Raw genomic sequence first — 61,796 nt, 5'->3', positions numbered from 1 at the left:
CCCTCTGTTTAGTTGTCTGTTTGTTCGCAAAATTTTCTACCTTGCTTATATTTTTAAATTAGAGATTGGAACTAAAACTTTTATATTGCACAAATTTATTTCTTTTGATAATAACTCTCTTTGACTATTAATGTATTTAAAGGTACTTGGACACATTAAGTGAAGCCAATATTTTCTCTATAATATTACGACTTATATATTTTAATAGCATTTCACACAAAAATTAATTAAAAATCTTATTTCATTTAAGAGTTATTAAAACTTCAAATTTTTTGGTTTGATTGACACATCCTTGCACTTTTCACAAATTTTAACCTTATTCTTAATCCTTAGGAAAAGTGGCAATCTTGTTGTGTATTAATGAGAAATATTAAAACTTTTATCCAGAAAAATAATTTTATTCAGAGTAGAAATATTAGAAAGCAAAACTCCTTCACAAGTATCGTCATTCCGAACTAAGAGTTGCGTACAGAGTTTAGCAAATCGAGCACACTCGTGTTATTTAAACAGTTTTTGTAAACAGGGCAAGTGTTCTGTTATTGTTTATGTTTACAATTCACCGGGTGCGTTCAATTGTCACAGTCTGCTTACCACAACTGCACGAACACAATATATTGTGTGTCTGTTTTGCTTTCGAACATGTCTACTCTGAATTTTCTGGATTATAGTATTAATATTTTTCATTTATACAAAACGAGATTGCCACTTTTCCTAAGGATTAAGAATAAAATTAATTTGTGAAAGTGCAAGGATGTGTCAATCAAACCCGCCAAAAAATTTTAAATTTTAATATCTTTTATATGAAATAGAATTTTTAATTAATTTTTGTGTGAAATGCTATTAAAATATACAAGTCGTAATATTATAGAGAAAATAATAACTTCAAATCTGTGTCCAAGTACCTTTCAACTCTTGAAGGCTAACCCACTTTTGCAACATTTTACCAAATTTCAATTTTGTCCATAGCTTTTGAGGGTTGGTTCTAAAGGATACCTTTCATTTTATATCTAGTTCTCGTGATAAGCTTTTTCCATGAGGTACAAATATTTTTCATCCCTTGACCTTGACTTTGGAATTCGACGCACTTTTGAAAAACTTTACCGTTCAACGTTGATTTTAAAGATATGACCACTTTTTAAAAAAAGGCTTTAACCTTGAACATTTTTTTTAACTTGCTGATGCTAGAGAAGTCAGATTGAAATACATGGGTATATAGGCCTATTTATTTTGATAAAAACATTTCTATGGGTGCTAATAATTTTTTATGCGCCGGGATCGATAGATCCGAGGCGTATATTATTTTTGTCCTGTCTGTTTGTCTGTCTGTTGTCAACTTTAACCATGAGAGATAGAGACTTCATATTAGGTATGCAAACTCCACTAGAAAAGATCAAATGCCATCAAGGTCAATGTCCCTATGACCTTGACTGTGACCTATATGCTAAAATAGCTTTTTCGAACTTTTGCCATAACTATTGAACCATGAAAGATAAAGACTTCATAATTGGTATGCTTACTCCACTAATTAAGCTCTTTCAATTGACACCAAGGTCATTGACCTAGTGACCTTGACTGTGACCTATAAGCTAAAAATAGCTTTTTCGAAATTTGGCCATAACTTTTGAACCATGAGTGACAGAGACCTCATATTTAGTATGCATGCAACATTAATTAAGCTCTTTCAAATGACACCAAGGCCAATGACCTTCTGACCCTGACTGTGACCTATATGCTAAAAATATTTTTTGGAACTTTGTTGCCACCGGGCGCATAGTGTTTCAAAAACACATCTCGTTACTCTTTCACTTTGGTCTTTGAGTTTGACCTACTTTTGAAATCGACCATAATTTGGAACTCTAGGGCTCAAATGTGTATTTCCTATGACAAGACCTTTTCTTAAGTACCAACAACCTTGACCCTTTGACTTTTGACCTTGTTTGAATAAAATTTCACCTAAGTCATACCTCTACTTGCAATTTAGAAACTATGGCTGACAATCTTTGCAATGAACTGTCATACGGGGGCGTCGATGTTTCACAAATACATGTTGATGACATTTAGAATATAGAACTGAAATATTCTGGAGTGTTTGTGTATCTGCTAGAAAGCCTACATGTATTCAGGACTAATCAAAATATTTTTTGAATTCCATATAATTGTCAATTTGTCATTACAAATTTAATTCGATTTAACAATTCACGTAATTTTTTAACGAATTATTCTGATATGAAAAAAAAAATTAATTAATTATTACAATTTATCAAAATTAGTTTTAAGTCTTTGAAAAAAAAGTCTTTCTAGGCCTATATTATTTCTTAATGGCGAATTATTTCTTGATTCAGTTGTACCGAACGAACTTCATATGTCAACTAGTCATTCCAAGAGATAATCATATAACAATAATATAAGATCTTTGTCAGTTATGATGTACACAGCATGGAATCTAACTTAGAGAAAGGGCTGGGATCATAATGTTACATGTAGGATCACTTTCAAGGAAAAATACGATATAACACGACCCGGGGAGTGCTGCTTCTAAATTACTTAACTGATATTATGCTACCCTCATCTAATTCATCTCATATTTTTTTAACAATTAAAATATTTAATCTCTAAAAAAGATTCCAAGACAAGGAATAAGGTGCTTCCATATCCTTACTATTTTTTTTTTTTACATGTTTTATTTTCAAATAATAATGATATACAGGTAATGAAATAAATGGAAATTTCCGTCGCACATTTTTTAATTATACATGTATATAATAATGGTTACACGCGTAACCTGGATCTTCGAAGAAATTATAAGTATCTAGTTTGTTTATTACCTTTTTAAAAATCTTTTAATGAAATTAATTTTAATATCGAAGCAGAAAATTTATTAATTGAGAAAAATGCAATGATTAGTCATGAAAGTAACAGAAATAATTCATCAAGTAATTGGTTTTTAGAAGGACAAAGAAAGTACGAAAGTGAGATAAAGGATTGCACAAATCGGTTGATTGATTTTGCGTTCGATCACACATGCACAAATCATCAAACTTTCTGGAAAGTGTTGGCATAAAAAAGACTCGGCGAAATAAACCGAAACTACATGGATACTTGTTCGAGGTTGTAATATTATAAGGTAAGAAAATATAATTTCTTTTGAGTCAATTTATTTCACCTCATTTACTGTTCGTCATATTCAGATTACTTGTGTTTAGAAATTGCATGGAAAGTGGAATTTTTTCATGAAATCAAAAAGGAAATACAAAATTAACAAAACAAAAAATGATTCAGCAATGCATTTATTGATGTAGTTTACAATTATATACGCCATAACTGATATTTCTATCTAGCATACATGTAAGTCATTAAAGGATTTAAATCTAAATTTCAAAATATCAAATTATGAAATAAATTTGAAATAGTTTTATTGCATCTTTAAAAAAACATCAAGTTTCTTTTTACTGAAAATTAGTTCAACTTCATAAGTTTAACAAATCGGTGAAACTACACCTTACGTTGATGTAAATAGGTGGATGTTCATGAAAGTTTTTGAGAGCGAAATAACAAAGTGCTGAAGGACCACCAACTTGTCTGGCCCTTGGGGCACGTGTTCACATCCAGTCATTGAACTGCAATCGACGTTAATCAATGTAAATAATACATCAAGGGCACGTCCCAACATAAATAATGTGATAAATTAGAAAAACTTAAAATAGAGACATTAATAATTGTCAAACTTATATTATTGTTATGCAATCTATTTTAATTATGTAGAGCTAGTTTGAAAAATTCTCGACAATATACGTTTAGAGCTATATTAGATTTTCATTTCTTTACACAAGCCACTTTGCAATGTACTGTTCTTCATGTGTCGAAAAGTGATGATATACAAAATATGTGCTTTATAATTATTTTTGCCAATTACTAAATGGATAATTGATTATATAATTGAGGATTTAACCAATTCATAATGATTCAGTTTGATAGTGTGATTCCAGGTTTGTAATTTCGCTTTTTATATAACTTTTTTTTAAATTTATCAGTTAAAAATTAAAGATCAGTGCTAGTTCTTTTAAGATAAAGAATGTTAACTTATAAATAACAAAAGTTAGTGAATTATCTAAATAAGTTTAATTACTAGAATAATCATCTTAGATAAAATGATCATTTTGGTTTATGCTCTAAGAATAACAAAAAAAAAATCATAAGAACATTGTACATATGTATAATGATAATAATTTATTGCAACATTTCTCGTATTCTAAGATACTAAATTCAAATATTAGATTAAGATCCTCTGTTTCTTTTCTAGGGCTGCAGCATTTATATGCTCCCAAAATGGAAGAAGACAATGACCTAGCTACCGTAGATAGGTTCCGCTTGACCTACGATGGCCCTGACCTTGAAATCATCGAGCGAATCCGGCGGATGTATGAAAGAGTCCCGTTCGGAAAAGGCAAAAATGATGAAGAAGATGTACGAAAAAAGAAGAAAAGGAGACCAAAGTTTTTAACCAGGCTAAAAAATGACTTGGATTTTAGAAGAAAATTCATCTTAACTATCGGATTGCTTTGGTCTTTTATGATTCTGGTAAGCAGTGACCGGTTTTCCTTTCTTTTAAATTTACAAGTTACACTGAAAAACACTTTTACATTACTTTAATTAAAACAAACGTTTAAAACAAGTTTTATATATAATTTATTTAGTATACTCAAGTATAGTTAGTAAATTGAAAGACCACTGCTATGCATACAAAAAGAATTAGAACATAGGGAGAGAGCGCAAATAAGCTATATTCCTCGGTGAAAATAATCAAAGATTGCAAATCTGAAAACTTAAACCAGAAAAACTTGATTAAAACAATGAATTTGCCATGGTATCTGTATTTGACAGTCTTTATGTTACAAACATAATATTCTATTTCTTTCACTTAATTCTGCTTTTTCCAACAGGGATGGATCATTGGACAATTCGGTCCCTCCTTCCTTGACCTACAAATCATTACCTCCACCACCATAAAGAAAGGATCCGCATTTATGACTGCTAATTCTGTGGGGTACCTCACGGGGTCCCTACTCTGTGGGGTTCTATTTGACAGCTATAATAAACTCCTTCTGCTGTTCATCGCTGTCCTTGGTAACGCCATAACGGCAGCCATTATTCCATGGTGCTTTGTGTATGAAATCATGGTCATCATGCATGTCGCCAAAGGAACTTTCTGTGGAGCTCTGGACGCCAGTAAGTTTTTTATAAGAGCATCAGTGATTTCAAAATTTTTCCACTAAGGCTTGTTTCAGCTCTGTAATTGTTAATTTATCTTACATGTGAGCTTCAAGTCCTTGACTTGCCCGGAGTCGACTCATGACCTAACATAATCAATTCATGGAACTTTTGCTCCTGTAGTCCGACATTTAACCTCTATAGTTGATTAAAACCTTTATTTATAAATGCGAATAGAGACCCGTTTGTAATAAAACCTTGTTATCAAATTCAAATTACATGTATCAATTCCACATGTAACTGTAGTGATTCATTACATAGATCTTAATGTGGTTCATAACCTTAAATTTTATTTTTACAGTTTGTAATGCCGAAATAGTCTACACGTGGGGCGAAGAGGGAAGAGTCTACATGCAGGCTTTGCATTTTTGTTTTGCGTTAGGGGGAATTGTATCACCAATGGCAACCGCTCCTTTCTTGGCTCCGAAACATAAAACTTTCTTCCTCAGTAAAACTCCCGTGGATTATTACATACCGGAAGCAGATTTTGACACTGTGACAGTTGCCTTAAATGAAACAAAATCTGCTACAGGAGTGAATTTTACTGTAAATACCGTCACAAATGTCTCATTTACCAAAAATATCACGTATATTACTAAACTGGTTCCCCACCCTCCTCCAAAGTCTAGAATTTACATTGCCTATCTACTCTCGGCTTTGTTGGCCTCCACGGCAGCCATCTTCTTTTTCGTTTTATACAGAAAATCCATAAAGCAGACGAAGAAGAAAATTAAAAAACGGACAAAAACCGAAGAAAGTCAGCCCAAAGTGCTTCCTTTAAAATCCAAAATAATTGCCATAGCAAACATGATGTGTATAATGGGGTGCTATAGCGCCATAGAGGATACGTTTGCTGGTTTCCTTGCAACGTTTTGTGTCAAACAAATGGATTGGTCTAAATCTGCTGGTTCTTTTGCAACATCGTTTTACTGGGCCGCATTCGGCGGGGGTCGTTTCTGTGGAATATTTCTGGTACGGTTTCTAACTCCGGTACGAATGATATGCATGTACAGCGGCCTACTGATTGTAGCATTCACCGGATTATTCCTAACTTCCAACGAAGGTTATGACGCAGGAGTTTGGATTTGTGCAACGTTAGCGGGATTTGCGCTGTCTATCATTTTCCCCACCATGTTTATTTGGACAGAGGAGGAACTTCTTACTATAACTGGAAAGGTTGCGTCACTGTTTCTGATTGCGTCATCATCAGGCACCATGGTTAACCCCATTGTACTTGGGACTCTCATGGACAAACTCACACCTATGTGGTTCTGTTATTTACTGTTCACAGAGAGTGTTCTTTTATTGGTTTTCTACCTTATAGCTCAACACGTCGCTTCCGTCATACATACTCCAAATACCGAAAAAGCGAGCAAATTTGATGACGTGCGCCCCGTATTTTATGATGATTTTGATCCACGAAGCTTTTTAACGGACAAGTCAAAAGAGCAGAAATCCAAAGTGAATCCGGATCTGACCCTCAGTATAATTCCATTGAATGACGAGGATCCAAAAATTACAGAAATGGACGTAAAGGAGAACTCACTGCCATTCAGCGGAAGTGACGAAGAATCAGAGACGGAGTCTTTGTTGACAACCGAAGACCGAGTCCAGAGTTAATCAGGATTGGCAAAAATATATTTTTTTTATCTCTGTTTTAATTTGCCTGCTGAAGAGCTCTGTGGATAACTGTGTCATTTTAAATCAATTTATAAATGTTAAAAATTATAATTTATAAATTTGATAAAAATTGTGTTTTTTTAAGTGAGCACAGTCGACTCTGCTGAATTTAATGTGTTTAATGAATTTACTTGCATCAAATTTTTTTCTACAATAGAATTCTAGGTAACTAACAAAAACAATAGAGAACTGAAAAAGGAAATGGATCAGCTGAACGATCTTGCTACTTTTGACACAGTGAAAGCTAACTATAATGAGCAATACAGCAGAAAAAACAATATTAAAATTTACGGTGTTCAGGAAACAGAAGATGAGGATATTATGGAGGTCGTGAAATCTGTATTGAAGGAGAAAGGGGATGTAGAGGTTAACGAATGTGACATTGTGGCATGTCACAGGATACCTGGATCCAAGGGTAAAGCACCAAAACCCATTCTCATGAAAATGACAAATAACGACAAAAAGGCCCATATAATGCGAAAGCGGTCAAAAGTGAAGGCGGCCCCCGGTAACATTCGACTAGGCGATGACGTTACCAAGGAGAACGGCGAGTTGATCGCGCGCCTGTTGGACTGTGAGGGTGTTTCATCGGCATGGTACTTCAATGGATCGGTTTACGCAGAGGTGAAGAAAAAACGAGTAAAGTTTGACATTCTTGATGACATTGCACACAAGGTAAATAAGTTCCGGGACTAAAATATCCGTCCGTACCTCAACTGATTTTAATACTGTAAAATGTATTTCCGGTGTCATATGTGTTGATTTTTGACATTCCAAACAGTGACTCACTATATCACGGTAGTCAACTTGTATTTTCGTGGAACTTTTTTTTACTGTTGAAAATCATTATCTGATTTATTTTACTGTTGTTCTCTTCTTTGCTCTATCTTCTTTTCTTTTCTGTATCTCTACATATTTAAATCATGAGTTCATCTCCATCGTTCCGTTGGGTATCTAACCGTTTTTGCACAATTATTATACCAAATGGTTAAAATTATATCCGTAAATTGCCAAGGTTTAGGCGATATTGCAAAACGCAAGGATGTTTTTAATTATTTAAGATCGTTGAAATATAATATTTATTGCTTGCAAGATACACACTTTTCCTGTGATATAGAAAATGAAGTAAGAAATTTGTGGGGATACCAGTGCTTTTTTAGTTCATATACTACAAACTCCAGAGGAGTCGCAATTCTTATTAATAATAACTTTGATTTTAAACCTATTGCAGAAAAGGGTGATGTTGATGGAAACTATTTTTTACTTAAAACATGTATAGAGGGCCATGAAGTATTGTTATGCACTATTTATGGTCCTAATAATGACACATCACTCTTCTATGAAAGCATTCAAAATCACATTGATGATATGCATTGTAGTCATATTATCTGATGTGGTGATTTTAATCTAGTTTTAAACCCTGACTTAGATTATTACAATTATAAATCGATTAATAATCCAAAGGCAAGAGACAATAATTTGGAAATAATAGAAAATTTTTCTTATATTGACCCTTTTCGACAATTACACGAAAATGTTCGTAGATACTCTTGGAGAAGAAAAACTCCATTGAAACAAAGTCGTTTAGATTTCTTTTTAATATCTGAGTCACTCTTGTCAGGGTTAGAAAAATGCACTATAGAATCTAGCTACAGATCAGATCACTCCATAATATCACTGTCTATTGCTTTTAATGATTTTAAGAAAGGAAGGGGTTTATGGAAGTTTAATAATTCTTTACTTTATGATGAAAATTATTTGGAATGCATTAAAAATGTTATCTTAGATGTTAAAAAACAGTATGCAACTCCAGTATACAATATGGATAACATAAATAATATCCTAGATTCATATATTCCCTTCACTATAAATGATCAATTATTTCTTGAAACCCTGCTCTTTGAAATAAGGGGTAAAACTATATCCTATACAACTTACATAAAAAAGAAAAAGGAAAATAAGGAGAAAGAATTGATAGAAAATATCAGGATATTGGAAGAAAATGTTTGTGAAAATAATATTGATGAATTATTTAGTAATAAGCAAGAATTAGAAAATATTCGAAAACATAAGCTACAGGGTTCATATATCAGAAGTAGAGCAAAATGGGTAGAGGAAGGTGAAAAACCATCAAAGTACTTTTGTTCATTAGAATCAAGAAACTTTACAAGCAAGATAATACCAAGATTAGAAGATGATAATGGAAATGTTATTTATGACCAAACAGAAATTTTAAGAGAAGCAAAATGTTTTTATGAACAGTTATATACAAAAAGTACAGATACTATAAATACTGATATATTCAAAGAGTTAAGAAATAAAGAAATTCCTACGCTTTCATACAAAGAATCAGAATCTATAGAAGGCGAAATTACTATGGAAGAAGCCTCTTCTACACTTTACAAAATGAAATCAAATAAATCCCCTGGCTCAGATGGTTTCTCTGCAGAATTCTTCAAGATGTTTTGGAAATATATTGGGTTTTTTGTAGTTAGATCTATTAATTATGGATATAAGCATAACAGTCTATCTATTACACAAAAACATGGTATCATTACTTTGTTACCAAAAGGTGATAAACCTAGACAATTCTTAAAGAATTGGCGACCTATTACTTCATTAAATACGGTATATGATATTGCATCTGGATCTATTGCAAACAGAGAAAAACGCTATTTAGATAAAATAATTACTGAAGATCAAACAGGCTTCAGCTCCAATAGATATATTGGAGAAAGCACCAGGTTAAATTATGACAAAATGCATTACACTGAGGAAGAAAATATACCAGGTTTATTACTACTTATTGACTTTGAAAAAGCTTTTGATACACTTTCATGGAACTTTATACAAGGCGCACTTAACTTTTTTAACTTTGGACCCTCAATCAAGAAGTGGGTATCCCTTTTTAATACAGATATTACATCTGCAATAAACCAAGGTGGTAACATTTCTGATAGAATTAACATTCAGAGGGGCTGTAGGCAAGGCGATCCTTTGTCACCATATATATTCATTATATGTGCAGAAATTTTAGCAATCCAAATTAGATTAAATAAAAATATTAAAGGTATTTCTATAAACAATACTGAAAAAAAGATTTCTCAGTTAGCGGATGATACATCAATTATTCTTGATGGTAGTAAAACGTCACTCACAGAAACACTGCAAACACTTAAGACATTTTCAGAAATGTCGGGATTACATATTAATTATTCCAAAACTCACATAGTGTGGATAGGCTCAAAAAAGTTTAGTGACAAAATTTTGCTTCCAAATTACAAACTTAACTGGGGAACTACCAGATTTACTCTTCTTGGAATACATTTTGATGTAGAATTGGATAAAATACTACCATTAAATTATGAACCAAAACTGGTACATATTAAATCAATACTTAAACAATGGGAGAAAAGGTATTTAACTCCCATAGGGAAAATTACTGTTATTAAAACATTAGTTCTACCATTACTAAATCATATTTTAATGTCCATCCCAAATCCTTCTGAATCGTTCTGTAAGGAATTGGAAAAAATGTTTTTTTCATTTATATGGAATAATTCAACCCATAGGGTTAAGAAAGAAGTAATTGTAAAAAAATATGAAGAGGGGGGTTTAAAAATGTTAAATCTGACATCTTTTATAGCCTCCATGAAATTATTTTGGATAAGACATCTAATTTTTACAAATAGAGGGTTGGAAAACCTTATTCCTAAATTTAATTTGAACAAATTTATAAGTTGTGGAATTGAATATACTTCAACTTTTTTAAAAACATTAAAAAATAAATTTTGGATAGATGTTTTTAAGTCCTGGATAATGTTACAAAATCTTGAGAAAAAGTTTGATGTTGCTGGTGACTCACCACTATTTTACAATCCACATTTGCATATTGGCGGAAAACCATTTTATAATAAACAAATGTTTGAGAGCAACATTAGACAAATTAATGATATCATTAATGAAAATGGTTCACTATTTTCTCTTTAGCAGTTTTGTAACACCTATCCAAATATAAAGATTAATTTCTTAGAATTCAGTAGTATTAATCATGCTATAAAGGATTGGATGAAAAACTCCGGTCATGAAAAAACAATAAAAAAGCTCACTAATCCCATGATTATGTCTAATATCTACACAGTAACGAAATGTAGAAAATCTAAATGCTATTATGAAATCCTTATTCAAAATTCTTCTGTCACAGCAGGTAAAACTTATTGGAGTGAGCTTTTAGAAGTTGGAACTCAGGAATGGAAAAAAATTCACATGATACCCTTTAGGGTAACAAAAGATTGTAAACTACAATGGTTCCAATATAGGATTTTAAACAAAATCCTAGCAACAAATTCATATTTATTCAAAATAAAAAAAAATGACTGTAAATTATGCAGTTTTTGTCATACTGAGGATGAAACAATAGAACACCTTTTATGGGAATGTGATAATACACAATTTTTTCTTGAAGAATTTGTACATTTGTTTGAAGAAAAAACTGGTTTAATGATAAATGTTACTAAGAAATCTTTTATTTTAGGATTTATTGAGGAAAATACTGATATTCAAAATGTTATTCTACTTTGGCTTAAATACTATATTTATACTGCCAGGTGCACAAAGAAACATATTAATTTACAAAATGCAATATCACAAATGAAATTTCATTATGAAACACAGAAAATTATCTCTTATAAGAATGGTAAAAAGGAAAAGTTTGATACCCAGTGGAACAGATGGAATCTGCTATTCTCTTAACTTGAATCTTTACACACTCTCTTTCTCTTCTCTCTCTCTCTATTCTCCCCTCTATCTTTCTCTCTATTGTTTCTATCTTTCTTAAAATAAAAAACACATCATTCTGTTTCTTTTGAAATATGTATATAATGCTGTATGTTGTGTGAATAAAAAAAAAAAAAAAAAAAAAAAAAAGAATTCTAGGTACAGAATAACAATTAATTTTTGTAGTTGGTAACTATACAACTTATCAGTATATACTCAAATTTCGCCGCCAAAAACGCCGTGACATCCCTACATCTTTTCAAGAATTTCAATATGACGCTGATTTTAGAATTCAAACGCCATTCCATTACTTTGGTGTGACAGAGGCTTAACGTCTCAACACTAACTCGATTATCAAGAGCATGTTCTGAGTACGATCCATTTCTAAACCGAAGCAGGTTGATGACAGTTAAGTTGATGTTACAGGGATTTCTCTTTTTTTCTTCACCTTTTATTCATTTCTATAATGTAATGAAATATTTTTTTTCTAACCAAAAAAAATATGAAGATGTTGCATTCCTGGTTTTCTTTAAAAAAAAAATTGAATGTTTTAATTCAATGAGATGGGAGGAGAGAATGTCTGTGTGTGAAAAATGTCAGTATGAGTTTTGGAAGTAAAAAAAGAGTTCTTACATAGTGTTCACTAATCATCGATACTGTATATCGATTGAAATAGCTTCCGATTGTTAAGGATGCATTATCAAAACATAACATTCTTCATGACTTTTGCACGTTTTAATCAATTTTTAAAAGTACATGTACGAATTTCGTAGGGCTGGGACGATATATCGAGATATCGTGACATATGTGAGGACGATACACATATCGATACATTTGAAAAAATATCGAAATATTGCCCAAAAAAATCTGACTTCTGTTTTTCTTTGTTTATTTAACATTTGGGATTTAACATATAAAAAAAAATAAATACAGATACGAAATAAATAACAATTTACACCACTTGAGTAAAGTATTTTTGTTTTACAACATAAAATCAACTATTTTGAATAAATTATTCTCATTTGCAAAGAAATAATTTGTTTATTTCAATGCAAAAAAAGATTTTAAAAGCAATTAAACATATCGTGATACATATCGTATCGTGGCTTAAATATCGTGATATGTATCGATATAGAAAAAGTTGTATCGTCCCAGCCCTAGAATTTCGCTAAATTAAACCAATTTCATATACTATTTGAAGCAATTACCTTGTATATTTCCCCTCTGTCAGTATGCCATATGCATTTTGCTAGCTTGGTCTTTTTTCTAATCTAGAACAAGAAGAAAAAGAAGCAAGACTACGCAATTTCCGAAATGGTTTTAATAAATTAAATTTCAGAGCAATTGTGGAAAGTCAAGTTCTTCAATAACAGTTGTAGACAATGTCTGTAACTCAACGCTTTCCACATCTCAGGCAAACCTAAAAAATAAAATGATCTGTGTACAAATATAAACATAACTTTACATATTTTACATAGTTAACATAGTTATTGTCATTTGTGATTAGAGCTTACAATGAGGAAATTGATATGATTGACAGATTAATCGGCCGGAACGTCTTATTTTGACCGAATGGCAACTCTTCGTATTTATACATTGTTCAAACCTGTAGTCCACAACTTTAACATAATTATATGAAAACGATATTTTCCAGTTAAACTATAATATTATTATAACCACTATTTTTAAACAATGAGGATTTTTACCTCGGTCTAGAGAAACGATGGCGAAGAAAGTACTTGTAAATGTAGAGTTGACGCAGATATTTGTATACTTCTGCTGCGCTCTCAAACCTGACAATTTTCAATGGGGTTTCGTAAATGACTTGACCCTGAAGCGACATACCCATTAGGCAGAACAGCACCATGGTGAACAGGAAAAAGCGGGGAAGCCTTTAAAAAAGGAGACATCATTAAGGACCAATGAATATTTCTGGGCAATTAGAGTGATCTGCCCTTAGATCACGATGATGTGCCTGGCCAATAGGGACGCTCACTCCTCCTAGGTACCTGATCCCACATCTGGAATTTACGCGCTCCCGTGTTTATGCCGCTGCATTTCATTTCCGGAAATCTGCACAGCATTTCCGACATTTTTTTATTTCATTTCCGGAATTTATCTTTGCGGCAATTCAATGTTTTCCAAGTGATTGAAAATGAAATTTTAAAAGTATTTATTGCAAAATATTGATTACAAATGTAAAAATCCATCTATCATACATATACATGTATACAAAAATTATATTTACATGTAGCACATGATGTTCACTAAATTAAATGTCAGTGACAGCACCAAACATAGGTAATCAGAGATTACAGAGCTCACCTCAACGAATGTTGTCTTTAAGTAAGGCAAAGTCACACAATTACCCAACAAAAATTGTACATTCAAAAATGCAAAATTTATGCAATTTTGATCTGATACTTTGGAATAGACGTATATAAAAACTTCAACCTAGTTCTTCATCAAAAAATGTGATTAAAATCCAGCATCTGAAGCAAGTTTGAGAGTTCTCATCCCTTGATGCATCATTTGGGCAAGTTTGGTTTATATAAGCCTTATAGTTATTGGTAATAGACCTGCACCCATAACTTTTACCTGGTTCATTATCTGAAAAATGTATGTCGAATTCAGCATCCGGAGCAAGTCCATTTGTGTGCATCCTAAGATGTATCATCCATGCAAGTTTGAACAACATAGGGCTACTAGTTACTAAGAAATGAAACCTGCATAAAAATTTAACCTCTTCACTCATCAAGAAAAAAATGTAGATCAGATTCAGCATCCGAAGCAAGTCTGATAGTATGCATCCTAAGATGTATCATCCATGCAAGTTTGGTCATTAAAGAGCTCATAGTTACTTGGAAATGAATCCTGCATCAAAAACTTTAACCTGTCCACTCATCCAGAAAATGTAGGTCAGATTCAGCATCTGAAGCAAGTCTGACAGTATGCATCCTAAGATGTACCATCCATGCAAGTTTAGTCATTATAAGGCTCATTGTAACTTGGAAATGAAACCTGCACCAAAAATTTTTAGGATGTTTACTCATCTGGAAAATATAGGTCAGATTCAGCATCCGAAGCAAGTCTGGTAATTTGCATCCTTAGATGTATCATCCAAGCAAGTTTGGTCAACATAGGGCTTACAGTTACTTGGAAATGAGACCTGCACCAAAAACATTAACCTGTTCACTCAACCGGAAATTGTAGGTCAGATTCAGCATCCGAAGCAAGTCAGGTAGTGTACATCCTTAGATGTATCATCCATGTAAGTTTGGTCAACATAGGTCTTATAGTTACTTGGAAATGAGACCTGCACCAAAAACATTAACCTGTTCACTCAACCGGAAAACGTAGGTCACATTCAGCATCTGAAGCAAGTATGGTAGTGTACATCCTTAGATGTATCATCCATGCATGTTTGGTCAACATAGGGCTTATAATTACTTGGAAATGAGACCTGCACCCAAAACATTAACCTGTTCACTCAACCGGAAAATGCAGGTAAGATTCAGCATCCGAAGCAAGTCTGGTAGTGTACATCCTTAGATGTATCATCCATGCAAGTTTGGTCAACATAGTGCTTATAGTTACTTGGAAATGAGACCTACACCAAAAACTGCACCAAAAATGTTAACCTGCTCCAAAAACATTAACCTGGTCATTCCTTTGCTGAAATAGCAGCATCTGAAACTTTGACTGGTACAATGAAACACACTAGAATCATCTTCCATGCATGTCTAATCAATATAGGACACAGAAGTACTTAAAAAGAAAACTGCTCCAAAAAACTTAACCTGGGACGCCGACGCCGACGCCGAAGGTATTATAAGCTCCCCCAACTTCGTTGAGGTGATATATCCAAGACACTCATGTATCTTAATCGAGTTTTAAAGTTTCGGTAATGCTCTACAAAGAACTAATTTTTTCATAGGTAAGTCTTCAAATATTTTACTACATGTAAAGGTACTATCTTAAAAATGTCGGATGAAAACAAAAAAAAAAATGTCGGAAATGAACACTAAAAAATGTCGGAAATGAAAAGTTGATAATTACAAAAAGTTCCGGAAATGAAATGCAGCCGTTTATGCCCTGTTTACACATTTTTATTGTTTGTAGTTTTCTATTAAATCAACCAATGATCGTTATCTTAATTCACAAATTAATTGAAGGGTATCAGTATAACATATCATTCTATATTAATCAATGTAAACATTTCTAGATCTAACAATTTATTGCAGTATAAGCAGAATTTTTAGTGAGGATTTAATTTGGCATTATTAGCGAGGGTGCTTAAATCGTTAATATCCCCAAAAGGAAAAGTGTAAAACATTGTTTTATCTTTGATTTTTTACTCTTTCAATGAATCTAAAAATTTAAAAAATTTTACAATTCGTTTTAAATCAAAAATTGCTTTTAAAAAGTAACTTTCCTAAAATAAACGCGCCAAACACATACCCATTTACGACATAAGTTTTTAGAAATACTCACATTTTAGCTCTGACTACCATTGATCGCGTGCCTTTGTTTTTCTAGTAACAAGAGAAGACGTTTGTATAATATATATATCTATGTGATTCACTTTAAATTGACTAACAGAATCCGAGATTAATTTTACACTCTAACGTATATAAATAGAGACAAAACAGATCAGTTTTCAAGAAATTAACACATTTGATCATGATTTATCTGCGGGTAGATAGATTTGAGAGAACATCAGTGGGCAATCAAAACACAGAAAAATATTAAACAGTCAATCCCCTTCAAAACTTAAGGATGTACAACACACCTACCCAAAAAAATTCCTGTCGTTTAATTTTCGTTATTTTTGTATATTTAGTACATGACTATATCTACTGCATGTATGCATATTTTGGACAAAATCGTTCGAGTGGTTTTTGGACAGGAACTTCCGAAATTATCACCCTTTAGTTGTTTACAAGGAGAGAAAATTTTTAATCAATGAACTACTTAAACTTTGATTTTCAATAAAACCAGGTTAGATATAAATGTCAAATTTCATTGGCTTATTCCTTTAACAATTTAACACAAAAACATAGTCATCTTTTTGATATATATATCATCAAAACAATTTTTAAAGACCTCAAACTGAAAAACTATGAATGTTCTAAGCCTTGAAAATTGTGTATTTTTTAAATTCAAAATTTTTTTGTGAAAAAATCTGTCGTTTAATTTTGGTAAAAAACTTTCTTTAGGTAGCTGGTAGTAAAAAAAATCTTCATAATTTTTTGTATAATTTTTGTAGGACCAGTTTTGATTTAATAGCGGAAAATTCCCCCTCCCCCTTTCTCAATAAATCACGTTCCCGCGCGTCTTTCAGACGGGGTTCGATCACTTTGCTATGAATCTACAAATACAAATTTTAAAAAAATCAAATTGGAATATTGCCTTTGCTTCAAAAATATATTAGCTTACATATTTAAAAGTTCTCACATGTAAATCGTATTTAAATATAGATTTTTAGGCAAATTTTTAATACCCCTACCACCCCCACCCCTTCCTTTTTCGCGTCGCAGACCATTAGCGTTTGACGAAATGTCGTTTACAGTGCAAATATACTGGTATTTCATCAAGAATCCCGGAGGTATGCATTAGTTTTTAAATTCATGAATGCAGATTGACTACTCTTTTTATATGTATCAGGAAAAAATAACTGAAGGATTTTCGTGTTTAGTCCTTTATATATGTATGCGTTATGCATTCCTTATCACATGAAACCTGGAAACGAATTCAAGTTTTGTTGAACTTGAATATGTTAATTTTTAATTTTATTTCTTTAATTTTATTAATTAAAAAAATGGTGTATGTTCAACTCTCCTGTGATATAAATGGAATAATTGTAGTTTCTTTCATGTCATAATTTCAAACGGGACAGTATGTGGCCGTGGGGATACATCGAGATTTGCATTACATGTGCATACACCCCTCATGATATTGTGCGCATTTCTTTCAATGTCGTCGCTTCTAAAGTTAAAATGAAAATTCCGTATTCGTCCACATAAACTTCAAAATATCAAACATAAAACTCTTCATCTATTTCAATTTATATCAAATCCCACATTGATATTTTTTAAAATCTTATAGGCTACGTTTTGTTTTGATTCGAGGAAATGCGAACCGACATTGTTGACAGAAAGTCAAAGTTACGATTTGCTGCAATAGGATATTTATAAATGCAGATTATTTCAGTACTAGTGAACAATTCTTTTCAATTCTATACTTACATTGTGTATATGAGGTCTATAGTATTCAATTCTCGGATTTATCAGGTCTTGTCAGGTCTTGCTGTAAATGATTCTGTGGAAAACCGTGAATAAAGGGAGGAAAACAAACATCTCCTACATTTTCAGAGTTGTTCCTCTTTGATCAGTAAGGGTCTGAGAACAACATCGATTTTACATTGTAAAAAGTTTATTGTTTATTCATTGTTGTTTTTATTTAATTAAAGAAGAAAAGCAATATTTATATCGTGTATGCACAAATTGTAATGAAGACCACTAATCGGAATGTTATATAGCCAATTGTACATAATGAGAATTTCGGCAATGTAAAATAAAATTTTCAGAATAAAAAAAAACGCTGCGCTTTGATCAAAAATACAATTTATTGTACACATGAAATGAAATGAAATAAACATTAAGGGATGGTATTTTATGTCTTGCTTTTTACGGAGTTTAATCGGGTTAATTAAAAAAATACTTATTGATTGAGTATGGTACGCACAATCACAGCCCCCTATCCCAATTTTCTTTCATGATTGATATGCATTGGGATCGTTTTACTCGTCGTTTTGACGCTTTATTTTTGACGCTAAACTTGACGTCACGTCAAACGTTCAATTGAAATCGCAAGAGTTATCTCCCCCAGTGTGTTGTACGTCTTTAAGATTTTGAATCACCCATGTAATAAGGATCGGTGTTAAATGAAAAAGCGGGAATCAATGAATATCAGATACCTAATCCTGATTGTAACAAAAACCCATAAAAATAACAGTTGTAATATGTTTTACGGTGTGACCGTTGGGGCGAGCGCAGTTGTACCATCAAAAACACTTGAGATCAGCCACTTCGAACGTCAAGCCGCACGAGATATCTCGACTAGCTGTGACGTCATACGACGTCAAAAAGCTCGACGGAGCTTACGGAGACAGCCGAGCGTCTGTTTGAAACTATAGAACTAGTGCAATTTTTGTCGAAAAACATTGCAGAGTTATTTCTTGTTTCTTTGAAAGATTTCTACAAACTGAAAGTCTGATATATGCTTTAAGTTATTATTTATTTATTTATTCGGCAATATTCGCGCAAAGGACATTGGGTAGTGCAGGAATTCTGGGAATGTTGCACAGAGAAATTTGGCTGACGTATGTACAGATTTCAATCCGAATTTCCTCTGTTCTTACACGTTAGTCTACAATCTCCTATGCAGAGTTGTCGTTCGTTTCTCTCTCATGAGCCGATGGTAGAGAGTGGTTAGTCTATTGAGCTCGCTTCGCGAGCGTCGCTTCGCGACGCTCGCTGCGCTCGCTATTAATTAAGGTTTCCATTCCTTTATTAACTTGTACTCACATTTCAGCTGGAGCTATCACAGATACAGTAACTTGTGGACAGGAACTTCTACCCCCCCCCCCCCCCACACACACCCCTTTGAATGTGCATGCCCGGGTCAAAAGAAATTATTGAGTTTTTTTTTCATAAATTAGTCTTCTTGTAAATATTTACAATATATTCCATGTGAACCCCCCCCCCCCCCCCAAGACCCGAAGAATTAACGTTTTATTAACTAATCATACCCGCGGTATTTATTATCAAGACATCAAATTTTTTTCTCCCGGGGTGTAAATTCGAGAGAGAGAGAGAGGGGGGGGGGGGGTTCCTGTCCAAAAGTACCTGTGGGGGCTACTGCAAGGTCACCTAATGAGGTAGACTTTGAGACAATTGTCAGCTCTAGTACCCAGGAGCGGGTACATGTATCTTGCTGGCATTGCCTGTTACCTAATTATTTAGAGAGAAAATTTAAGTTAGGAAAAGTTCGGGATTATTCGTACTCTTTTATAAAAAATGCAGTGAGGAATATACTAGTATAGGATCGACCCAGTCTGGGTCTTATATACTAGTATTGTCCTCTACAATTTTAAATTATATAATATCCAAATTTGCATTAAAAAATTATTAATTTTATAGAAGTCTTTAAAGGTGCATGGACACAGATTTGAAGTTAATATTTTCTGTATAATATCACGAATTATATATTTTAATAGCATTTCACACAAAAATATATTAAAAAATTTATTTCATCTTAAAGTTATTGAAACTTCAAAGTTTTGGATGGGTTTGATTGACACATCCTTGCACTCTCGCAAAGAACTTTATTCGGTAATAACCAATATTTGCCCCCCAAATCAAACTTTGATGGAGATATATTTAATTAAGTTCTTATACAGGGGAGTATATGCTGACTTCGAAGCACTGAATATTTTCATAAGTAATGACGCCATGTGTACGTAATGACGTCACAAACATGACGTAAATTTCAGTTTTTTATGAATTTTACAGAAAAATGTACATATTTCGTCGATATTTTGAGTAAAAGTCACCGAGCGCATGTGTGTTCAGGATCAATATTTTGATATAATGTGTAGAATGATAATATCAATGAAATATGTCAATATTGTTCCTGAACAAACTTGCGCTCTATAATTTCTAAAGCTAAAATTGTTGAAATTTTGTCCATTTTGTCCTCTTTCTGTAAAAAGGATATAAAATTGGACCAGTTTGTGACGTCATAAAAACAAAAAAAATGTGAATACACTGCTTTGACACAATAATATTTTCTGTTAATTTATATTTTTCATACAATTTATTGAATTCAGCAAATTTCAGGAAGTTTTCAAAATATGACTTTTGTGGGGGCAAATATATGTAATATACCGCATATAGTTCTTTTACTTTTATTCTTAATACTTAGGAAAAGTGGCAGTCTTGTGTATAAAAAATATTAAAACTTTGATCCAGAAAAATAATTATATTAGCAAATTGATCGCACCCTTGAAACGTACACAGTTTTTGTAAACAGGACACGAGCTCTGTCATTGTTAAGGTTTACGATTCACCGGGTACGTTCAATCGTCAAAGTCTGCTCACCACAACTGCACGGACTGACAATATACTGTGTGTATGTTTTGCTTTCAAACATTTCTACTCTGAATTTACTGGATTATAGTTTCAGTATTTTTCATTTATACACAACAAGATTGCCACTTTTCCTAAGTATTAAGAATAAAATTAAAATTTGTGAAAGTGCAAGGATGTGCAAATCAAACCCGTCTAAAAATATGAAGTTTTAATAACTAAGATTTTAAAAATATTTTTGTGTGAAATGCTATTAAAATATATGTCATAATATTATACAGAAAATATTAACTTCAAATCTGTGTCCATGCACCTTTAATAATTTTGACCAATACATGTATCAAGTTTAATACTATATTAAAATTTCATATAATCTTATAATGTGTAGATAAGTGGTATTTCGTGATGGGAGTGATAGCCTCTACATTTTCTAGTACGTACTTTTATCGAAAACTTATTTTTGTAAGTGTGGAAAGACAGCGACATATACGTATTTAAGGAATGGCACTGACACAGTAAAAGTAAAATAGCTTTAAAAAAAAAAAAAAATGCCTGGAAAATAAAACTTAACTATGTTTATATAAGATATAAGGAGAAATAATTTATAAATATTTTCGTTTTTTTCGGGGGGGGGGGGGGGGGTTATTTCATTTCAGTACATTTTGAAGAGTTTGTAAGGGGAAAAAATATAAATCTTTTAATTTTGACTTGTTTTCAACTCATTCGAAGATTAGAAACTGAAGAAAATTGTAGACATACTAGTACGTTTATTTTTTTTTTTATCTCGAATAACAGTTGACCCTTACGTCGCGGGTTCGAATCCCACTGTGGGACGTAGAGACCGGTCCTTCGGACGAGGCTGTATGAAACGAGGTCCCGTGTCGCAGTAGGTGCTGTAAGGTGCTAAATTAAAAAAATTACGATGCTGTCTCTCCTCCTCGATATATTTTTCCCTCTAATTTTATCGAACACTTTCCTATTATATCCATATGTCATCCTTTTGTTATATAGAAATTATGTACCTCTGACCAGTTTGTATATTGTATATATGTTATTTGAACCCCATCTACCGATCTTGGTTTGGGTGAATAAAATGAACTTGAACTTGAACACGAAAAAGATCCCTTACTGCTCGATGGCCCTGAGTGCCGAACATTAAACAAAATTTGTAGCTGTCCATCGGCAAGTGGTGACGTCTCCATATGAGTGAAAAAATCTCGAGAGGGACGTTAAACAACATACAATCAATCAATTATCTCAAAGAACAGGAATAAAAGAAATACTAATCCCTCATTCTAAAATATTACTATTCCAGATATTGATTCTCTTCTGAAAACTTTGTTACAAAGGCAGAGGCAGAAAGATTGCGTGTATTTAGACCTAGCTAAGATCAGGTATAGTATTCTTCAAGAAGTATTTAGACTCTATGTTTGTATAGTATTCACTCAGTTTTATTTAGGCATCCATGCAAGTTTTGTCCAAGTAGTATTTTTAATTTTTGGTGGAACGAACCTCCAAAAAAACAAACAATTTCAATCACCAGAACAATCTAGATAGATCAGGCTCTGTGGCCATAAAACTAAAATGAGCTCACTTTCAATCGTAGTCTCACTTGTACACCCTTTCATAGAAATGAAACTGAGATCTAAGAGTGAGGTACCTAAGTTTTATTGCCATGGAATCAGATTTTGGTTGTATCCAAAGCAAGTCTTGTAATGTGCATCCATGCAAGTTTAAGGACTCAAGGGCTTATTGTTTTCAATAAAGAACTAGCTTAAACAAGAGGCCCAAGGGCCACATCGCTCACCTGAGCACATCAGCTAGGAAAAAGCACATTAATCAGATCAGAACTGAAAAGTTATGGGGGGGGGGGGTCGGGAGGGGGATTGAATTCTAATACTAATTGAGAATGCCTCCATATCAATACTGCATACAACTTCTTGAGAAAAAGATTTTTATAGTTTTTTTTTTAACATTTTGTTTGTATATATCACTTTGTAATAAATTGAATTTGACTCCCCAGTGCTTCCCTCCCTACCCCAAAGTGTACTCATGATTTAAACAAATTTAAATATTCAATGCATGAGGATGCTTACATGTCAATATGACTAAACATAGCTTTTCGTTATTGGGATTTTTCCCTTTATTTTCCTATGTAAAACTTTGATTCACCATTGAGACCCTTCTTTACCCTTGGAGGTTATGATTTGAACAAATTTAATTATACACTATCTGAGGATGCATCCATATTAAGATATCACTAACCATTTGCTATTCTAAAGAAAAAGATTTTTTTAAAATATATTTTAATGTAAAACTTAGATCCCCCATGGAGGCCCCACCTTATCCCTGGGGGTTATGATTTGAACAAACTAGAATCTACAGTACCTGAGGATGCTTCCAAAAAATATAACTAATCATGGCTTTGCAGTACTTGAGAAGATTTTTAAATTTTCCCCTATATATTCCTAAATAAAACTTTGATCGGCCATTTTGGCCCCACCCTTCCCCCGGGGGTCATGATTTCAACAAACTTGAATTTACACTACCTGAGGATGATTCAACACGCATTTCATCTTTCCTGTCCCTATTGATCTTGAGAAGAAGATTTTTAAAGATTTTTCCTATATATTTCTATGTAAAAAATTGATAGGCCATTGTGGCCCCACCCTACCCCCGGGGGTCATGATTTGAACAAACTTGAATGTACACTACCTGAGGATGATTCAACATGAGTTTCATCTTTCCTGTTCCTATTGTTCTTGAGAAGAAGATTTTTAAAGATTTTTCCTAAATTAAAGTCTATATATTCCTAATATGTAAAAGTTTGATCAGCCATTGTGGCCCCACCCTACCCCCAGGGGTCATGATTTGAATAAACTTGAATCTACACTACCTGAGGATGATTCCACATGAGTTTCAACTTTCCTGGCCCAGTGGTTCTTGAGAAGAAGATTTTTTTAAAATGCCATTAATTTTTCACTAATTCATAATTATCTCCCCTTGGAAGAGGGCATGGCCCTCCATTTGAACAAATTTGAATCCCCTTTACCCAAGGATACTTTGTAGCAAGTTTGGTTGAAATTGATCCAGTGATTCTTGAGAAGAAGATGAAAATGTGAAAAGTTTACAATAACCCAACGACGACGACAGATAACGGACAAATTTTGATCAGAAAAGCTCACTTGAGCCTTCAGCTCAGGTGAGCTAAAAAGTAATCCGCTCATCCATCAATTGAATGTAGTTCAGATCAAGCATCTAAAAGAAGTTTGGTTTTTGCCATCCCTAAATGCATTATCCATACAAGTTTGAGTACTACAGAGCTTGTAAGTGTAATGGTCTTTAATATACTTAATTACATCTGAAATACATGTATGTAGCTTCTGAAGCATGTCTGGTAGTGTGCATCCTTAGATGTACCATATACTCAAAATGGTCACCATAAGGCTTATCTATAAAGACAAATCCTGCTCCAAAAATGTTAGCCTCGAGGTCACTCATCTTGTAAATAGGTCAAGCTTGGGAGCCATTAGACTAAGACGAGCTTACTTCTGGCCTGGGGGCCATAAAACTTAGATGAGCTCACTTTTGATCTCAGTCCCACTTTTGCCGAAGGAATTGATAGCGGAAAAGTGAGACTGAGATCAAAAGTGAGCTGGTCCAAGTTTTATGGCCCCCAGGTCAGATCACGCATATGAAACATGCTTGGTAGTGCTGTAAATCACTTTTTATTCGCGAGAACTTTATTTTCGCGTATTTACACAAGACGGTTTGCTCACGAAAATTTCATTCTCGCGTAGAATAGAATTCCTTAAGATTATATAGAGCAATAACCACAATCCGCGAAAATTTTGTCTCGCTAATGAAGAGTCAATGACTATCTCGCGAAAATAAGGTGTCGCGAAAATTTAGTGATTTACAGTATGCATCCTCAGATGTATAATCCATACAAGTTTGGTGACAAAAAAAATAAGCAATACTTTGAAATGGACATACTCATTAAACTTTGACCTGGCCCCACCATCACCAAAATTTTATTAATCTCAACTCAATTCACTGAGGTAGCCTCAACTGAGATTTTCCTCAATTTGCTGTCACCAAACGGTTTGAGGTCACTCATCCAGCATCTCAAGCAGGTCTGGCATTGTGTATCCCTAGATGCACCATCTCTATTAACTGAATTCAAGTAGGATTTTATATTTACTTGGGAATGGACTTTGTCCTAAAACTGAAATTTATTTGGTACACCAACATCAACACTGTCACCTAATTCATGGTGATGACAGGGGCATTACCGGGCATAGCACAAGTTTATTTAGATTTCATCAAGTTGATCAAAAAAAATTTTTTTCAGATAAATAGATACTGTAATTAGAAAAATGTAGGTTCTTAGTTCATGGTACATGTAATCAGATATTAACTAATAACTTTCTTTTACCAGGGTAAATAAAATGAAAAACTTTAACAAAGAAATTCAACAATAACAAAACAGTTTATTCACTGACAATAGCTGCACAGTTGTTCTACAATAATTCATGACTCCAGAAAATAAATGTAATGATTTTACTGTTTCTGTAGAAGAGTCACCAATGCCATTCACTGGACATGTGATGATGAAACAGAATGTAATTACAATAGATTTCTTATTTCTATTGAGGCATCACCAATGCCATTCACTTGCTGTTTGAAGGTGTCCTAACCAGAGCAGAGTTCTATAGATTTCTTTTCTATCCTCTGGGCTCCAGTAATTGTAAGGACGTGTGTACTGGATGGAGGCACCTTTAGCTCCCATTGGAGTTCCCTTCTGAATGAGGTTTATATGGTCCTCTGTTAACTCCAGGTAGGTAAAAATAAGCTGAAAGACAGAGATAGAGAGTATTAACAAGAACCTCAAGACATCAAACAACAAGCTAATGTCCCGCAATTTAAGAAAATACAAGAGAACACGGTTCTAGGAGGGGGGATTTAAATTTTCATTGTAAAAGTTTCTTGAGATATCGTCTGGAAATGAAAGTTTTACACACACACACACAGAGAATTATGAATTTGTGACCTTGACCTTTATCAACTCAAAATAAATAGGGGTCTTCCTCAGGCCATTGGGAGTTGTGGTATACAATTTCATTGCAAAAACTCAAAGGCTTCTTAAGATAACGCACAGAGACAAAAGCATTAAAACAGACAATTTTTTTGAATTTATGACCTCAAACTTTGACCTCAAAATCAATAGGAGTCTTTCTTAGGCCATGTATAAAATTTCATTGCAAAAGCTCAAAGGCTTCTTGAGATATTGCATGGAAATAAAAGTGTTACAGACAGGCCAAACTACAGACAGAGGGACAGACGAACAGACAGACTGAAATTAGTATCACCCACTTTCAGTGAAATTCGTGGAAAGAAAAACTTGCAATCCAAGAGCATTTTCAGGGAAGTCAATATGGGAATTTAAAGCTTTGAGCGGCTGAGCTACAGTAAAACACTTACTTACATGTACAGGGCAGTTGTTAACTTTTGAAATATTAGATTGCAGAAAATTTCAAAGAAAAAACATTATTCAGTGAGCATGGCGTTATAAGCAGCAATTGCTCTGATGGCATATTTTATGATGCATGCTAGTGCATCATGGTAAATATGCCTGCAGAGCTATGTTGCTATTCATAATGCCATGTTCACTGAATAATTGTCATTTATTACATGTAAACTTATATTTGCATTCTGTGATGTTTGTCAGGGATACCAGAGGATATTCTGAGGCTGTGTAATTGTGAATACAGACCTTTGTTCTCAGACATATAATTCCCAGTATGCCAGGATAGAAGACAGAATTGTCAATGTCAAGTATAAGATCTGCTCCGTGCTGACCCAGAATATGTTCAGGCAAACTCTGAATGCTGAAATCTTCTTTAGAAATGGAGTCAGGTTCCCCACAGGAGATGCTGACCTGTAAAATATTGTTTATATAACTTATAAGTCATTACCTTTACAATATATTGTTTTTGTTACAAAGTGTTAATAATCCTATGCTGAAAAAAGTACATTTACAGTAATCCAACACTGCTAGAGTATGCCTATTAGATTTTTAGACACATAGCTGACAATTTAGATAAGATAGTAAGAATTCTGATAGAAAATTATTGGATCAACTTGTTAAATGAAAGCTCTCAGACTGATGGATATCTTTGCCCATTTTCTCCCCCATATTTAACAACAATGGGAAAAACAGGTATCTGGATAATTATGTTAAAATGACAGGGTATTATAATTTGATTTATTGGTTAGAAATTGGCCTTTAATCAGGACATTGTATACCTCATTGGACATCCTTAACAAGGTAATTAATTGCGGCCCAGGATATTCCTCAAAGCGAAGGTCCGGGGCGCTAACCACCTCTTGCTTTCCAATTTTCATATGTGTGGTCTTTGATTTTCCAAGTCTGAAAATTGTTACAAATAAAAACTGACTGTGAAAATAGTTTTAAACAAAACAATAGAAAATCTGTCTAGGCTAAGCCATCATCATGTAATGAACAGAGAGTGTAAACAAGAAACTTGTACTTAAACAATCACTGATGAAAGCCATTGGAACGACTTTACCGATCCCAAGAAAAACACACTAAATTGTTGTGTCGCCGAAGGTGACTTCAGTGTATATGATATCGCGTGAGCGATCAAAGGAAAATTAAAGGTACGGAATTTTTGGCCTTTTTAACCCAAAAATCAAATTTTACAGTTAAAAGATTGGTTTAAAGGTAAGCTATGTTTTTAAACAAAGTTTTTAACCTTGTTCTCTGTTTTGAACACATTTTATTGTATAAACAAAAGGATTGGAAACAAGTTCTTTCAACTTACGAGTTCCTCTCCTTAAATATAACTATATGTCATGCAATTAAAATACATGTAGTACATTGAGATATAAACCACATGAACATAAAGGGCTATTAATAATATTTCTTTTGTGTAAATCATAATTAAGTATACAGTTGTGTCTAAGTTTAGTATGGATTATATTTGTATAATGTTTGCCAAATGAAAAATAGATTGGGGGATTTTTTACTTCTGTAGTTAAGTTTTTTCGAAACGTATTGAGTAAGATAGCTTCCCTTGTTTCTGTCTTCAATAAATTCCACTGTTTCACAGCGTCAGGAATAAAAGATCTTTTATATAATTCTAATCTGCATCTTGGGGCAGCGTATTGTTCCTTATTATGGGTATTATATTTTGAAATGTTTTCGCGCTTGTTTGGAACAATGTCATTCAAATATTCAGGTACACTACCATTATGAATTTTGTACATCGTGGTCATTTTTGCATTATAGCGCCTAACTTTCAATGTTACCCAGCCAGTTTCAGAGTAAAGTATTTCTCTTGACACAAAAATTAGAAGTCCTGTAACAATTCTAGCTGCAGATAATTGAACTCTTTCAAGCTTTTCGGCATCATTATTAGAGCAGCCATCCTTAACAATTGAAGCGTATTCGAGCGAGGGGTCTGATAAATGTGACATACAATTTTGAAAGATGTGTCCTACCGATTTTAAATTTAAAGTTTTTTCAAAAGCCCAAGTTTCTTATAAGCATTGTTTACAATGCTATCAATGTATTCTGTCCAACTAAGGTTTTGTGATAACAATAGACCTTGTTCTCTGAAGAAATTAATAAATATTGTTTTATATTTATTGAAAAAAATCGACAAAAAATAATTGTCAATGAAGCGCCATTTTCCCTGTAAACAAACTTAAAAAATGGTGTTGAAGCTGAATTATGACCTTGCAAAAACTACAGCAGCATCTGAATTTCTTGATTTTTCTAAAAGAAGGAGTCACTAACCCTTATCTTTCGGATGATTTGCAAGGACTAAGACGTTTAGCCGAAATCTCCCGGGCAGATGGTAGACTTATCCTAATCAGTAGAATAATGTGCGAGGACTAACCCTTATCCATGTGGATATCAGGTGGGTGCAAGACTAACCCTAATCAGTCGAATAGTGTTGAAGACTAACCCCTATCAGTTGAGTGACGTAAATGTTACATCATAGTCCAATGAGCATGAGGATCTTGCGGATCTGGGGACCGGTAAAGTAAAGACTACCCCAGCCATTTTCCGTACTTTAACTTACTGAGGGAACAGAAAGAAAATACGCAGGAAATCCATGACAAGCTGTGTGTATGTGATATCTGGGACAGGACCATCCCCTCGTGCCACCATGAATCTACCCAGACTGGACAAGTAATCCTGAACTTTTAAATGCAACACATTCAACAATCTGCAAAATAAATTTTTAAAGTCGTATGAAACAATACCATACATGGTGCTTGACATACACTTGTAATACATATATACAAATATGTTATGTCAATTTTTTTTTCAAAAAAGAAAAATGTTGCCGTGTTGCTAGTTGTCCGTGACTTTAATCAATGTAAATTTAAGGTCTGTAATTGAAACAGACTTAATGAGCTTAAAACAGTTTAAACTTACCGTTTCTCTTCATCGCCCAAATTAGTTTGTTTTTCAAACATTGACAAATCCTCCCACAATTTCTGACGACTTTCATTTATGTATTGTAAATATTCCACCACATTTTGTCGCGGCAGGTGTCTCTTCAAATTATCATGTGGAATACATAATTTGAAATGATCTGTCAAAAAGTTTTCCAGTGTTGACAAACATGCTGGCACCCGTGTTATTCCTGATGAATTTTGAGTGCAACTTGATTTTTTGGCAAGCTCCTCAAGCCGACGAAGAGAAATGGCGTATTCGCTGTAGTGGATTCCTATTTTATTCAAATCTACCTGGGTCCACTTCGAAACATCTCTATACACTTCATTAACATCATTACTTTCCTTTAAATTCTGTGCAGACGTATCTGCAAAAGTCAAACTACAACTCTCTTCAGATGCTGCCATCATTTTCCGCCAAATTTCGCAGTTATTTAGACGCTTTTAAAATCTCTACTTAGTAAACTTATACTCCCTATACTCAAACATCTTTCTGATCTAAATTATTTTCGAGAGCCCTCAGTTAGTTCTCATTAAAAGTTAGTCTCGTTCACAGGAGTTCGCGTACCCATCAATTATACCGAAATTTTCATTAAATAAAAAAATACGTAATACGTATAATAATAACACAAGGAGTGCAACGCATTTTATGTCACCTAGGAACCCCTCACTTAATATCAAGGCTGTCGCACAATTAATCTTCAATCGAAAATTATAAAACACAAGCCAATCTTTTTGGAAGGGACCATTCTTTATGGCTCTTAATGCATATAATTTCAAACGCATGTTTTACAGCAGCAGCAGAGACATTTCTCCACAACTTCGCTCAAATATCTGTTGTCCGCGACGCCATGACGTGACGTCACGGGCGCGTCCATTTACCCAAAAAGGAACAAATCTGCCCGAAATGCTAATCTAGATGATTGAGGTCATATGTGAAAAGAAACCAGAGACAAGTTAGTAGACATTCAAGAAAATTTAAAACGGGGAGGTACAAGTACTTGTACTCGTATCTAAATGTAATATCGTTGTCTCTAGTTAATTGTGTATGATTGTTTTTTTGTTCCTTTTGGGTAAATAGACCGCCCATGATGTCACGTCATGGCGTCGCGGACAACGGTTGCAATCCTTGTGTTATTATTATAGGTATTACGTATCTTTTTTATTTACCGAAAATTTTGGCAAAATTGATAAGTACGCGAACTCCTGTGTCTCGTTCAACCAGACCCTCGGCTGTCTCCGTAAATCTCCGACCACCCAGAGGGTCTGGTAAAGATACGTATTATCGTTTGTGACGCCAAAACGAGGCTTACCGAAATTCTGGTAAAGTTTTTGATTGGCTGAAAAGAACACACCTACAAGATTTAAACAAATACATGATAAATCAACAGAAAAATAACTTAAAGATGTGAAAGTTATATGTCTAAAAGTTAAAACCGTTAGAGAGGAATTGTTTACGATAATGCCCTTCAGTTATAGGTAAGCGTGTTTTATTATGTCTTGCAAATATTCTGTACGAAAGCAAAAGTGAAAGTAGTGTAGCCCTACCTGCGTAATAAACATTCCTTCGATTGATATTGTAATTTCTCGTTTGGTATCCCTAATTAAAGACCAATTTATTAATATAAAGTCACAATCAAGCAGAAGAAACGTCTTGAACGTTTGATTACAAAAAGGATTTTTAAAATGAAAACAAGATAGCGCCCTCTGACGGTTACAAACGCTTACGTGATTCTTTACCAGACTCTCTGCTGGTCGGAGTTCACGGAGACAGCCGAGCGTCTGGTTGAACGAGACTAATTAAAAGTATGATCTGTCCGAGAACTTCCGATGGGTTATTCCTGTTTTTCGACGAAGCTGAAGGTTATGATTTAGGAAGACCTGAATTTAAAAGGCTTAGGTAAGGAAATGGTGGTATGAAAAGCAGAACATTTTTATAAGAAAACCAGAATTCAAAAGAAATGTCTACATCATTAACGAAAATTGTTTGTTTGTTTTGTTTTTGCAGACATTTGCCATTGCCACGAATAAACATGAATATATGCAAATAAACAATAAATGCAACAGAAAATGGTAAAATCACCTTTAAAGAACGCAAATTGAGTCGCTAAAAAGTTTTAAAACATGGATTTCAATCGGTATCATTACAGTTTAACAGACAATTCATTTTGAAAAAGCCAAGAAAAAATATGGTCACCGTTTGTATAAGACAGTCGGTAAATCTAGTGCCCAGTGAGCCGATTCCCAACTGTCCCATAATTTGAATTTTTATGAATATCACGTTGCAAATTGTACAGGCTGGCTTGTTACACAACCTACATGTCAAGGTTAATGTTTTCTTGTTCTTTGATTTGTATTTCAACAGGTTACCGTTAATAATTGGGATCAATTGCACAAATGTTAAAATTTTTATTTTTGTTATGAATATCATTAATCCACATCAAAATACTTACAAAAGGATTAAAGGAATAACTTTTGGTTAACAAGTTTTTCTGTATGCACATTGTTTACGTGATTGATCCCTCGGAAGTTCATTAACTTCTCGTGATTAATCTTACAGTATAAACTGACTTTTTCTGTAGGGTTGCAGAAAAACTTGAGTGCCAAAATATATAAAATATTAAATAGCCAATGTAAAAATTTCATTTTATGCTTTTTCAAATAAGTTGTATCAAAATTACCAAGAATGAAGATGTGAATGGCACAGGTACCTGCAGATACAGTCTAATTAAAATTAGATGTTAGATCTGCTCGCAAACTCACTATACATAGTGACATCTAACAACATCCCAGACAGGGTCATGTCAGAGGTCAAATTCGGACTTATCCGCTTCAACAAATATATGATGATTTTGCAGGCAACAATTTGATTGGTTGATAGAATTTGACCTCTGATGTAACCCGGCCTCTATGGGATGTTATTAGATGTTAGTGTAGCTAGTATGCGAGCGGATCCAACATCTAATTTTAAGTAAATTGAATATTAATTGATGCAGATCGAGTTGACAATTACAACAACCCCTATATTTTCCTAGTTTGGAATTGATTTTCAAGGTCACAAGTGAACAATACTGTCTTCTATGTCTATGGTATATACCCGGTAGTACTATATACTCAAGTCCATCTTAATTTTTTTTAGCTTCAGCATGCTCAATTCATGAGGATAGTGGAGGATTAGAAGATAAGGGAAGATTGTTAAGAAGCTGGTGGAAAAGATAGAGGAAAGACTAGTGGAAAAGATAGAAGATAGGAGAGGATAGAAGAGAGAGTAGAACTTTAGAAGAAAGGAGAGGATAGTTAATAAGCTAGAAGATAAAGGATAGAAGAGAGGATAGTAAGAGGTTGCTGGAGAAGACACTTCTAATGCAGTACATCTTTGCTGGGAACTTAAACATCACTGCATCTTTCTTGGCAGCATGAATGATTCATCTCCAGCGAGTGACTATGCATGCGGCCTTTGTCATGTTAGCTGTGATGGCTATAAATGTGTGGGCTGTGACAAATGTGAAGAATGGTTTCACCAAAAGTGCGAGGAATTGTCCAATACTGATTTCTATTACTTGAAGAAATGCCCGCTGCCTTACATTTGTTCTAGATGTTGTGAGAACAATTCTGGGGCCTTTGACTATGATAAGTCTCTTGCCAGGTTAGAATCAGCTCTTCAGTCTGGGTGTTTTGAGATGGGAGTTAAGATCGAGTCGATTTTTATGCGTAAACAACCTAAACGTTTACCTTCAAAACAACCTTTCAAATATGAACCTTCCATGAGTATAGACCATTCAGCCTCGGATCTGGTTGGCAAGTCAGATTTTGTGCCTGTTTCAGTCCAAGGAAACGGGAATTGTTTATTTAATGCCATATCAATCGCTATACAGGGCAATGAAAAACTGGCATCGGAGATCAGGGCCCGGACTTGCCTTGAGATGTTTTATCACAAAGACTTCTACATAAATAGTCACAAGAGGGATAGAATGGCATACATATCTCCTTCATACGAGGAAGCCATTGGGAGCTGTGCTCAGAATTTCAAGTTCTCATGTGCATGGACTATTCATGCTGCTGCTACTGTAATATCGAGAGGCATCAAGTCTTTATACCCACCAGTACATGGCCTCCTTGACCCATCAGTTTCGATTTTGAACTGTGAATTCCTACCACGTGCTCTACAGGCCAAGTACACCATAAATATTCTATGGTGCAGCATGTTAAAAGATGACGATGGTAACTGGGTGACCAATCATTTTGTTCCCCTTTTGCCCCCTGCTCCAGAGAATGTAATTGATGTTGATCAATTACTAGATATTCCATCTTCTGAGGATCTTGCATCGCAAGATAACTCATTATCAATTAATCCTTCCAGAACTTCAGGTTTAGACCACCCTTATAGTAAATCCTCAGACGATGTTCCATCGCACAATGCAGATGAAAAGCATGACCAAAAGCAGCCACTGGTGTCCTCAACTAAAGCTTCCCGTTCAACCCATCATTATGGGAAAGCGAGAGCACAATTCTCGAAACCTACAAGTGAGACTGATGAGCTCTCAGCCGCGAACAGTGCTGATCAAAGTGGTGAACAAAACGAGTCCAGTGAAATTACTCCTGTCAGAATTGAAGCAGTTGGTCAAGTGGACAAGTCGTTTTTTGATTTTGAATGTTTACTAGAAATTTTCAAATCTTTCCCTGCATCGGAAGCACTTCCGTCAATTCCACCAGGAATAAAAAACAATGTCTATTTTATTGTTAAAAATGCTGCAAATATAGTAAGGGACAAAAGGTGTTTCTTCCCTGATGACTGTGGGACTTGGAGTAAAGGGAATACACCAAAAACTTACTTAATTCAACGAGAAACGGGGGAATACAGAACCATTGTTGTACGAAATAGACTGTTTCATATCCGGTCAAAATGTAAAGGCAAATATGTGTTCACTTTAATGGAACCGCAACCAGATCCTTCCAGAATTACGACACTAAATCGCTATTACACGGCCCTTAAATTGGACCCTAGTTACAGACGACGAATTACATGGATGAATTCGTCGAGTAGTAGTATTTTTGTCGTGGAGTATTTGGGCTTGTTCCCTGGGGTGGCCCCGCATGGAAATTCCAAGCGTAAAAAAGGATATGTGCGAGCTCCCTATGATGACAGCCATGTCATGGATGAAATGACAGACTTCTTAGAAGAAATTTAAAAACCATTTTGAATTCTGATGACAACTGTGAATTGAATGTGACTTTATGATCCTTGTAGGCTAAGACAGGTTCATCATAAGAAACACTATGCAGAAAAGATAATACATGTTGAGATCAGTCAGAAATTTGTTGTACATAGTTGTATATGTCTGAGCATGTTAAGAGGTGGCAATTGTCACTTTTTATCAATGTTTTACTGCATTAAATCTGTTATTTGTATCTTTTTATTTATCTTTACTAGAATTCAATGCCATTGCAGGGGCTGACAAATACATTTTTTGTCTATGCTAAAATATCCTTATATTATGAGTTTCAAAACATTTCATCAAACTTTTAAATAGTTACGTCTATATCAATTATATTGGACATTTCTGGTGTTGCACATGCGCGCTCTTGCAAGCATACGTGCATGCACATGCTTTCATGATAATTCTTATATATCAAGCTAAAGATCTCCCTAATGTTTGACTCTGTTCAAAATTTCAAAGGATTTTATCAAAAAACAAGAAAGATATTGAGGCTTTAGTTTCAGCCAATAAGAGCAAAGTGCACGTGCATGCGCGTGAGATCTTGCTATTTTGACCATGTCATCACGTCTATACTACTAATATATACTTATATTATGAGTTTCAAAGCATATAATCAAAAAGTAGAAAAGTTACGGGTATATCCATTATATTGGTCATTTCACGTGTTGCACGTGCGCGCTCTTGCACGCACATGCACGTAAAATGACCTTCGTTCCGCAAATCTACATAACATGCCTACTGACCCTAAAAAGGTTTCACCTTAGTCGGATGTGTAGTTTACAAGATCACTCGCGGAAAAGATTTTCCCAGGAAGAAGAAAAATAATAACTAGAAAGTCTGCTATTGCAAGCAATAGCATATGTCGCCCCGTTTCGGACAAGACTTTCATTTTTATCATCACTAAAACAATGGTCCATTAGCTAAGCTTTGACAACCATCCAGTCGTATGATCAGTTCTTTCCGTTAGAAACGGAAGACCTTAATTGGGTACATCCCACTCATTATTTTTAGAATCTGTAGGAGAAGAAAGTAGTGCAGGAAAAAAATTACAAGTCCAAAATTGCAGACTTGCATACAAGAAATTGGGCAGATGTACTGAACTGAGTCTCATACTTGTTAATTGGCAGTATCTTTCCTACCAAAAATGCTTGGCAAATATTATTTATTAAGAAGATCAGCCGAATTATTTTGTGTATTAAAACGCCAGTGAGAATTCAGAAAATTCCCTACTTTCACTTTAATTTGTAGAGGTTCTGCCGGAAAACGAATCTGACATGCCACAGTCAATTCAAGCATTTCTGCACTGTACAGGTCTGATGTTTCTTATGAGATGATAAATCATGTGAAAACTTTCTCAGTTTAGCGGAATCATGAACATTTTCGGCGAGATGAATGTTTTGTTTACAGTAGTGATCAAGGCTTAGCGCACCTGTATAGGAGCGGATCCAAAGATTTATGAATGAATAAAAACTATGGAAATAACGTACCAATTTTCTAATTTATTCTTGCACTATTTAATGAAATTAATAATATACAAGTAATAGATATACCAAAAAACGCGAAATGCTAATAAATGAAGTTGACAATCGTTATTTTTTATATAGAAAAAACAAAATAATTATAAAATCTAGAGACAAGACAGAAGAAGAATGACTGTTGGCAAACTATCAAATCACATCAGGAGAACTGAATTTTATGAATGAAACTTTTAAAACGTTACCTGTAAATTGTATATGTTATATCTGTGTATTCTACCTGGCAGTGCGCTTCAAAAAAGGGGGGGGGGTTGTCTTGAACATAGTACCTTACGTTTGAACGGTAAGGGCTAGGGCTTTCGTATTTCAAATATGTAATCCTTGTGAAAAGAACTTTTATTGGACACCAAGAACTTTGACCCTTTGACCTAGACCTTGGAGAACACATGTGTACATCTGAATCTTTTTTTCTGTTTCGTTTCTATGGCAACTGTGAGCGACTCATACAATTTTTTTAAAAGTAGAAATCACTTTGACACATTGCAAGGAATAAACACTGAAAGATTCAAAACGATTGCCTGCGTAGTTATTGAGAAAATCGAAATTAAAGAATTTTAACTTTCACCTGGTTTCCATGGCAATAATCGATTATTTGAAAATTTTAAATGCGAGTTGCATAACTACAGATACTAATCATTAAAATAAGAAAAGTTTTATGACGAACGTTTAAGGGACCAGAGAGAACACTCTCGGACAAAATTTGTCGCTTTTTACAGGTTTCCATGGCAACGGTAGACATATTGGAACTGAACAACCTCACTGCACAACTACAACCAGTGATCGTCCTTTGAGGAAAGTTTCAGGAAGATTGTCCCAGCCATCTCCGAGAAACAGCCTGGATAAAAAAAACATGCGTACAATATCAATATGTCGTCCCCGACTTCGTTCGGGGCGACATAATAACTCCTGAATTTTTCCCATCAATAACTCCTGAATTTTCCCCTTCAATTCGAGCATTTCTGCACTGTACAGGTCTGATGTTTCTTATGAGATGATAAATCATGTGAAAACTTTCTCAGTTTAGCGGAATCATGAACATTTTCGGCGAGATGAATGTTTTGTTTACAGTAGTGATCAAGGCTTAGCGCACCTGTATAGGAGCGGATCCAAAGATTTATGAATGAATAAAAACTATGGAAATAACGTACCAATTTTCTAATTTATTCTTGCACTATTTAATGAAATTAATAATATACAAGTAATAGATATACCAAAAAACGCGAAATGCTAATAAATGAAGTTGACAATCGTTATTTTTTATATAGAAAAAACAAAATAATTATAAAATCTAGAGACAAGACAGAAGAAGAATGACTGTTGGCAAACTATCAAATCACATCAGGAGAACTGAATTTTATGAATGAAACTTTTAAAACGTTACCTGTAAATTGTATATGTTATATCTGTGTATTCTACCTGGCAGTGCGCTTCAAAAAAGGGGGGGGGGTTGTCTTGAACATAGTACCTTACGTTTGAACGGTAAGGGCTAGGGCTTTCGTATTTCAAATATGTAATCCTTGTGAAAAGAACTTTTATTGGACACCAAGAACTTTGACCCTTTGACCTAGACCTTGGAGAACACATGTGTACATCTGAATCTTTTTTTCTGTTTCGTTTCTATGGCAACTGTGAGCGACTCATACAATTTTTTTAAAAGTAGAAATCACTTTGACACATTGCAAGGAATAAACACTGAAAGATTCAAAACGATTGCCTGCGTAGTTATTGAGAAAATCGAAATTAAAGAATTTTAACTTTCACCTGGTTTCCATGGCAATAATCGATTATTTGAAAATTTTAAATGCGAGTTGCATAACTACAGATACTAATCATTAAAATAAGAAAAGTTTTATGACGAACGTTTAAGGGACCAGAGAGAACACTCTCGGACAAAATTTGTCGCTTTTTACAGGTTTCCATGGCAACGGTAGACATATTGGAACTGAACAACCTCACTGCACAACTACAACCAGTGATCGTCCTTTGAGGAAAGTTTCAGGAAGATTGTCCCAGCCATCTCCGAGAAACAGCCTGGATAAAAAAAACATGCGTACAATATCAATATGTCGTCCCCGACTTCGTTCGGGGCGACATAATAACTCCTGAATTTTTCCCATCAATAACTCCTGAATTTTCCCCTTCAATTCGAGCATTTCTGCACTGTACAGGTCTGATGTTTCTTATGAGATGATAAATCATGTGAAAACTTTCTCAGTTTAGCGGAATCATGAACATTTTCGGCGAGATGAATGTTTTGTTTACAGTAGTGATCAAGGCTTAGCGCACCTGTATAGGAGCGGATCCAAAGATTTATGAATGAATAAAAACTATGGAAATAACGTACCAATTTTCTAATTTATTCTTGCACTATTTAATGAAATTAATAATATACAAGTAATAGATATACCAAAAAACGCGAAATGCTAATAAATGAAGTTGACAATCGTTATTTTTTATATAGAAAAAACAAAATAATTATAAAATCTAGAGACAAGACAGAAGAAGAATGACTGTTGGCAAACTATCAAATCACATCAGGAGAACTGAATTTTATGAATGAAACTTTTAAAACGTTACCTGTAAATTGTATATGTTATATCTGTGTATTCTACCTGGCAGTGCGCTTCAAAAAAGGGGGGGGGGGGTTGTCTTGAACATAGTACCTTACGTTTGAACGGTAAGGGCTAGGGCTTTCGTATTTCAAATATGTAATCCTTGTGAAAAGAACTTTTATTGGACACCAAGAACTTTGACCCTTTGACCTAGACCTTGGAGAACACATGTGTACATCTGAATCTTTTTTTCTGTTTCGTTTCTATGGCAACTGTGAGCGACTCATTACAATTTTTTTAAAAGTAGAAATCACTTTGACGCATTGCAAGGAATAAACACTGAAAGTTTCAAAACGATTGCCTGCGTAGTTATTGAGAAAATCGAAATTAAAGAATTTTAACTTTCACCTGGTTTCCATGGCAATAATCGATTATTTGAAAATTTTAAATGCGAGTTGCATAACTACAGATACTAATCATTAAAATAAGAAAAGTTTTATGACGAACGTTTAAGGGACCAGAGAGAACACTCTCGGACAAAATTTGTCGCTTTTTACAGGTTTCCATGGCAACGGTAGACATATTGGAACTGAACAACCTCACTGCACAACTACAACCAGTGATCGTCCTTTGAGGAAAGTTTCAGGAAGATTGTCCCAGCCATCTCCGAGAAACAGCCTGGATAAAAAAAACATGCGTACAATATCAATATGTCGTCCCCGACTTCGTTCGGGGCGACATAATAACTAGAGCAAAGCTCGTTGCAAAGCAACGAGTGGGTCTTCCTTCCTAGCGATAAGCAAAAGATTCAATGTTTCTGTCTAGATTGTCAACTTGGCTAACATTCTCTTTTTCGACTTGTCTCAAAAACCCTTACTTGAATTCTTTAATTTGGTGTGAGCATGAGGTCTAAAGGGTACTCTCTCTAACAGCATTCTTGAAATCGTATACACAACAGTTTAACTTCCAATATTACGACTTTTGACACCACCACTTTCCCAATTTTTAACCTATACTAAGGCGCATCTGTGGAAAGTGGGGGGGCTAAACCTACGAAGATACGTTCAATGTCTATACTAAGTATATATTTGGAAAAAAAGTGGGGGGGCTAAGCCCCCCCTAGCCCCCCCCGGTTCCGACGCCTATGTTATGTTTGTGAAACGTGTCATACTACAGAAACATAAGTGTTTTGCTACATTACCATCTTAAAAATGGCTTTAAAATCATTTAATATACAATATAACTAGGTAAATAAAATAAACAAATTATATAATAATTCAAAAAATCCAAATGTATTTACAATAATGATGAACAATCTTCATTAGTTGCAATCAGTAAGTAGAACAATACTTTTATAATAAACGCACAGAAATGTGTTGTGTATGTTTCGAATTTGAAGCTTTCCATTAGCAACTGGTGGTACCTCAATAGGAGTGTAAAATTCTCTGAAAGGTATATTATGAACATATTACATATGGCTGTGTATTCTTTTTTAGCGGCTTTGGCGGAATGCAGCAATCACTAAATCAAGTACAAAGCTAAAGTCTTGTACATAAACATAAATAAGAATATCTACGCTAACTTATTCAAAAGTCAATTTCCACCAAATATTGTACAAGCTAAATATAATACATTTACAGTATTAAAGAAACAAATCTCTTTGAAGGTATTGCCCTGCATAAGAACAATTTGAATCCCCTACACTAAGGATGCTCTGTGCCAAGTTTCACTTTGGTTCTGGAAAATGATATTGTGAAATTTTAGACAATGATGATAATGGATAAAATTATGTTTTTAAAAAAATTACTGGTTCCTTAGCTCAGATGGGCTAATAAGTATGCAACAGGCACAGTTTTGGAGTTGACAATGAAATGCAACTGGACATCTCTTCAATCTTGTTTTAGAAAACTACATGTACATGCCCTATGTACTGAATTCCTTGGAATCATACACATGTTTATGCCTTGAATTAGTTGTATGTGCCAAAACAACAATTTTTTTTTACATTACCGTATTTGGCGGAATATAATACACACTTTTTTACTAAAATAAATTTCTGTAAGAAAGGAGTGCGTACTTTACATGAAAATGGGATTTTCATGTTTTTCTTTCAGGTGAAACATGGCTATCATGTGTACATACCGTAGTATTACCTATAGAGACATGTGCAATTTCTTTTGTTTATCGCCATATTTTAATACACATGTATAAACTTCAAAATTTATTGTTGGTAAGTATGCTTGTTAAAAATGTCATTTTCATAACCTTTTGATAATATAATGACATGAAAAAGCAAGTTAAAATTAATTTGAGCTGCATGTTTATTGCCTTCCCGACTCTCCGTGTAGGCCGCCATTACCGATGTTATTTTTAGACGTTCACTCCTTCCGTAATAATCAGACAAAGCAATGTCTTTTTTTTTTAATGAAATTCAATAATAAAAAAATAGTTTAGGTTGTAAATAACTCAGTGAAAATTCACTACAACATAAACACCCTCTCTACGTACATTGTACCAATGAAAGGAAGCCAATGTTTTAAACACGTGCGCTGGTCACTTGATAATTATCTCCCAACACCCCTCCAGGCAATTAATTGTCTACCAACTCCAAAGCAACGTTTTTACAGTTAGAGCACTGATTTTTTACTGTCCTTATAATTTGCTTTGATAAGAAATATTTTCTTTGTTAAAAATCGGGACGGTTTATGACCAGCTTTGGTATATACTGTACTGTGTCAGCGGCTGAGCGCAGATTAAACAATTACCATAATTGGGGGAATACAATACGCACTTTTTTCCTAAAATAAATTTCTGTGAGAAAGGGATGTGTATTTTACATCACAATGGGATTTTGACAAGTTTTTCTTTCAGGTGAAACACGGCTATCATATGTACATACCGTAGTATTACCTAGAGACATATGCAATTTCTTTTGTTAATTGCCATATTTTAAACTTCGGAAAGTTATTGTTGGAAGATATGCTTCTTAAAAATGTCACTTTCATTATCTTTTTATGCCCAAATAACATTAAAAAGTAAGTTAAAAGTAATTTGAGCTGCATGTTGATTGTCTCCGAGGAGGCCACCATTACCGATGTTATTTTTAGACGTTCACTCATAGCTATGTCACGTGCTTCCGGAATGATAGTGCACATGCACCTTATCTGCCAGACAAAGTAATAAATCATTTTTTAATGAAATACAATAAAATAAATATTAATTTTAGGCTTAAAATAACTCAGTTATAATCTGCAACAATATAAACACCCCTCCATGGATACGTCCCAATGAAAGGAAACCAGTGCGCTGGTCAAATGATAATTACCTATCAACATCCCTCGGGGCAATTAATTGTCTACCGACTCCAAAGCAATGTTTTTACAGTTAGAGCACTGATTATTTACTGCCATGTTAATTGCTGTGATTATTTTCTTTGTTAAAAATTGGGGGTTGGTTTATGACCTTTCGTATGTGTGAGCATGGTGAGCATGTGTTGATTACAGCACTTAAAACAATTAAACAGTTGCTAAATGTAATTTTACCTTATCTTATACTTATCGGCCTCTTGTTTAAATAATTGAGAGTTGAGAAATGAAATATAAATTATGCTAAAACTTTTAATAAAAGTGGTATCTTTTAGAAAATAAGATATCCGTGAAGATTCAGAAGAGGAAAATCGTAGTCTTCTTAAAGAAATAAATACTTTGATGTTTCAATTTCGTTTCCTGTTAAAATATTGTAAGATAATTTTAAGCATGATTATCTAGAACCAAAATTAAATATGACAACTGATAAAACTTTCTACAATATCTTGTTGAAATAAAAATTATTTCATCTGAGAATATGGCGGCGCATAATTTCAAAATCACCGTAACTATTCTTTAAAAAAATCTGTTAATACTTTTACGCAACATTATCTTGTGCTTTGTTGAAATAAATGAATAAATAATTTTCTCCAGATCATCGCGATAATGAATGTCAGGATTAAGAGAAAGTTATAAAGTGTGTATTTTTAAAAAAGTGTGTTCAGTAAATTTTTTGACACCTAATCCTCGCGCCGATTTTCGTAACAAATTACTGTGATTTTCATAGTTCAGAACATCGCTTTGTAAATTTTTCTGTTGCGTATAATACATCCGAACTGCGTTTTTTCCCCAGTTTCAGACTCAAAAAGGGGGGTGCGTATTTTACATAAATGCGTATTATATTCGGCCAAATACGGTATACTGTAAAAAATACACATACATGTATTACAAGATCTTATATTCCTGCTGAAGACAGAGGATCTATCTTAATCATTAGAATAAGTAAGTCTAAACTTTGAAAGGGAAGACCTTAATAAAGAGGTCAACATGCTACACAAACAAAATATTATTATATTTAAAAATAACATTTATTCCAATGTAATTACTGGTACATGTATTTCTGTTACAAAAACTATTTCACTTGAAAAACTGAGAGCAATTGATATGTTCATATTTGTGGATTTATGTTGTCAAATCAAAATTTAAAAATGATACACAGTGTGTTTAAAAATTGTCTTCACAAACCAAAACTTGACTTATTTTCACTATGCTGTTTATTCCATGTCACATCCAAACAGATGATCTTCTGGCAAATCATGGTCATGCTTGGTATCAAAATTCAGTATTCAGATGAGTCACACCTATCCAAAAGAAATTGAAATTTTTTAATTTATAATTCTTTTACTAATAAAAAGTGCAATTCATGAGATAATAAATTAGATTATCAAATTGAGAGATAAGATATTGTCACATTTTCTGTGTATAATTTGTAAATTTTAATGTACTCTTTCATCAATTAAAAGAAGTTTACACCAATTAAGGCAGTCATTTATGCTATCCCCTAACTAGAAAACTAACCAGTCAGCAAGGGCCCCGCCATGGGGTAGAATTAATAGGGTGCAGCTTACAGAATGATAAAAAAATGTACGAAGAATAAGCAACAGCAACTGTATTCTTAAAATTTCAAGATAATTCCTGAATATTCAAAAACTGAAAATAATATCCTTGTATTTACATTAGGCAGTAAAAAACAACTTAACATTGAATGTATATTTAAACAATTATCATGATTATGAAGCATGTGTTATATAAAATGCCAGCCTTCAATGAATGCAAATACATGTATCATGAAGGCTTGACCTTAACTTCAAACAAACAGCAGTTGCAGACAAGGGGTTTCATTAATCTTAAAGTGACAGATAAAGATAAGCCTACTGAATTTTCTGCAGCAGGCTAGATAATTAATCCCAAGGGATTAATTGTACCTCTCTCATCATTTTCTTCTTAAGTTACAATAAGAACTTTTTCAGTATTAATGATAAAATGGTGTTTTTATACAACTATCCTAAAAATTAATAATATTCTTGAATTAACATAAAGTGAAAAAAAGTAAATCAAAAAATCTTCTTTAATCTATTTCTTGTTATTAGAATTCAAAGAAATCATAACTTTTAAACAAAAATAAATTATAAATATTTATATTTAAATCCACATTTCAGAGTGTTCATAGCATTTCAAATTGACTTAACTTCAAAACAAACTTCATTTGCAGACAGAGGTGGTAATTCATCTCAATTTGACAGATAAAGATAATGCTCTGGATTTTCTTCAGGAGGAAAGCTAATTAATCCCAAGGGACTCATAGAAGCATTCAGTTTACAATGGCAACATCTTCAGCAGTTATCTCTCTTTGCCACTGCTTTTGTATATAAAGTTAAGGAATCTACCCCACCACCCCAGCTCCAAACCAGGGGACATAGAGAACCAAACTTAGCATCAAAATATGTATTTCTGCCTACTGAACTACCATACCAAATTTGTACTTGATTGGGCAACCATAAAAAAAGTTGCCCATTCATTCTTATGCATAGTTAAGGAATCTACCCCACCACCCCAGCTCCAAACCAGAAGACATAGAGAAGCAAACTTAGCATCAAAATATGTATTTCTGCCTACTGAACTACCATACCAAATTTGAACTTGATTGGGCAACTATAAAAAAAGTTATTAGAAAAAAACAGAAAATTTGTGGACGGAAGAGTGACAGACGGACAGACAGACAGACAGCTGGACAGACGGACGGACAGACAGAGTGATTACTATAGGGCACCCGCAAATCCTTGCGGGGCCCTAATAAGACAACATACAAGTGCAAAGTAATCATGCACTAGTGGGTTTAGAATAATGTGCTAGAGTATTTATGACAACATACTAGCACGAGGTGACAATGTGCTAGCATGTACGTCAGTGATAATATGCCAGCACACTGAATCCAACATGCAGTGAAGCTAACACTCAACAGATTGTTTAGAGTTGTGTTTGCATGATATTTTGTTTTGTGTAAACACAGCAGCGTGTTGTTTAAAGCTGCATTGGAGTGGCAGTCTGTTGAAATTAACATGCTAACACACTGCAACTTCACATCATTGGAACACCATAATTTTAAAACTCGCAAACCAATATCTTATGATTACTAACTACGTAATTGCAACTGTAAATGCTGATTTCATGGTGACAATAATACCGGTAATTCACTGTATACCTGAGAACTGATCAATTATAATAAGGCGTGTCCAGATAGGGCCACTTGCTAAAGCTCAATAGCACTTTCATAAAAGCGTGCCATCTTACCGACACAAAAGACGCCATTAGGCTATCACACAGCTCGCCATCACAACACTGAAAAACACTTTCGCACTAACACAAGTTCGCACCACACGCTGTCACACTAACACACAACACACTGTCACGCTAATACAATTTCACACAACAAAATATCAGGCTAACACGAGTTCACACAACACACTATCATGCTAACACAAATTCACAAACACGCTGTCTCACTAACACAAGTTCACACAACACGCTGTCTTGCTAACACAAGTTTTACACAACACACAGTCTCGCTAATACGAGTTCATACAACGCACTGTCTAGCTAACACAAGTACATGCAACACACTGTCACGCTTAGATGAATTCACACAACACACTGTCACGCTAACATGAGTTTACACAACACGCAGTCTCACTAACACGAGTTTACACAATACACTGTCACGCTAACACGAGTTTACACAATACACTGTCACGCTAACATAAAGTCACAAAACAGGCTGTCTCACTATTCACTAACACAAGTTCGCACCAAATGCTGTTGCGATAACACACTGTCATCCTAATACCATTTCACACAACACACTGTCATTCTAATACCATTTCACACAACACACTGTCAGGCTAACACGAGTTCACACAACACACTGTCACACTAACACGAATTCACAAAACAGGCTGTCTCACTATTCACTAACACAAGTTCGCACCAAACACTGTTGCGATAACACACTGTCATCCTAATACCATTTCACACAACACACTGTCATCCTAATACCATTTCACACAACACACTGTCAGGCTAACACGAGTTCACACAACACACTGTCACGCTAACACAAATTCAAAAAACATGCAATATCGCTAACAAGAGTTCACATAACACGCAGTCTGGCTAACACGAGTTCACACAATATGCAATCTCGCTAACATGAGTTCACACAACACACTATCTCTCTAACACCAGTTCACACGACAAATTTTCAGGATAACAAGTTCACACAACACACTGTCACGCTAACACGAATTCACACAACATGCTGTCTCGTTAATAAGAGTTCACACAACACGCTGTCTCGCTAATATGAGTTTACGCAACACGCAGTCTCGCTAACACGAGTTTACACAACACGCAGTCTCACTAACACGAGTTTACACAACACGAAGTCTCGCTAATACGAGTTCAATCAACACTCTGTCTAGCTAACACGAGTTTACACAACACACTGTCACACTTACACTTTATACACGATTTCACACAACACGCTGTCCCGCTAACACGAGTTTACGCAACACATCGTCAAGCTAACAAGAATTCACACAACCCACTGTCAGGCTAACACAATTAAGTTCACAAAACACACTGCCTTGCTAACACAAATTCATACAACACACTGTCTCGCTAACACAAATTCACACAACACACTCACATTGCTGAGTTTAAAGTAAAGGTCTACCCTAATTTGAAGAGGTTTAACACTAACATATCTTTATATTAGTAAAGAGCTTCAAATTTAAGACAAAAACATTTATGCAGTAATGTTCCTTAACATGCATCTGGCATATAAAATGAATGAGACCTTAAAAACCTCACAGTACATGTTTACTTAGCTAAGTAAAGGTCTAAATTGATGCTATTCAACAATATATATCAACATCTCTAAGTATGTGAATGAGTGAAATTCTCAAATAAATATTATAAATCAAAGTATCAATAAGAAGCTGAACCTTACGTCGCAGGTTCCAATCCCATTGCTAAATGCTTTAGACAGGTTACTCCTATGAGACTGCATAAACCAAGATTCTGTGTCACGGTAGGTGTTAGCACAAAATGGATCTCATACTTCTTAAAGGCAGTAAGTGCTGAGTACAAGTCTATATTTGCAGCTAATACCATCCCAAGTGGTGGCACCATGAAATGACTGAAAAATGTATGATTAAGGCAAATAAACAAACATTAAACAATTACAGCAGTCTTACCAAACAAAAAAGCAAACTTTCTATTATTACAATTTTTTTAAACAAATTTCTTTTGCAATTTAACTGAGCAATATTTGTCCTTTTTTGTCAGTAAAGTATGATATTAAATAATTTAGACTTTTTGAGAACATCTATTTAAAGCGAGTCCAGACAGCAGCACAAATCCCTGCCCATAATGCGAGCTCTTATGATAAGACCTTGGCAAAAGAAGATTGTGACTTGCACATTGCTCCACACAATTTTTCCGCAGTATACTTTGGACCCACAGTGCTTAGCTTCTTTAAAATGTTTAAGCTACATTCAAAATTCATTTCTATTTAATTTGAATTAGCTATCCTTACTCATGTTCACATGGAGCTAATGGGAAGTAATTTAACGAGCAGTGAATTCATTCGAATTAAACATTTGAATAAACTCTCAGTGTGAACACTGAGCATGGATGCACCAAATGTCAAATGCGGCTTGACAAGCACAATCTAAATTAAAACTAAATAAGTATCTGCCCTCACCCTTACAGTCACACTGTCAATATATAATTAGTTGAATATATTCTGTAACATTAAGTGCAGTTTGAATTATAGAGTATGATCACTATGATAGATAGTAGGACTGTTGAAATTACATCCTCAAATTTAAAAAAAATAAAATATAAAGCTGTGGGGATTTACAAGGTAAACAGAGAGCGTCTGAACTGTAAAACAGATAATATATCGGTGTGTCTGTGTATTTCTAATAACATCAATGTATGTCACTGTCATGTAATCAGTAGTGTAAATTTTAAGTAATAAAAATATTCTAACCTTCATTCCAATGGTCCAAGCCAATCATACATTAAAATGTCGCCGTCAGCTCTTTCATCACTCGATACAATTATCACTGGGGAATCCGAAGCAGAGTCAAGAGTGTTCATCCTTGTTAATGTGACAGTCAGAATTTCCTCGTAAACAATTCACACAAGATTCTTAGAATATATGAATAGGGATAATTCTGCTTAGAATAATGTTCCAGAGAAGTGACAAAGTACTTCGTAGCTGCAGATTAAATGAGTGTACATGTCTACAAACGGATTCTTTGTGAGAAAATGTTCAACTTCACAAATCATTCTATTTTCAGTTTGTAAACCATGGCAAACATGTGGCCGACGTCGACTCGAAGGGGCACACTAAAAACGGGATATACTAGAGACCTGATATTTACCTGACGTTTTAATTTATAATAAAATGGTAATATTGAGTATTTTAAATTACTTATGTACAGACTTTATGACTTCGAGGCATATGCTATACAAAAATTCAATTGTTTGGAACATTTACAGACAAATTTGAATCAGGTCAAATCAGTGTTTAGTACATCGCGTCTTTAGTACCTTCCTATTTCCCACAATGCCGCGCGTTGTTTACAAACAAGCGCGAAAAAATCCTCCAAACTAGGTTCTAATTATTGTTGTGTACATCATCACATTTTAAAATTATTTGAATAAAAAGAAAACAAAGAAACACCGAATCAAAACTATATCTTTTAGATGCATCAACTAAAAATGTGCACATGTATGCAGTAAAGGCTTGGCTGGCTATAGTAGACAACTTGTTCCTGAAAGGTTTCTCACATACATGTACTTGTTTTATTAAAAAAACAATTAAATATAGCTGGAAGTTTATTTCTTTTTATATCAAATGACAAGACTTTATAAGTTCGAAATTATTTCAGTCAAACTTTTTCATAATATACCAATATTTTTAGCTATCAGAAAAAAGCGTGTATGAGCTATTAACCCCTAATTATAGGGGCCAGCCCCTTTTCGTTAATCAAATATGAAAGCTCTCGTAATTACCCACAACTTTTGTAATATATTTCTTACCAAATTATTCTCGGTTTAAAAGTTATTACACAAAAAGTAGCAAAAATTCAAAGAAAAAAAATTACTAAAATTTGCCGTTTTATAGCTTCCAAACTTTAAGAAATCAGCTATATAATTTTATCGTTGTGCACATCTACAATGTATTGGCTACAAGTTCTCCAACTTTCGTGTAAATATCTTATGTCATTTTTGAGATTTTCAGTGGAAACGAGACATCAAAAATTTTCAATTAAAGGGCAATAACACACAAATAAAGGCATGCATAAAAAAACTGAAAACAGGTTTAAATAGGTTTAACTACAAGCTATCTATCCTGAAAGTTTCATAACGATCAGTCCAAAGGTCTTTGAGAAATCGCCTGTCAAAAGTCGAGCGGGAAAAAAAAAAAAGAATAATAAGAAACAATAGAATAACAGTAGGGTCTTCCGAAGGAAGCGGAAGACCCTAACTAGATGCGTTCTTGTTGCTAGGGCAACAAGCAGGTCTTCCGCCCGACTTTTCGTTAGAAATCTCTGCTCCGTCAGGCCATGAAATAGATTTCAGAATGTATTTTTATCGTTTACTTTCATTGACAGCAGTCTCTCAACATAGATCGTGATTATTACAGTTATTCCACAAAATATCTCAAAATATAGCTTTTAAAAATCGACAAAATCTTCCATACATTATAAAAAAGAAAGAAAAGTCATATGCAACTGAAAAAAGACAGAAACAGGGAAAAAATTTTTGCAACCCCCCAGCGGGATTCGAACCCCCGACAGTGAGACAAAGTTTGGATCGGTCATATCTTTAATTTGCAACAAATGCACGCATGAAAATGTTGAAAATATATTTAGAGTTCTTAAAAAATACTCTATCAACCCTGTGATTTCCAAAGAAAAATAGTGAAAAACAAAAAAGTTGAAAAAATAGACCTTTAGAATTCACTTCCGTTTGCGACCGGAAGTCAGAACGACGAAAAATGAAGGTCGATCAACACATCTACATTCGATGTTCTATCACGTCCGTAAGTTTCAGTTTTATATCTGTTACTGTTCTCAAGAATTTTTTGGGACAAAATTCCATTTAAAAAATACAAATTTCCCCAAAAAACGCGAACGGAAGTAAATTTCGAAAAAGTGAGGGACACCCCTGGAGATATTAATATGATGCACCATCCCTGAAAAAATCGTTCAAATTGAACCACGCACAGCGGAGATATGACCTGTACTATGAAAAGTGGAATAATAATAATAACTAGATGCGTTCTTGTTGCTGGTGCAACAAGCAGGTCTTCCGACCGACTTCTCTTTTCCATATTGTCTGCGTCATCCCATGAAATAGATTTCATAATGTATTTTTTCGTTTACGTTCATTTACAGCAGTTTCTCAACACAGATCGTGATTGTTCCAGGTATTTCACAAAATATCTCCAAATATAGCTTTTAAAAATCGGCAAAATCTTCCACACATGTTATAAAAGAGTGAAAAGAAATTTGCAACTGAAAAAAGACAAAAACAAAGAAAAAATTTGGGGAACGCCCCGAGCGGGATTCGAACCCCCGACATTAAGACAAAGTATAGTTCGGTCATATCTTTGCAATAAACGCACGCATGAAAAAAATAAAAACATATATATATATCTTTGAAGACGCTCTATAAACTCTGTAAATCCGAAAGAAAAATATTGAAAAACAAAAAAGTTGAAAAATTTGACTTTTTGAATTCACTTCCGTTTGCGACCGGAAGTAGGAACGACAAAAAATGAAGGACGTTCGGCACATCTACATGTGATGGTCTTTCATGTCCATAAGTTTCAATGTCATATCTTTGGCCGTTTTCGAGAAAAGTTGTGTACAAAAATCCATTTAAAAAAAAACAAATTTCCCCAAAAATCGCGAACGGAAGAAAATTTTGAAAAAATGAAAAACACGTCTGGAGATATTAATCTGGTGCATCTTTCCTGTAAAAATCTTTGAAATCCGTACAGTCACAGCGGAGATATCGCCATGGAAATGAAAAAAGAATAATAATAATAATAGGAAACCGACGGAAAACAATAAGGTCTTCCGAAGGAAGTCGGAAGACCTTAATAACTAGATGTGTTCTTGTTGCTAAAGCAACAAGCGGTCTTCCGACCGACTTTTCGTAAGAGTTATATGCTGCGTAATCCCAAGAAATAGATTTCAGAACGTATTTTTTAGGTTATTTTTTATTCACAGCAGTCTCTAAACATACATCATGATAATTACAGGTATTCTTCAAAATATCTCCAAAAATAGCTTTTAAAAATCGGAAAAATAATCCATACTTGTTATCAAAGAAATAAAAGTCATTTGCAACTGAAAAAAGACGTAAACAAAGAAAAAAATTTTGAAACGCCTCCAGTGGGATTCGAACCCCTGACAGTGAGACAAAGTTTGGTTCGGTCATATCTTTTCAATAAATGCACGCATCAAGATACTGAACACATATTTGGAATTCTCACTAGACACACTATAAACCATGTAAATACTAAAGAAAAATATTGAAAAACGAAAAAGTTAAAAATTGGGACGTTTTGAATTCACTTCCGTTTGCGACCGGAAGTGCCGACGACGAAAAATAAAGGTCGTTGCCCAGAACGGAGTTCGATGTTCTATCACCTCAGTGAGTTTCATTTTCATATCTTTAACCGTTCTCGAGAAAACTGCTGGACAAAATGCCTTTTAAAAAATACAAAAATCCCCAAAAATCACGAACGGAAGTGAATATTGAAAAAATGAAAAACACGTCTGGAGATATTCTCATGATGCATCTTTCTTGAGAAAATCTTTGAAATCTGTCCAGGCATAGCTGAGATATCGGCTTTACTATGAAAAAAGAATAATAATAATAATATAAAACAGAAGGAAAACAATAAGGTCTTCCGAAGGAAGTCGGAAGACCTTAATAATAATAGAAAACAGAAGGAAAACAATAAGGTCTTCCGAAGGAAGTCGGAAGACCTTAACTATATGCGATCTCGTTGCCAGCAACGAGTAGCTAGGTCTTCCGTCCGATATCTGATGGAATAAGACCTGTGTTGGGATAATTCCATTGATAGGATAAAAAATGTCAAAAAAGCACAAGAATTCTTCAAAATATGTTTAGAAACACAAAAAAATGTAGGATCTATCAATTCCAGTCAACTTCCTGTTCTACTTATTCACTTCCGGTGCGACTGTATGTGCTCAAATCTACTTTCAACTCTACATCAAGGAAGCAGTAATCATCCCTGAAAGTTTCGATGGAAAATACTCGTTTTTAGACAACTTCTGGTTTGAACAAACCGTACTTCCGGTGGAAATATTAAGATGCTACGCATTCTTTAAATCTCTATAATGAACAAATACATTCATTAGAAAATGAAAAAAAAATCGCTATACATGTTTTTAAACTACTTGTTCTTTCGGTTTACAACGGAAGTGTCGACGGAAAAAAATGACAAATGAAAAAATTAAAAGTATGCATATTGTTGGGAACATTATTTTGATCATCTTTTGTTCAATATTGCTTATCAAAATATTCAGGTTTTTCGAGATATAAAGCATCAAAGATTTAGCATTCTAGCCCCCTGTGACCCTTTATTACGTAACATATGATTAAATTTTTAGTATATATTGTTGCAAATCGTTGAGTTGAATATCTTTGCTTCAGTAATGTATCACAAAATATTAATCATTAAAGAGTTAAAGACGAGAGACTTTTGGCCCCTCTATGCCCCTAATTTGAAGGGCTAACCCCATTGTCTTAAAATTCATATCAAATGTAAGGTCTTTCTATATTGCACATCTTTTATTATATTTGTCTTAACAAAATATTCACAAGTAAAAAGATATAAAAGAAAACGTGTCAAATTTTGCGAGATGCGAATGAGCCTATTTTTCGAGCCCAGGCAAGCATCGATGCCTTTTCCCCTGGAAAGGTCTATATGCAAAATGTCAAAACTACTATCCTTCCTCTACCTTCACTGAAAATCTCAAGTTGATATCTTACGTCGTTTAGGAGGAGATCTCAGGACAAGCCTACCCTATTAAAATCTGAAAATCGTCCATATCTCACGACCAGAAGTGACGTCATCAACGTCGAAAATTTCCGACAAGGTTCAGATAAATATCTATCAGATCTGAAAGTTTGGTGAAAATCGGGCGAGCCGTTTTTTGAGAAATCGCGTGCACAAAATCGTTAAGAAAAATAATAATAGGGAAAAAGAAACCGAACGAAAACAATAAGGTCTTCCGTTGGAGACGGAAGACCTTAATAATAAGAAACAGAGTAAAAACAATATGTTCCCCAACTTCGTTTGGGAAACATAAAAATACTGAGTAGAATATTGTCATAGATATTGATTTTATTTTTGATAATTGATTAAGTCACTTGCCCACGGGCAAGTGGTTGATAAAATTTCACTTGCCCAACCCTAAAATTCACTAGCCCCGGGCGTCGGGCAATGGGATTTGTCATCCCCTGCATTGAATGAATAAAAACTGCATGCAAATATTTGGAATATTTCTAACATCAAGGAGCATAACTGTGCAAAAAGCTGCTTAATCATACCCAAATCACAACTTGATCTAAATATTCTAATGAAATCTGTATACCAAATTTCATTTCAGTATGTACAACCTATGCATAGAAAATGAATGGAAATGATGATGAATGGTAATGTGTGTTCAGTGTCATTTGTATTGTCCATCATCTGTAAACTTTTCACATTTTCAATGTCTTCTCGTCACCCGCATGCCACAGTCTGCTCTAGAGTTGCAAAGTAGGGAATTGATCCTTACGTTGCAGGTTCAAATCCCCCTGTGGGACATGGAGACCGGTACTTTGGATGAGATTGTATAAACCGAAGTCTGGTGTTGCAATAGGTACTGGCACGAAAAAGATCCCTCAATGGCCATGAGTGCCTAGTATAGGACAAAATTTGCAGCTCTCCACCGGCAAGTGGTAGCGTCTCCATAAGAGTGAAAAATTCTCGAGAGGGACGTTAAACAATATACAATCAATCAATCAATGTCTTCTCAAGGACCACCAGACCAATGATATTTTTAATTTTAATGATATTCCATATATATTCCTATGTTAAACTATGATCCTCCATTGTTGCCCCATTTTCCCCTGGAGATTATGATTTGAACAAATATCCTTAACTGACAAACCTTCCACATGATTAAATATGATTACTAAGGCACTGATGTTCTTGAAATTAAAAAAAATTCCTTCTTTAAACTTCAATGCCTTGTTGTTGCCACACCTTCCCAGAGTCATGATTGATCAACATAATTCTACATTTCTTGAATGCTTCAATACAAATGTGATATCATCTAAGGGCACTGCCCTTCGTTTCAACCAAACTACATTCCCTTCAGCCAAGGATACTTTATGTCTAGTTTGAGTGAAATTGGCTTAACCCATATCGAAAATAAATATGAAAATAATAGATTAAAATAATACAAAAATAATACAAAAAAAGTATATTTTTAATGACCAAATTTGGAACCCTTTTTATCTTGGTTCCAAATTAGGTCAAAAATAATACACTTTCTTAGAAATGAAACACAAAAAAATATATTTTTAATATACTTTATTTCTTAGTAAAAATACAAAAATAATACACTTGATGTATTTTTTCTGTACTCTTGTATTTTTTCTGTATTAAATCCTTATCCAAAGTACAAAAATAATACAATTTAGAGAAGAACTAAAAAATACAAAAATAATACAAAATGTATTAATTTTGTATCAGTCTATTATTTCTGTATTATTTGGAGCACCTTGAAAAAAAAAAATAGGAAAATAATACAAAATGTATTAATTTTGTATCAGTCTATTATTTCTGTATTATTTGGAGCACCTTGAAAAAAAAATAGGAAAATAATACAAAATGTATTAATTTTGTATCAGTCTATTAATTCTGTATTATTTGGAGCACCTTGAAAAAAAAAAGGAAAATAATACAAAATGTATCAATTTTGTATCAGTCTATTATTTCTGTATTATATGGAGAATCTTGAAAAAAAAAATAGGAAAATAATACAAAATGTATTAATTTTGTATCAGTCTATTATTTCTGTATTATTTGGAGCACCTTGAAAAAAAAATAGGAAAATAATACAAAATGTATTAATTTTGTATCAGTCTATTATTTCTGTATTAAAATCGCACGTAAAACAAAAAATTTAAAAATAATACATTCTGAAAAATACAAAAAAAATACATTTAGGAGTTCAAAAAAGGTACAAGAATGATAGACAAAAAGTACATAAAAAAGCTTTAAATAATACAAAGCAGTGCCTAGAAAAGTACTAAAAACGTGAAAAACTTGTTCTTAAATGCTGCTTTCAATCAGATTTTAAAGAGAAATGGCTTTAGATTACTGATTTAGTTACTTTTTGTGCAATAATCTTGATCTTTTCTGTCTTACATACAGTATTCACTCTTCAATTGTCCTTTTCTAAGTCACGTTTTATCAATCTTATTGTCTTTGTAAATTGTACATTTATAATGAGATATGAATTCAAAAGTCTCGATCTTCTCTCTGCTTTGGGGTTTCTTTTGCACAGCACTTTACTTTGTTGAAGAAGTACATCTCCAGTTTTCTCACTGTCATCCTGCTTGGTCCTGCATAATCTACAAAATAGAATATCAAAATGTACCGGGGTATATCAAAATTAGATGCACAGACACACACAAACAGAAATCTTCACATGATTAGCTGGTATTGCCAATGTTACACACCTGTAATGCTTCAAGGGGTAGGGAGGGTGGGTGGGTGTCCTATTTCTCTATAACTAATCAGCTTTTCTTCTTTGGCTCTGCAGAGGCACTCAAACTGTAAAAGTAATGATACTGATAAATGTTTTGCAGAACAGGTAGAAATACAGAGCATTAAAAAATGAAAATATAAAACTGTCAATACACCTCATTGAAATTTTTCATGGCAAAATATTCTACAAATTGAGCCATTATCCCCCCCTTTTATTGGGGGGGGGGGTCATTTGATTTGAAATCTTAAACTGATATTGGGCAAGGGAAATACGGATCATCATATATTGATATAAAAAATAATTAGTTTGTGCCAAAAAAAAAAATCTTTCTTACCACCTTCTTTTCAAGTCATTTTTGAAATAAATTATAAGTATGCTAAACCATAAATCCATGAAGCTTAGTTGCAATGATTACACCCCCCCCACCCTTTATTTAAATGGTTGTATGCCAAGATGATTTTATTTGTTATTATTCCATGTTTAAGCCTGAGGGATAGGGTGAAATTAATTTTTAAATCATTTTTGGTCAATGTAAATAATATCATTTGCCATTGAAAGCCCGTAATTATCCATACATTCAAGATAGAAAGTAGCATAACAAAACTCTCTTTCGCCACAAATCCAATATATCTGCATTTAATTTGACCTAATATGAATTGGTTATAAAAGATAACATTAATTAATCTACATTTCACATTTTAAAAATTGAAACTACTGTGCTATTTTATGTAAATTCTTACCGCATATGGCGTTGTTTACACCAGGAAAGCCAGGGCATGATGCTTGAAAAACGCCAACCTCCTTCCGTTTTCGCTTTTCTTTGTTTATAAATGTGATCCATGCTAACATGCTGTAGCTAAACATCTATTTTCTACCAATTTCATCGGCGAATATTAGCTAAATTTTCTATAAACATCACCAACTCTCTCAATTCGGTTCGTCGATCTATTTTTCAAAATGGCGTGGGTAAATTACCGTTAACCAATCAGAGAAAAGCAAGGAAAAATTTTAAAATCTGACCAATCAAATAGCTCCTTATTTACGAAGATTGCCAATTTTTAAATAAAAAATATTTTTAACAGTCTAAGGAAATGTATTTATGTACGAAGTCTAATAAGTAATATGGAATCAATTTAATAAACCCTTGATCATTACTAGAATAATTATTAGGAATCATTTCTTATAATCGTTTTTTTTTTTTTTTAAGAAATTTTCCGATTACAGATGAGAAAGATTTCTGGTCAGCCATATTGCTTCTAGTGGAAGAATTTAAAAATGTGAAAAGTTTATGCATGGCATGCCAGCACAACGATAAGTGAAAATAGATAGCAATATGTCACCTGAGTGACTCGCATGTGACCTAAAAATGGTTATGGGGCTTATTTTTGCCACTCTACATGTACAAACATGAAGATGTACAATTTAGTTCCACTTTTAAACAACAGAGTAGAGCAACAATTTGGAATCCTCATTTGTGTTTCATAATGTTACAAAATAAAACCCATTCCTGTATTACATGAGAAAGAACATGAGAATTGCTAAGGTTTGTTTGGTTTATTAAGGCACACTTAGCTGGTGACCAGCCGTTACTTCTATTCATACACCACCAGTTTATATTATACATGTACCATATATGAAAACAGAGTCTGAAATGAATGACAACCAGCCTTAAAGAATTGGATATAGCATTGCACACAGGCAACAATTCTGTATTTAAAGAACAATGAAATATTCCATTTGTTAGAATTATGAAATTGATAAATAATATTTCTACAAACTGTGAAGTAAAATATAACTTAATTAAAGCAAACATTTTTAATTATAAGTAAACCAGTTAGTTTCCCACAATTTTGATCTAGTATACAATATAGAAGATGAAAAATATATATAGTATGTTTGAAGAAAAAAAATGTATGCCATATTTAAGCATAATTAAATAAATATTATATAGATTCAAAATACTGTCCCACTAAATTAAGTCATAATGACCAGAAAACAATAATAACTTTTAACATCATTAATACTAAGTGTAAGTAAGAAAAATACTCAGTGTTGATAAGTTTATTACAGGTATGTTATATTGTAAAATAAAAAAAACAAGGTAAAGAAAATTCATTACAAGTTGATAGTAAAAAGAAAAAAATATGGCTGACCAGATGAAAATTGTTGACTGTGACACTGACCACAGATTCATAGAGAAGGTCAGCCCAAACTAAGTGGACATTTGCCCTCATTCTTTATAAATCACAATACTCTACAGGCATGAACAATGAGGACTGTCCTATATGAAAACTTTGACATGATTATAAGTATACAAACATATGTAAGACATTCTCCCCACTTGGGAACAATGTGTCTCGTAATAATACAACATCATGGATTTCATTGTCACTGATTAAAGAGAAAAATAATCAAATAGACATACACACATATATATTTATATATTATATATATTTCTGTGCAACAAATTATACTAATAAAATGTTCATAAAATAACAGTATGATACATTGAAGCATGAACATCAACAAATATATAGAACACGGAAATTAAGTAAAATGTTCGACATGGAATGCGCTTTCATAGGATGGAAACATTTTTGTATCCTGAAGTATAAACTTGTAATATTTCTAATACTGCTCCAGTCAGTTTGAGTTTAAATACTTCTGAAAAAAGAACTCTTTTTTCTTTGTATGAAGGATCCATACACTTCTTGGTGAAGTTATATTACTTACATGAAACATCAACTGTATTAAATTTGTGGACCATAATAATATATGTGAATAAAAAATCTGTAAAATGAATAAATATTTCCCAAAAAACAAAACAAACTTTTGACTTTTCACGACTTTGAAATTTGTAGGATTGAAAAATAAAACTTCGTAATACATTAAACGTCAGTTGTGCAAAACATAAATTGTGTCCCTTGAAATTACCGGTATGTATGGGATAATGTAAAATACTGAGATATACAGAGATTTGGTAAACATAAAACAAGTCTCACAAATGGAAATCAGTCATTGAAAACATGAAAATTTACACATGTGGCTTCCTTATGATAACTACAGACTTGTACAAGTATTAGGTGGATATATTGCTTAAGGTTCATAAACCCTCTGCTCACTGATATAAAATGTTGATTTAACGCTTATTTTTTTTTTCTAAAAGAAGTCTTTTTTAAGCAAAATACACAGCATAGTGTGCATAGCAAAATTGGACAAAATGGATATTTCAACTTGACAAATTTATGAAGGAATTAAAGCCATAAATTTCATTAAGAGTTATCTCTCTTATCAGAGTATCGATGAACCTTAAATCGTATCTGTCAATAATCTGTTATGTGATTGATCAGAGTGATATCATTTGATCTGATCAATCATATAACAGCTTATTGATTTAAACACAAAGGCTCGTGCTTTATTTTCAACTGTTATTGTAAATCATGTTAAAATTTGCTAGAATTCAGGAATGAAACAAAAAATAAGTTTGGTAATCTACTGTGAGAATTTGTGCAATGAATAATGTATGGAAATTTTTACATCACAGAATACAATGGTCAAAAGCATTTGGCAAATATTTTTGTACAGTAATCCAGCTATACCAGTTATGCAATCATCAACCTTGATGAAAACACATCACATATGACACACTATCATTCTATTAACAGAACATGCGTAATACTAAAAGCTTACTGCGTATGTAAAAGTCTGAGCAACAATACACCAATAGGAATGTTTTGAAATACATATACATGGCAACTGCAAAACTTAACAAGTCAATAACTTTAGCACCAATGTCTCTCCATTGACGTTCAATACAATAAAGCTGAAATTTGTGTTTTGAAAATCTGCAAAATTTGGAGAAAAAAGGAAACATTTAATAAAATGATCTGTTCTTATGTACATGTTGTTTCTCTAAAGCTACCTGTTAAATGTGACTAATTGCCAAAAGGCAAAATCTATTTGCCACATCTATATGATAACAAACATACCTTATCAACTATTATTTACAAAAAAAAAAAATCAGTATTTTTTAAAATGATTGAACATATTCCTAAAAACAAGATTCTGTTGGAATTCAAATCTGCCATGCTTTTAAAGAAAAAAAAATTAAAGAAAAAAAAGTAGAAAACTCAGATACATACTTAAAGTACAAAATTACGATATATAATTAAGCCTGGCTTATCTTGTATAAATATGATTACAATACCTGTTTTACACCTCAGTAAATAAATGTCTCTTTTTTAGCTTTTCCCTTTTTTATAGAACACAATTTAATAACAACTATGCACAGTCATTTAAAATGACATAGCTTACAACATACTGTAACATGGCTTACAATAACATACTGTGACCCACACTGCAATACTATCGGCAACATCATAACATTTCAGTGTTCTCCATTCGGTTAAAACAACAAAATCACAGATCTAACAAAGCAACATTGTCTCCACTATATTAAAAAAATAATGTCTGCATTGCATAGAAAAATACTTTTTTAAACATTAAGTTTATCACACATGAAATTAAGCAGTATGATGCAAAGTTAACTCCCCCTTGTCATTATATTTTGACAGTCCTCTTTCATTGGTAAGGTGGGTAACTGTGTAATAGTAACTCTCCACTCAGTTGTTGTCTGCCCAGCAGACATAAGAGTTGTCCGCCCCTAGTTTCTGACTATACCACTAGGGGATTTCCTTTTCCACAGCCAGATCTGTCGGTCAATGCCAGTACAGGTCTTCATGGTCAGCTTCTGTCCGTCCACGCTGACCTCCATACACTTCTGGGTGTTGGCATGATAAATAGAATTGTCCTGTAACAACGAATAATGGATAAATTAAATCTTAATTCTACTATGCTTGTATTTACACTAAAACTAGAACTGTCCAATTGGGACAAAATACCCCCCGCTGGGTTTTTCAGAAGTAAGTTTTTGCATAATAAAGATATGTATCAAACACGACTTATAAAATTTTTCTTCCAGTGACCTTGAACTTCCCAAATGACCTTGGGTCAAGGTCATGACACACCCATAGGTCATGGGCAATCTTTGTGTGAAATGAAAACCTACCAAGTTTATCCTTAAGAAAGATATGGACCGGACACGAATTATTAAATTTTTCTACCAGTGACCTTGAACTTCTCCAAATGACCTGGGGTCAATGTCATGACACACCCTTGGGTCATGGGCAATCTTAATGTGAAATGAAAACCTACCAAGTTTATCCAAAAGAAAGATATAGACCGGACACGAATTATGAAATTTTTCTTCCAGTAACCTTGAACTTCCCCAAATGACCTTGGGTCAAGGTCATGACACACCCTTGGGTCATGGGCAATCTTTGTATGAACTGAGAACCTACCAAGTTTATCCATAAAAGATATGTGTCAAACATGAATTTTGAAATTTTTCTCCCAGTGACCTTGAACTTCCCCAAATGACCTTTGGTCAAGGTCATGACACACCCTTAGGTTATGAGCAATCTTAGTGTGGAGTAGTAGATTCTAATGTCCCTCTGTAAGAAAGATATGGACCGGACACAATTGCACAGACAGATGGACAGACGGACAGACAGACAGCTGGACAGACGGACAGACAGACAGACGGACAAGGTGATTCCTATATACCCCCCCAAACTTCGTTTGCGGGGGGTATAATTATTAAATTTTTTTAACAGTTCTTATTTCCGAATAGAGAGAAATTACAGAAAGCTTTGAGTTCGTGTCCTGTATTGTCAAATAACAAACATACAATTCACTTTTTTAAAAACATTTAAAAGACATGGTCTGAAAAAGTACAGCAAAGACTAAAATATTTCAAAAGAAGACTCCTAATAGTATTTACTGTCAGATTAATAAGAATGCTTTGCAGTGAA

The 61,796-nt window shown here is 33.8% G+C and overlaps 3 protein-coding genes and 4 long non-coding RNA genes across 7 annotated transcripts; 2 read left to right on the top strand and 5 right to left on the bottom strand.

Annotated features, from left to right (window-relative positions):
• Positions 1-3,958: 3,958 nt before the first annotated feature.
• On the top strand, positions 3,959-6,893 carry LOC134241459 (sodium-dependent glucose transporter 1A-like). The gene is made up of 4 exons (XM_062723498.1): positions 3,959-3,986; positions 4,301-4,578; positions 4,941-5,226; positions 5,570-6,893. The coding sequence occupies exons 1-4, from the start codon at positions 3,959-3,961 to the stop codon at positions 6,886-6,888; spliced, it is 1,911 nt and encodes a 636-aa protein (XP_062579482.1). The 3' UTR covers positions 6,889-6,893.
• A 6,139-nt stretch (positions 6,894-13,032) lies between these two features.
• LOC134241458 (uncharacterized) lies at positions 13,033-16,290 on the bottom strand. Its single transcript, XR_009986671.1, has 3 exons — positions 16,219-16,290; positions 13,431-13,616; positions 13,033-13,144 (listed from the first exon to the last, which is right to left on the bottom strand). It is a non-coding gene; the product is annotated as an uncharacterized LOC134241458 (long non-coding RNA).
• A 9,113-nt stretch (positions 16,291-25,403) lies between these two features.
• On the bottom strand, positions 25,404-29,900 carry LOC134241457 (uncharacterized). The gene is made up of 5 exons (XM_062723496.1): positions 29,350-29,900; positions 28,991-29,137; positions 27,186-27,309; positions 26,653-26,817; positions 25,404-25,731 (listed from the first exon to the last, which is right to left on the bottom strand). Exons 1-5 carry the CDS (start codon positions 29,778-29,780, stop codon positions 25,537-25,539), a joined length of 1,062 nt encoding a protein of 353 aa, XP_062579480.1. The 5' UTR covers positions 29,781-29,900; the 3' UTR covers positions 25,404-25,536.
• Positions 29,901-31,249: 1,349 nt separating this feature from the next.
• Positions 31,250-34,778, top strand: LOC134241454 (uncharacterized). The gene is made up of 2 exons (XM_062723495.1): positions 31,250-31,269; positions 32,509-34,778. Exon 2 carries the CDS (start codon positions 32,786-32,788, stop codon positions 34,556-34,558), a length of 1,773 nt encoding a protein of 590 aa, XP_062579479.1. The 5' UTR covers positions 31,250-31,269; positions 32,509-32,785; the 3' UTR covers positions 34,559-34,778.
• A 7,883-nt stretch (positions 34,779-42,661) lies between these two features.
• On the bottom strand, positions 42,662-48,518 carry LOC134241453 (uncharacterized). Its single transcript, XR_009986669.1, has 3 exons — positions 48,096-48,518; positions 47,049-47,237; positions 42,662-43,341 (listed from the first exon to the last, which is right to left on the bottom strand). It is a non-coding gene; the product is annotated as an uncharacterized LOC134241453 (long non-coding RNA).
• Positions 48,519-55,668: 7,150 nt separating this feature from the next.
• On the bottom strand, positions 55,669-56,961 carry LOC134241456 (uncharacterized). The gene is made up of 3 exons (XR_009986670.1): positions 56,664-56,961; positions 55,895-55,988; positions 55,669-55,786 (listed from the first exon to the last, which is right to left on the bottom strand). It is a non-coding gene; the product is annotated as an uncharacterized LOC134241456 (long non-coding RNA).
• Positions 56,962-57,462: 501 nt separating this feature from the next.
• LOC134241452 (uncharacterized) lies at positions 57,463-60,184 on the bottom strand. Its single transcript, XR_009986668.1, has 2 exons — positions 59,324-60,184; positions 57,463-59,243 (listed from the first exon to the last, which is right to left on the bottom strand). It is a non-coding gene; the product is annotated as an uncharacterized LOC134241452 (long non-coding RNA).
• Between the last annotated feature and the right edge of the window lie 1,612 nt (positions 60,185-61,796).

Source organism: Saccostrea cucullata, unplaced genomic scaffold (assembly GCF_032062105.1).
Source record: "Saccostrea cucullata isolate Sc308-1 unplaced genomic scaffold, CSIRO_AGI_Scuc_v1 ctg2822, whole genome shotgun sequence".
Taxonomy (NCBI): Eukaryota; Metazoa; Mollusca; class Bivalvia; order Ostreida; family Ostreidae; genus Saccostrea; species Saccostrea cuccullata.
This window is presented reverse-complemented; position numbering and strand designations above follow the sequence as displayed.

Coding starts and splice junctions, on each gene's coding strand:
- LOC134241454 (XM_062723495.1), top strand. CDS start 32,786: ATGAATGATTCATCTCCAGCGAGTGACTATGCATGCGGCCTTTGTCAT.
- LOC134241457 (XM_062723496.1), bottom strand. CDS start 29,780: ATGATGGCAGCATCTGAAGAGAGTTGTAGTTTGACTTTTGCAGATACG. Junction 27,310..28,990: donor ATTTTCTTTCTGTTCCCTCA/GTAAGTTAAAGT, acceptor AACAATTTTCAG/ACTTGGAAAATCAAAGACCA. Junction 25,732..26,652: donor TTATATGTCTGAGAACAAAG/GTCTGTATTCAC, acceptor TCTGTCTTTCAG/CTTATTTTTACCTACCTGGA.
- LOC134241459 (XM_062723498.1), top strand. CDS start 3,959: ATGATTCAGTTTGATAGTGTGATTCCAG. Junction 4,579..4,940: donor TTTGGTCTTTTATGATTCTG/GTAAGCAGTGAC, acceptor TTTTTCCAACAG/GGATGGATCATTGGACAATT. Junction 5,227..5,569: donor CTGTGGAGCTCTGGACGCCA/GTAAGTTTTTTA, acceptor TTATTTTTACAG/TTTGTAATGCCGAAATAGTC.